Here is a 71149-nt window from a genome sequence, read left to right on the forward strand (position 1 = left end):
GGCTTTGCTCACTATTTCCATCTTGATGCCAGAGATACTTCCAAAGATCAAATTCACAATGAGAATCAGCTGACATTGGAAGAAATTGGGTTCATGTATCTGAATCATGGACGAGTTGAGTTCGGAAAGCTTACGGGAATGAGGCCTTTCTATCGTTGTTTAAACTCCCTATTTCGACTCACCTTGGTGCCCAAGAGCGGAGATGCAACAACACTTCAGAGTATATCCAGAAATCTCCTTGCAGCCATGTCCAATGATCATGCTCCTTTCAGCGTGGCACACTTTCTTTGGGAAGAAATTGTCTTTAAATCTAAGTCGCCAATCAAAAGCTGTGGATATGCTCCTTATCTAATGTTTATCATTGAAAAGGTATCCAAGAAGACTTTTGTGAAGGAGATTAAGCATGAACCCTATAGGATGAGGCCCCTGAACATACGAGCTCCCTCCCCATCTCCATCACCTCCTCGTGCTCCTCCTAGCTCGAGATAGTTTGCCTCGAGACGTGCTCCTCCTCGAGGGTCATCATTCATCAAGAGCGCTCTCAAAGCAATCTTCAAGATTTGCACCCATAATGCCACTCAAATCAAGGATCAAGGTGCTCGCTTAAGGAAAATGGAGAAACGTCAGAAACAAATGTACTCATCCATGAACCTCCAGCCACCTTGCTCTCCTATTGAGTCAGATGAAGCGGAGAGTGCACCAGTTGAGGTTGAGAACCCTTGGGCATGGTATGATGAAGCCCAAGCTGCTGCCGAGAGTTCTCAACAACAAGCACAAGATGACTCCTCTGACGGCGCCTCTGGCAACAACTCCGAAGGAAGTGAAGAAGAAGAAGAAGATAATGATGAAGATGGCAGCAGCGAGTAGGCTCTCTCTTTTTGGTGTTTGATGCCAAAGGGGGAGAGATAGTTATCCATTTTGTTAGTTTCCTTAGCTTTGGACTCTATTTAATTTCTATCGCTGTTGGACAATTGGACTATTGTTTGTGATAAACTTTGTGTCGTTTAATTTGTAAGACCTTTTATGTTAGTGTGATGATTGTCGTACTTTCTTAAGTTTTATGTGCTCCATGTCTTATCATAAAATTGTATCCCACGGATTCTAGGATATAGGGGGAGCTCCTATGAATTTAAAATCTCAAATATGTGCATTGGTGTATAACTCCGTTTAAACCAATGCACACATTTTGGGGGAGCTCACCATATCTTCTAGAATTCAAAATCTTATTTCATATATCTTTGTGTATGCTTTAATTGGGTTGTCATCAATCACCAAAAAGGGGGAGATTGAAAGTGCATCTATGCCCCCTAGGTGGGTTTTGGCTTATTGATGACAAAACGATTAAAGAACTAACATGCTTTTCGAGTGTTGAACAGGTTTAAGCATTAGTTGTGAAGATAAATGATGTTTGACGCCCGCCGAAACAAATGAAGAATCAACGAAGGGTACTAGATAGGGTTTACATTCTTTTATTTTTGAAATTGAGTCTAGGATAGACGCCTTTTATAGAAGGATGGATTTGATTGCTTGGTTAGTGTCTCAATGCTCAAGAGATTCTTTAGAACCACCCAGTTGAGAGACACATTCACTCACGGACACAAAATTCTTTCTGAAAATCTTCACTGAGTCCGGAGTCTCCGGTGTTCACCGGATACTCCGGTACTCAGTGTTCGGCTGGAGTCTCCGAGGTAACCTCCGACAGAGAGTCTCGGTTACGGTTTATTCTTTTTGGTAAAAAGGCCGGAGTCTCCGGTGTACTCCGGATACTCCGGTAATTTAGGGGTTATCAGACCGGAGTCTCCGAAGGAGACTCTGCCAGAGAGTCTCGGTTACGGTTTATTCTTTTTGGTAAAAAGGCCGGAGTCTCCGGTGTACACCGGATACTCCGGTAATTTAGGAGTTATCAGACCGGAGTCTCCGAGGGAGACTCCGCCAGGGAGTCTCGGTTAAGTATTTGTTTTTTAGTTAAAAAAAATTGGACCGGAGTCTCCGGTGTTCACCGGATACTCCGGTAAAATGTTCAATGTTCAGCCGGAGTCTCCGAGGTAGACTCCGGCAGAGACTTTCGGTTAGCATTTAATCTTTTTGATAAAAGAAAAGAAAGACCGGAGTCTCCGGTGTTCACCGGATACTCTGGTACCTGGAGATGCCGGAGGGTCCAGCTAGTCTCCGGACTTAATCTTTTTGAAAAGACTGTCAGGACCGGAGACTCCGGTGTTCGCTAGAAGAGGATAGGGTTGGAAAAGACCCGGCTCTTTGTGAGCTCCTCAAAGGAGACGTAGGCACTTCTTTGTGAGGTGGCCGAACTCCGGGATAAATTCACGTATTCTTATTTGCGCAATTTACTTTATCGTGTGAATTTGGTAACTTGTCATTTAAATTGCTTTAGTGACAATCTTGCTAGTATTAAGTGTTATTCTAGCTTTGTGATATCTAGTAGACCTAGTGTAATTCTTAGACTCTAGCTGTTATCTTTAGTTCACATTTATTCTGAAAATCCCTTTTAGGCCGGAGACTCCGGACTAGACCAGATACTCCGGACCATACCGGAGTATCCGGCCTTCACCGGAATATCCGGCAGTTTTAATCCGCTGTTTTTAGTTTAAATTTTCAGAAAAGCCTATTCACCCCCCCCCCTCTAGGCACTTTCAGTTTGAAGTTTCAATCCGGAAGTTCTGGATGGAACCTGGAAGTTTCAGATAACATCCAGTTTGGAGTTCTCTATCATGGTTTGAAGTTTCGATCTAGAAGTTCCGGATTGAACCCCAAAGTTTCGAATTGTATTGTTTGTTGGCTTTAACGTCTAGTTTTTAGGGGTTGGGTATAACTACCCCTTCACCCTCTCTTTGTTGTGATGCTTGTGCCTCTATGAAAATACTCAAAGCCAAAGTCATTAAAGCTCTCCATAGTCCATTTTAGTGTGAGATTTGATAAGAGAAGTGAGTTGGGTTGTGTAACATCCTGAGTTAGGTATGTGGTTGATTACAAAGTTAGCCCCGAATTAAAACTTTTTAGGATTAGATAAGTTGGCTAAGATGAGTACGTGGATGTATGTGTGTGTCCGTATATGCACACTCATATCTGTTGGACTTGTTGAGTTGAGTAGATGTTCTAAAAATGTAATAGAAGGAGTTCCAATGTAGTCGCTGCATCGAGTTAGTTTATATGTGTTGCTGGAGGTTTCTATGGATCCTTGTAAGGAGGATCGAAATTGAATGTTTCTCAATTTCAATCTTACTCTTAATCTCTGCTCAGCTCAAATCTATTTTGAATTCAAATTTATGGATTCAAACCATCTTCAAGGTCTCTAGATCAAGTCCAAATATTTCAAAGGAACTTGATCTTAATCCAAATTCAATATTCCAAATTGAATTATCCCAAAGATTCCAACTAATTCTCTCTTTCTTTTCTCCTTCAAATTCCAAGTGGGCCGACTTCTCTTTCTTTCCCCTTGCGCAGCCCAATTTCCCGGCCCGTTTAACCTTTACCTCCTCCCCCGCGCTGGGCCGCAAGCGTGTCGCCACGGCCCACTCACTATTCTCTCGGTCTCGGCCCGTTGCTGCACGCTCGCGCTGAGAAACGTTGCCTGAGATGTCCCCTCGTGCCACACGTCAACCATCACCGCCGCCTGCGCGTCTCCTTCCTCCCCCTTCTCTTTTCGCCAGCACGGCACACCAGCTCGCCGGCCGTCGCTCGCTCTCCTCTCTCATTTCCCCCCGTCTCTCTTGGCCCCTTCCGCGCCCATGCCCGGCGATTGCGCTGCCGTACGCGCCCACTGGCAGTCCTTTGCCGCGCGTCGCCCGGCCGTGGACCAGAGCCGCCACACCACCGCCACGCTACCGTCCTCGAGCCGCACCCTACCGATCGCCGAGGACAGTACGATGCGCCACGTTCCCGTGTCCCTCTTGCCGCACCGACCTCTCTCTCTCGCTAATAAGTAGCATGGTCACACCCCTGTTTGGCCCCTTTCACCAGACTTACCACCGCCGCCTCCATTTCACACCACCGCCACTCACCGCTGACGACGTGCCACCGACGTGTTGTCAAGGAGGATCGGGCGATCAGACGATGTCCCCGTGCCACCGCATAATCGTCGGAGGCCGTACGTGAGCCGTCCACGCAGAGAAGTCGAGCCGCTCCGCCATCGTCCTTCGATCAAGCTTCAGCCATCGCGACCACCACCATCCGCCCTTCTGGTGAGTCCCCTCGCCCTCCTAGAGCTGCAGAATTAGCATATAGGTGCTACCCGAGTCGCGCCACGCCGTTTTTGCCCTCCGGCCGCTGCCCGACGCTGCATCCGTGGCCAGCTGTCGTCGACGGACCGCCAGACAAGTCCGCTGCACTGTGTAGAGGCCCGGTGTGCTATCGTCGTTACGAAGATCCGGCTAGAGCGCGCCGCGGTCGAGGTTCCCGGCGCTGCACTGCCGTAGCCACTCGCCATCGACGCCAAATCCCCTTCCTCCCACCGCGCGCCAGTGCGCGTGCACCATCGGGCCACACCCGCGCGCACCCGTGCCAAAACGGCCTCGGGCCGTAAGCCTAGTCTGGCCAGCAGGCCTGACTTGGCCTAGTAGCCGGCCTGGTCGGCTTAACTACTACTGGGCTATGACCCAGTAGATCGGCCGAGTTCCCTGAGCCCGTTAGCCCCCAGCCCAGAGACTGTGCGAGCCCGGTACTGTACGACCCAGCCCGTTCAAAGCCCAAATCCAGCCCATCCAGGCCCGGGTTGGAACCAAGTGGGTCCTGCTGGTACTGTTCACATGGGCCCCACCTATGAATAGTGTATTTTAGTATTTTTGTTTCTAAATTAAATTCGATTTAATCTTCCGAGAGCCGTAACTTTTCCGTTCTGGCTCCGAATTCGGTGATTCTTTCACCGAAATTCATCAAAAATCGAGATCTACTCATTGGTCAAGTTGTGATGTCCTTTATGGCTTATTTGGCTTTCCAAATGGTGTTAAATGAATTCTCCCTAGTATAGCTCGTAGTTAATCGTAGTTATAATTACAAGAGACCAAGAGCACATATTCTGCGAATTCTGCGCCAGGAGTGTCAGGACTAAGGAGGATCCTGACTTCAACCAAGACCTTGAGGAAACCTCTAGAGAAGGCAAGTCCAATTTCCTTGATCATATTGAACCTATTGTTTTCAAGTAATGTACATGATCAACTAAAATCGGACTTATTATCACATGTGCTATATATTACGTTTTCCTTTCAAACTACTTGTAATAGTTAATTCTATCAACACTGCCATACCTTATATGTCATCATTCAGAATACATATCACCCTAGGAATACCTGTTGTTACATATATTAACAATAGATGACGTCTTAATATCTAACATACTTAGGATTGAATACCTCTCCTCGGAGATGACGCCTTTAAAATATGTCTCCTCGGTGATATCGCTTTTAAAACACTTCTCTTCGGAGACAAGATTTACTGTTACCAATGATAACTCATATACCATGCCTCCTTGATGGTTGTGAATTCCGTGGTGGTTAGGAAATCCTTGATGTCATGTGGGACATGGAAGGTGATGTGTAAAAATGGGTGAAAACTGCTTTGGCGGGGGCAGGTAGAGTAGTCCTCCGGGGAGGGTGCTCTTGGGGGCGTGAGGTATCGTGGGGGTACTCATTGCCGAAAGATACCTGCCCTGGTTGTTTAAGGACCGAGTCAATGCGCCGTCATGCTTAGCCACCCCGTGCAACCATACGTCTAGTATGGGCAGGACTTGACTTTCCTTTCACCAGACTGAGTTGGACATAATACCAGGAGGCTGAGAGCAGCGCTTGAGCCAAGTTACCAGTTGTCCTGATGTTGGAGGTTGCTAGCCGGCTTAGGCTTAAAAATGGGACTGGCCTTCGGAACATGGCCTCTGGTACTTGATGGATCACGTGGAAAAGCCCGGCAGAAAAGGTGTTTGGAGAATCTCGGTATGATTCGCTCCTCCGCTAGCTACGGTTGGAGGCTGAGCATATCGTATGGGTAAAGCTGTACAACCTCTGCAGAGTGTAAATCTATTCGAATAGCCGTGTCCATGGTTATGGACATGCAACAGCAGTAACCGTTTTGACTAGACTCTGGGTGCGTGGGTTTTGATGAGTGAGTGTGTGGATTAGATGTCCATGTGATGAGGTTTCTGGCTCGATCCGCCAGAAGCTGTGTGGTACTAGAGGTATACTAGATGTGATAAAAGGGACTGCAGAGTGAGGTGTAGCCCCTCCCAGGACCGAAAACCCCCAGATACAGCTGGTTACTGGTTTTTGAACTTTTGAAATTCTTTTAAAGTCAATAGCTGATGATAAAATGAAATACCTGCATAAAATAGCTTTATGCTAAAACTATAACTATAAAGCCTTATTCTTGAACTACACCATTATGCATCTATCAACCCTTGAAAGTAGTATAGGGCTTGCTGAGTACCTTCCGTACTCACTTTTGCGGTCATTCAGAAGAAGAAGCTGATGCCGACTTCGCCACAGGTGAAGCCGGGGATGAAGAATAGTCATGAGTGTCGTGTTCGCACCCTCGCTGCTTGTGGCTTAGGCGTTGTTTCCGCTGTGTACTTTAATGGCCGTAGGCCAGGTTTGTAATATGTAGTACGGTTTGTAAACCTTTATTACTCAATACCTTAAGTTTATGTACTAAGTTAGACTATGATACTACAACTGTTATACTGTGTGTATCAGCTACGTAATCCAGGGACTGATACTGGAGGCACAGGAGATCCCGGCAACGCGGGTCTTACAGGTTGAGAGATTGAAAGTTTAAGAATAAGTGAGCATAACTCCTATCTTGAGCACTCAAGTTCATCGGCAAGAAGTTTATCACCTCGTTTATTACTCTTGGAGATTGGAGCTCCTAGGCGGCTAGGCATCACCGGCGAGCACCCAAGGTTGTGGTGTGCCACAGGAAGTTTGTGAAGGCTTAAATTTTGCCTCTGCAAGAGAAGAAATCAAGAGTGAATGCACAAGCGCAAGTGTGAGCGAGCTTGGTGAGGAAAAGAGTTGAAAGAGATCTAGCCCAAGTGTGAATGGCCCCCTCAATGGAGACGTAGTAACCTCAAATGAAGGTGTCCGAACTTCAGGAAACTAATTGCGTGTCTCCTCTCTTTGTTTGCTTGTTTTTGAGTTATTACTATCTATTTGTGCAAATTTGCTCGATCTACTTGCTCGTGTGAAATTGACTATAGGTGCTCTGTGGATCTACTTGGAATCATCATTTGAAACACACGGCTTCTTTTGTTTTGAGCTAAAACTCATTAGGTGTAGCTAGATCTCCTTTTTGCTTTGTATAGCCAGAAGTTCTAAGCTTAATCAGAAAGTTTCGGATTAAACCCGAAAGTTCCAGATTCTGTATAATTCAGTACATAGTTTTAATTTTTCAGGAACGTCTATTCACCCCCTCTAGGCGACATCATTGTCCTTTAAATTGGTATTATAGTCTAGACTCACGTTTAGGCTTCACCGTCATTTAAAAATATGTTAATAAGGTGTGATTTGTTTCTAGAACTTCTCTTGCTAGATGGTTCAAATTATCTAACTTGGGAGTACTCGCATGCTTAATATCTTTAGGACCATAGGTCTTCAAATAGAGCGGGTAGTAGATATAAGCATTTCTCCTCCTAGTGACATCTTGCAATCATCCAAAGAGGAAGAGAAATACATACATCTCAATGCTCAAGCTACTAATATCTTATTTAATGCTTGAGTGAAGATGTGCTTGAATCCATCATGCCGTTTGAAGACGCTCATATCATTTGGACTACACTTAAAGAAAGATATGATAAGCCTAAATGTGATGAAGAAGAACTTTCTTTGGATGCATCATTTGAGGATTGCTCAATTTCATCAACATGTCATGAAGAGCCTCAAATAATTTCCTCCATTGATCAAAGTGATCTTGCCGAGCAAACCGTCTCACCAACATACTACTCCGAGCAAGATAATAAAATGGTGAGTGGGATTAGTAAATATCCAATTCTCTCTTTGGACCTTGACAACACTTACAATAAAATTTCTATATCTACTAGTGTTGTTAACCCTTGCAAATCATCTAGTGCAAATTTTTCAATATATCATGATGATATGGTTAATTATCCTCATTGTAATGCATATATTTCCATTAGTATTTGTGAGACTAATATTTTGAAGAAAATAGAATCTTACTTTAGACAAAGCTTAGGTGGAAATGCCTCAAAGAAAATCAAGAAGAGAGATCTACCTAGAAAAAGATCAATGACAAATAAGATGTGCTATACATATATGCAATCTGGATATTATAGCATGGATTGTCCTCAACTTGAAAGTGAAGTATTCACTTTCTTAATATGCTCATCCCCTCACTCCAAACGCACAACCAGCCTAGCCTATCCCTGCCGTGCCTTGGGCCACGTCAGGCCGTGCTTTCTCGACACGATCAGCATGCTGTGCCATGCCAGGCTGGCACGACTCATCTCTCGCAAGGCCCAGCACAGCCCAATGGCACATCGAGCCCCATCGGTCTGGCCCAAGCACGAGCATGGCCCGAGCTCCGTGTCGTAGGCTCGCAGCTAGCCGCCAGTCCACCACCACTGTTGCAGTCCCAACCACGACCTACCTAATGCTGGCCGCCGCTCGCTGCCACCGCCTCCCCTTCCCTCTTGGTGTCCTCTCCACTGTCTACTCCTCCACCCCACCGTTGAAGAACCCACAGTCTCCTACCTTATTTCCAGCAATGGCCTCTCCCCTGCTACTATCGCGCACGTAGCACACTTCGTCCGCCTTGACTCCTTGGGCATCACCGTGCAGGCGGACACCATCCTCGTGCTCCTCCGACGCTACGGCTTTTCTGATGCCGACATCTAGATTTGGGCGACCTGGACAACAGCAGTTTTGACCTCGATGGTGGATCCATGGCATCTCCTCAAGCGACTGCATGCACGGTGTTGAATGCGGCGGACGCCTTTTGTCCCCTCCTGTGCCGCGCTCTCTTCCTGGTTGGCAGTGACCCTGCGAAAGGAGAAGTGGAGGTGGACAGGGCGGATCAATGCCGGTGAGGTGCATGAACAATGCCCCACAATGGGAGCATGCATCGCTCTCTCGTGGTGGGGTTGCAAACGAAGAGCTCGACGAGGTGCATGTTGTGGCGCTCGGTGAGGTGGTCATGCTACCTCACGACGATCTTGCACTGCTGCTAGAGGACAATGAAGGAACAACGAGATGCCACGAGCCGATAGGGGCCAAAGTCACACGCGCTGTCATCGGCGTCATGGTTCGGTGTAGATGCTAGGGGAGTCACTAAGGCACTGACCAGGTGTAGTTCGCGTCGTCAGCAGCAGGCACGAACGCGGGCGTGCGATGCGAGTCCTCAGCTTGGTGGTACATACTGAGTAGGAGGGAGGCAATGAATGCATGGTGCAGGTTGTCGTCGTCACTACCATCGCTGAGGAGGAAGCGACGGAGGAAGGGCGCGTGGAGGATGTCATGGGGTTAAGGCAGGACCATAGGACACTAGACACCCTGCACTTCTCGAGGATGTGGACGTGGGCCTAGCCTTGGACAGCCTCAAGTGTCGAGGATAAGGAGGACGCCCTAGCCAGCTGCGGCAAAGTGTGAGCCAGCCACGCCAAAGCTTTTCGTCGCCCGTGTTTTGGCCCGCATGGGTGCGGAATTGAACTGCACATGGGCACCATTGCATGGGCGTGCCAATGCTTGGCGTCGATCCAAATGTTACACACATGAACTTTATTAATTGCAAAAGAAATAAATATGTAATTGGGGAACATTAACTTTATTAATTGCAAATACATGCTAGTACACAACCTCGTTAAAAATCTTACACCCTAGTGTGAGGTTTTCCCCAGTAAGGAAAAGAGTACCGCATACTATTACAAAGATAATTAATCCTTGTCTTCGAGCTTGAGATCGTCCATGGCCTTCGTGATCTCTGGGTCCTCTAGTTGGTTTTGCTGTCGAGTTTTCGTGGCCTCCTAGTCTTTGAGGCAAGTGAGTGCCTTGACCATCTCAAGCGTAAGAGATGACCTTTGTTCTTCGATTATTCTTCCCGCTATGTTGAATGTTGATTCTGAAGATACAGTTGATACTGGCACAAGAAGAACATCTTGTGCGAATTGGGATGCATAGGAAATTGATGTTTTTTTGTCTTTCCACCATCCAAGGAGGTCGATTTGGTCATCATCTTGTAGTAGTGGATCATGAGAGACATGATCCAACTCAAAGTAGTGGTTGAGCTCTGCGTTGGGGTTCCAAGATGACTTAGCCGACTGAGTTGAGGAAGAAGAGTCCTTGCCCTTTAGTTTCTTCCACATGTTAGCCGTCATAGTTTTTCTTTGCTCATTTTGTGCTAGTTCAAACATCAGGTGAGGTTGACCAAACTTCTTCTGGTACATAACAAAAACTTGAAATATCTCAAATTTAACATGTGGGTAAGCAGCTGATTAATCAAGATCAAGTGCATCGCCAATAAAACGGAAAGCAAGATCTAATTTCTCTAACTTCTTACATGGATAAAAGACAAGAGCAAAACAATATAAGTGTGGAATAGCATCAAAATATTTTGAGTATTTTTTTCTTCGTTGCATTAACAATAGGGACTAGCATTTCTTTTGTACTATGCTTATTAAACATGTCAACAATTTTCATAAGCCATTCAAGAACTACAGGATATGTAGGGTAGTACATACCAGACAATTGTGGTTATGCATTATAGAATGGTTTTAAGAGATGACGTAAACTTGTAGCAACTTCCCAATTTTTGTTAGTAAGCAATATGCCTATACCTTGAGCATTGATAAAATTGCTAAAAATGTTCTCGTACCGTTTTACTTGTTTTAGCATAGTGTATATTGAGTTCCAATTCGCGATTGTATGGCCAACCATTTTGGGTAGAATGACTTTCATGTTTAGGCTATTTTTTCTTAGTTCAGACCGTTAATCTTGCAGTACTCATTGAATTTGTTGTACACCAATGGGGAGCTTGAAAGAAAGCGAATAGCACTACATATATTGTTTACATATTGACTTACCTACTACATACATGTCTGCACCATAAGGTTGATGATGTGACATATACATCTTTGGTGGAGAACATATCCACCAATGTAGCTCTATATATATGGTTCTAGTGTCTTCATGGCCGAGGTGTTCACTGATGTGTTATCCAATGTAATATAAACAATCCTATTTTTTTATCTCATATTCTTGGATAACCTCTAGGATGAGTGTGGCTATAGCATCTCTAGTGTGTGACTCATCAATAACCTTGAATCCTATGACCCTTTTGTTCAGCTTGTACTTGATGTCTATGTAATGGGCAACAACACTAAGGTAGCATGTCCTCTGGTGTGAAGACGTCCAAATGGCTGATGTCAAGGCAACAAAAAAGCTTACAACCAGAAAACTTTGTTTCAAAAAATCCATTTTTTCTTGGTACCTTCTCATTATATCTCTCTTGGTGGTTTTCCTAGACGCATTATTGTACTGTGGACAAAAGATTTTTTTTATCATTCTTTCAAAGTTAGCACTCTCACCCATCCTAATGGGTAAATTTTCCATAACTATATGCCTAGCAATTTCATCACGAGCTATTTGAGAATCATAAACCCATATACTTACAAAGCCATTTGCAGATATGCCCAGTTGAGTTTGCACTCTTCCACCTTGTTCTCGCATGGCAAACTTTTTCAAGCATACCAGATAATGACGGTTTAGATGCCCCGTACCACCATGTGAGCCTATAGAATATTATTTTTTGCAATAATTACAAGTTGCAGACACTACAACTAACTTATCATTGCACATTTCTTTATTCTTAGTGAAATGCTTCCAACATTCTGCTCCCCCCGTCTGCAGAGCAGATGGCTCGGCAGTATCATTAGTCGTCACCGTCTCCGCAACGGGGTAGTTGGTCGTTGCTTCCTCCGGCATGGAATAGCCTTTGCCTTCGTGTTGCTCCTCCTCCTCGTAGCCATCCACATCGTCCAAATGATAGTCGTCCATCCCATAGTCTCCCATGCTTGGGGACAAACTATGTGGATCGGGAGCCTCAGCATGGACTTACTAGGACTTGGAGAGCTGCTGTGCACATAGCGCCTTATTACTCTTTTTTTCCTACCTGTTCTACCACAAGGGATCATATTTTTGTGTATGAGGATTTGACACTGTTGCTAGTGTGAAACTATGAACTGTGAAGATCGTGAACAAATGAGCTGGTGACTCGGTGGTGAAACGAGCAATGAAAGCATAGATTATATAGGCATTATGTGAACGTTGGCTTTTTTGCCCATTGCCCCCACTCGATTGAATGCCCCCTTGCCTGATTTTTTTGCTCGTTACCTCTCTAGTCATGTCTGCTCCCTCTTTAGTCACATTAGCTCCCTCTTTACTATTGTTTCCGGTCAAAAGAGAGAAAAAGAAAGCATGGCGAGGTGACTCATGCATGCCGATGAAGCGACTGAACTAAACAGCTGTGATTGTGACTACAAGGAAAGCAGGAGGGGCATGGGAAGTGGTGCATGCCTGCCATGGAGTGGTGTGTGTCGTTGTGGTGTGATGAGAATGTGTGCTTTGGATCCTTGCTTCCTTTTTCTCTGTGACATGGAAGAAAGAAATGATGGGGTGCATTGGCTTAGTGCTGCACTGCTAGTGCCCTTTCCCTCTAACCTGGTTCCCATGGAAGGTCGCTAATGTAGGAGGCACTATTGTTACTCATCTGTCACATTGATTAACATGTATGCATTGTGCAATAGGTATAAAAGTAGTGTCCAGTTTAGTGCATTGAGTCAATCAAATATAAGATTGTGCAGAGGTCAGGATACCATTATCTCATCATTAATTAAAGTGCAATCTTAATAAACTTCGCCCGAATGAAAACATCTTGATCTAGTAGTAATTTCTTTTTTTACTGCTCAAGGCCATCAATGCTGAAAGGTTGCTTAACCTCTAAACACTGACCAACCGTTGGTATGCATTCAAATGTGAGTGGCGGGCTATTCAAATGCGAGCGGCAGGTTGTTCGTGTTGACGGGCTCTTTGCATGCCGTCGGGCTATTTCCGTGCCGATGGGCCTTTTTTGTGCTGACGGGCCATTTTCGTGCCGATGGGCCTTTTCTGTGTCGATTGGCCATTTTTGTGCCGACATGCCTTTTCCTTGCCGATGGGCCATTTTTATGCCGTGTCGGCCCAGGCACGACCCAATATTTGGGCCGAGCTAGGCCGTCCACCATGCCCAGACCCTGAGCCCAACATAGCTCGCATGTCCGTGTCGTGTCGGCCTGACCCAAATTTTCCCGTGTCGTCCCATGCCATGGGCCGTGCCAGATCATCATGCCATGGGCTACTTGGATTTGGCTCGGCCCAAGTCCCAGCTCTACGCACAAATATGCCTTATGGCAAAATGTAAAGAGAAACCGGTAAGTGAGGATGATAGTGACAATGACATTGATGGACTTGAGTTTGATCATTTGAGCAAAAAGGATATGTCCAAAATGATCAAGCTCATGACTGCCATAGAAGGACAGGAGGAAAATCTTGAGATGCAAGACGAATACCTCATAGAAAAAATTGAAGAACTTAAGGCTTAAATGTGAAATATGAAAAACTTCAAGAATCTCATTGTTCTTTATCTAATCTTTATAGGGATCTTAAAGTTAAGCATATTTGTTTGATTGATAAATTAGATATTATGCCTCTAGTGGATTTAGAAATGATATGTCCTAATTGCAATGCTTTATCTAAGGATAAATCAACTATCTCTCCTATTGATTATACTTGTAATTCTAACTCTATTTCTCATATAGCATCTATGGATAAAGAAAATATTAAGCTAAGGGCTCAACTTGAGGAGTTAACGAGCAAGTATGTGAAACTACAAGAAAATCATGATGACGTTTTGTGCACTCATGAAAATCTTAAAGCTTCTCATACCAAGTTAGAAATAACTTATGAGGTAATTCTCACAAAGGTAAAATCATATAAACCTCATATGGATAATAGCACGTATTCTTTGCATAATGTAGATTTAACATGTGCCAATCCTAAAAATTCATCTAATGAAAATTCTATATCCAATGACAAATTATCTATTCCTTATTGCTCTAACAAAATTATCTCCTCTAGTTCTACTTGTGAAACTAACATTGTAGAGGAATTTAAGGAGCTCAAGGATCAAGTCAATTCTTTGAAGAAATATTTGACTTGGTGCTTCAAAGGGAAGACCACTCTTGATGAGATGCTAGTTGACTGAAGGTATCCAAAGGATAAAAGTGGACCTAGATTTAATTTTAATAAGAACAAGACCAGCAAAGCCAAGAAGAACGATCAAAGTCAAAAGAAGACCACCGCAATCATAACTTGCCCTTTGAAGATGAAGAAGAAATCGTTAATCAAAGAACAACAAGATAAGAGATCTATGAAGGAAGAAGCCCCTTCATCATCAAGAGATCAAGGAAATTCTCATCATGATGACAAACATCAAAGGAAGAGACCCCAAGCCATTTCAAGATCATACAAAAGAAGGGGTCAAACAAATGGTCATCAAGGTGATAAGCCTCAAGTGAAGAGGCTAGGTTGAAAAATATACTACATATGCCATAATATGGGACATTTATCTTCATCATGTCCCAAGGTATCAATTCTAAGCTTCAAATCATCAATAACAATTATTTTCTTAGAAATGATAGAATTAGCAATATATTTGCCAAGTTGATTGGTACTCAAAATGGCTTGAAGAAGAAAAAAATCATTTGGGTTACTAAGCCTATTGTGACTAATGTCTTAGGACCTAACAATGTTTGGGATCAAAAATCTCAAAATTGATCAATAGGTGAAATGGAGGGTATTAAATAACTAAGTTACATGAGAATATAATTATTATCTATCCAATGTCACTCTATAAAGTTAATTTCCTATCACAATATTTTAAATTCATATTATTTATCATTTTGTTAGATTTATTACTCTACACAATTTATGTCATCCTCCAGAACCCGGAGGTTCCGAACTCAATCCGAAAGTTTCGGATTCTTATGTTCCAAGCTCTTTGCACATCTAGCTTTCTTGCCGATTAGTATGTGTAGGATACATTACACATTCATTTGTTGATTGTGTGATTTTAGAGCCTTATTTGATCTTATTCATTTTATTGAATTCTATTTCGCTCTTTAGAAAAATTAATAGATTACCACATTATGTGAGAGTATTATGCTTTGTGCATCTTACTTACCCATAAATTATGAATATTTAAGCAATAACATTTATAATTGAAATAATTAAGGATCTAGCACCTATGTGGTATATAAGCTTGTATAAAGGTAAATATCACAAATATTCATTAATTTATCCTTATTTAGGTTTAAATTAAAACTTGAGATTCTTGATAGTTCTTTAATGATCTATTTAATCTCAATTAAAATCATTTTCTCATTCGGATCAAATAAACTATGATTTTTATGTATTTTCTTGTGTAGTTAATTTTGTGAAGAATGTATTTGAAGCATGGTGCTTAGTTTCTAAAACTTCTTCACATGTTTCTTTGAAAGAAAGTTGATCTATAACTTATTGCAATTACCGACTTGTGATGTATCCATATACCATTATTTCTTTACAATTGGTAGTAATACAAGTGGTAATCTTTATTGATCAACTTGTTTTAATTTTTGTTTCTAAGTGATTTCTTTCTTTGTGAAAGATTCCATTTACTCTTATGTTAGAAAATTTTGTTTCTTTAAGAAAATCTTCCTTTTGAAGTTTATAGAAGCTTGTTATCTCAATGCTTGTATATTTTTCAATATAATTATTTGAGATAAGTTTTTGAGCATGTTTGAAACTTATTTATTTCTCTATATGCTCAATCTTCTTGCTTAGTTCATTTATTGAACTTTTTAAGTTATCATATGTTGATCTTTTTGTTTTAAATGTGATTTGGACAACGTTTTAATATTTGTCTCCCATTTGGTATCTTTATTGCTTATATGTCATTTTATCTAAATTATATATTTATTTATTGGATCTTGAAAGTGACGAGTATGCTTGTTTGATTTAAATATTAACATCTATAGCATATTTACTTTCTTTGATCTAACATATGGAGTAAGCCTCTCTCAATAGTTTTTATTGGCTAAAAGGTGCATATAGTTTTTATTGGACTTTTAATTGGTATCTATCTATTGGTATGAACTTCAATGTTATCATTTTCATATTATATCAATATACACACGCTTATTGGAGAGTTTGCTCTATATGATGGGTGTTGCTAACCTCTTAGAACCCAATGAGTTTGATGACCAAATTGTATTTGAATGAGTTTTACGTTACAATGGGGATACATTGAATACTTGGATTAATCATAATGAAGGTCATCAAAAGATTGTTTCAATTGAAATTCATGAAGAAGGTTTTCATCTTTTAATTTGTATTTATAAAGAAGATTCTCTCCTTCAACTTCAATTGAAATCATAAAGAAGGACAATATTAAAGTAAAGCCAAGCAAGGACGAACAATGATCTACTACCTCAATCCAATGTTGTCTCGGTAACTTGTTCTAAATTTATGTAACCTACACAGGATTTAACCTTGCATCATAGCATGAAAATAACATGTGAAAAATTATTTTTCTTGCAAAAACCTTTTTATTGCAAATATGAGTAATCTGAAGCAGTATATTTTTGTGGGAAGTCTATAATCATATTTATGATTCATCCCATCCCAAATATGTAAAAGAATTCATATAAAATACTTGAGTTGCTCTTATATGCAATATTGATGAAAATGGTAAATTCCTTTTGCTTGAGGTTTATAGTTCGCTTTGAATGGTCTTATTGAACATGGAAGCTTATGCGATGTTGACTCTTTGTGATAAATAAAAAATTTATTATAATATCGATAATTTTGCTATATTTAACCTTGATCCTAATCCATAGCACTTGTATTTTGGATATTAATTTTGGACTCATGCTTGACTTACCTTCAATTCAATTTGTTTCTATTGGTATCTTTTTCAATTGATATGCCTTGTAATTTAAATTGGTATCTCTTTTAACTTCATTGGGGTTGCATTAAGTTTTGATTGTTATACCTTGCAAACCCATTTGATCTTTTTTAATTAGTATCTTTTTGAAATCTCATTTTTATATCTCTTTAAACCCCTTTGATCAATTGTATAGCATGATATCCTCACATAATTTATAAATGGATAAGTGCATATGAATTCACTCAAATTATGAGAAATGCACATATCATGGAGAGATCATACTATATGTGGTCATACATTAGCGTTCGATGATTCCTTTTGTAGGATATGACTAATGTGTTTCGGAGAGAATTTCCTTTTGACAAATTGAAAGATTTTTGGGGGAGAATTCGTATCTTTTTAGCAAGTCCTCCAAAATTCTTAACATGTTGACATCAATTGGGGAAGAATTTGTTTCGATGATTTTATTTTAGCATTGATGTCAATTGCGGAAGAATTTATATATAGATATTATATTTGTAATTGGGGGAGAATTTGAATGCTATGTCTTTGACAAATGAGGTGAAGGTTTTTGCATGCATGCATTGCATGCTTTTTCTTTGCATGAGTATATTCATTTTGATATATACTTTATCATGCTTGCTCTATATTTATAAAGAAAACTCGATCGAAACTTTGAGATAGATAATATATACAATGATATTCAGGATTCATTCACACAAGCATAGATTGTAGTGAAGTTTATACATATTGATTTTTACTAACATCAAAACCTTTGTGCTGTTTGATGCTAGTAAAACTAGTTTTGGTAACCTCAAATATCTTTGTGATATTTGATGGTTCCAAAACTTATTCTTTGTATACATTCTCCTTTAGATTAGATATATACTTAGAACTCTAAAATTTTCAAATATGATGATCTAATGAGACTATCATCAATTACCAAAATAGGAGAGATTGAAAGTGCATCTAGCCTCTAAATGTGGTTTTGGTAATTAATTAAAGTACCTATGGACTAACAATATTATTGAGAATTGCTAGTAGGTTGTTCCATAGGTGATGCATGTAGAAGAGATATGCATTAAAATGAATGAGCTCTAAGTGATGCTTGGGTGATGCATGGAGGAGAGATATGCATTGAGATAAATGAGTTCTAAGTGATGCTCATGAGAAGTAGAAGAAGCTCAAGAAGATTAACAATAAACGTAAAGACTAAGTCACTTTTGGAGATTAAGTGACTTAAGTTATAAAGTTGTTAATGAAATTTTATGGACTAACTCATGCGTTTTGTGCTTGAGAGTGAGTTAAGGTTAGGATCCATAAGAAGACATGAGTTGAACTGAGATATTCAATATGCTAAGTTGGAATAACAAAAATTGGACTTCATAAATGACAAAGCGAATCCATTGAAGATGTTGTATACAAAGTGACTTTCTATGATAAGACGATGAAAGCAAGCAATACTCAGCTGCGATGGATCATCCTATGGTGAAATACAAGCAAAAGGCTTGGCGTTGAAGGACCAATGCAGCGATGAAGGACGAGTGAAGGTTTTGCGCCAATAGACCGTGTGAGGCCACGAGAAGCTATGGATGATTCGCATCTAGGGGCTCGCCTAAGCGCCTTCCCGAGATCGGACTCGAGGGAAGGTAAGACCGGAACGAGGAATCACATGAAGAATCAAGAAGAGATTGAGTGAAGATTATATGAAAGTTGCTAACCCTCAGGGTTTGAAAGAAAGAAGTGGGACTAGAAGGTATTCAAAAGCTTAAATTAGTTCAAACTAATTTTATATTTGAATTTGAGTATAGGTATACCGCACTATTAGCCAACCAATCCATTTCCAGAATAAAATCTATCCCCTTAGATTCTAAGATGATAAGATTTGCGGGGAATTCCACCCCTTTAATGACAAAGATTATCTTAGAGCATACATGCTTCGATTCCATTTCTCTACCTGGAGAACTGACTATAAACTATTTTTTCATTATGGCTATCGGTAGATTATGCTTTTCTATGAAATAAAGGAATACGTTGCTCCAAAATCGAATAAAACTGTAGTAGGGTGAGAGTTGGCGGGGCACATACCAAATACCACTTCTAGGGCGACCTGGACATCCTCCGCTGCAATGTGGTTGACTCGCCCACTCATGAAGTTCTGACGAGGCTCTTGCTATGGCTGACCTCTGGGGCAGTTCTGCTATTGGTTGTTCATCTAACCCTGCTTTTTCTTGGGACAATTATTGGCAAGGTACTCAAAGTTCCTACAGCTGAAGCATGAGCCAATGTTACTGGATCCCAAGCCAATGCAACCATGTTGTTGCTGGTTCTGGTTCACTAGGCATGGGGCCTGGTAGTTGGAGCGCTGTTGTTGCTGGGGCTGATGCTGCCTTAGCTGACTGAAAGATCCCGAAGTCTGGTTGGGTGTCCTCTGTTGTTGGTTCCAAGCTAATGCTACTGGATCCCAAGCCAATGCGACCATGTTGCTGCTGGTTCTGGTTCACTAGCCATGGGGCCTGGTAGTTGGAGCGCTGTTGTTGTTGGGGCTGATGCTGCCTTAGCTAACTGAAAGATCCCGAAGTCTGGTTGGGTATCCTCGGTTGTTGGTTCTAGCCTGCCTGACGATACACATGTCCTCTGGGTAGTGGGTTGAAGTGGGGACGAGTGTTGCTGCCTAAAGATTGACCATGCATCATCTGCTTGCGTTCCTCTCCTAAATTCTGTTTCTTCTTCTTCAGAATGAATGCTCTATCAACAAACTTTTGGAAGCTTGGGTACTCATTGACTGAGAGGGAATACTAAAGTTCAGAGTTCAACCCTTCTAAGAAACAGTCTTGTTTCTTCTTATCAGTGTCCACATCTCTGGGGCATAGCGGAATAGCTACTTGAATTTGGTAAGGTATTCACGCACTAACATGGGATCTTGCTTCAAGCTAAGAAACTCCTTCCATTTTAGCTTCACTTCCGCTGTTGGTACGTAGTGTTTGTGGAAGTGTCCTTGAATTCTCTCCAGTTGATCTCTTAGGGGTCATCATGGGCTGCAATGTAAACTACCCACCAATCTGAAGCTCGTCTAACCAGCTAGTGAGAAGTGAAGAGGACTCTCTCCCTGCATGTGCACTGAGAAATCTGTAGCTTGCTTTCAATAGTCTTTAGCCAATCATAAGCATCCATTGACTCGAGTGCTTATGCAAAAGTAGGTGGCTTGGTGCTCAAAAAGTCCTTTAGCTTGTTCTGCGGCTGCATTTGCGGTGGCGATGGCGATGCCTGATAAGCTAGGAATGTCTGTTGAAGTCTTGCCACGGCGTGCGCCAGTCCCTGCAGAATATGTGTCTGCGTGGCCATCATCTGCATTGGGTTGACTGGGTTCCAGTTGGTCTGCCTGTTCCATGAGGGAAACACGTTCGGGTGGTCATTGGGGTTGTTGCCTCTAGCGTTGTCCTTGTTGGCGCCAGTGTTGTTCTCATCCCTTGGGTTCACCATCTGATGATTGCAAAGACACGAGATTGGGAAATGAGAACATGGCAAGAATAGATGAAACAAGACAAGAACTCACAAGCTAATATATATTAAAGATAAATACAACTGCGAAAGACAAACTTTCACATTGCATCTACACACACAAAGCAAACCTAACACATAAATTTCACAGCATAGAAAGCAAACATGTCCATTACATCATGAAACAAATGACTCTAAATGACACTAAGCCGCTACTGGGGTAGACCACTAGCTCAGGAACTATCTCCACTCTCAGAAAGGTCATGGGGTGCAACACGTAGAGCGGCGTCTAGGTGGAGCTTCTTGCGGGCGGGAGAGTGGGGCAACTCTGGCTCGGGCCTCTCCTCTAGTCCTCCTCTGAGTCATCAGTCATCATAGCTTGAAGGGTGTGAATCCTCTCCTCTACCTCGGTGAGCCTCAGGTGCACGTCATCTAGCTTGTTAAGGGTTCTATCCAGCTCTTGGGTTAAGGTGTCGATGACGCAAACTTGCTCCACCAGTCTGGCATCACCCTCCCTATTGGTGGCGGCAAAGGTGACCTCCAAGCTTCCGCTCCCACAATGCGGGTAGAAGCTATATTGTGTAGTCTAAATAGTGTTGTGATACTCTACGCAAAGGACTGAAAGTGCCTGGCGAGCTGCATCACAGATCCTAGCTACGAAGGTCTCTCTCGAGGCAAGAGCCGAGTGGATCCTGTGCACCTTGTGACCGTCATCGTTCAGGTGCTTCTCAAAGATGATCACCTCCACCATCCAAGCATAACTGTGATTGCCGATCGAGGTCATGATTCCTTTGTAGATCGGGGCCTCCTAGTAACCTAAACCCTCGAGGGTCGTCCAAAGCTTGCTGTGTTTAGCATTTTCGTACGCGATCCCAATCGTGGACCGTAACTGTTAAGTCGCGAGGGAACTCCCTTGCCTGAAGTCTAGAAGAGTGAAACTCCGTGGGCGGCTGGAACGCCCAAGTAGCCTCTGCGGGAGCTCTAGCAGGAACGAAGCCTCCAACCTACTTGTGGGGTGTTTGCTTCGTGCGAGCTATCTAAAATTTTGAAATAGAGAGAGGGGTCAGTAATCATTTCACAAAGATTTTATAAATAACAGTAGTAAAAAGGAGGGCAGAAATGACACTGTAGAGTAAAAAGATTTTTAGAAATTAGTTTTTGATAGAGATATGTCCTTAATAACAACCATTTCTAGCTAGACTTGCGTCCTATGGTCAACACGGCTCTGATACCACATCTATCATGCCTGATTTTAAAAGGACAAACCAGATGCATTCCACATGTATGCCAGACCAAGTTTCATACATGCGGTGATTTCATAAGTGATAATATAACAGTGTCATTACATAATAATAAGATTCATTACAAAAGGACACGTAGATCTTAAAGAAAACACTAAGATAACTTCCAGCGATATCGGGTCCTCTATCCATCCACAGGGGTTGTCCGGGGGAGCACTAGCCTAGAACATGGTCTTTAGGTCGAAATCTTCCTTCGCCTAAAACTCAGCTCCATCAGCCGAGACGTCTTAGAAATCCTCACCTTCTAAGCAGCATCAAAAGGTTGGGACAAGGCAAGCGTGAGTTCATAGAATACTCAGCAAGTGTGGCAAAACATGACATGAAGGTTTAAGACAAGAAAGGTTCAAGTTCACTGCATTTATGTCATCCTATTCTAGTACTCAAAAAGGACTTAGCAATCCTATTTACTATGTGTGATGATATCAACATTAAAAGAACAGCTCATCGGATTCCATCCGACTGCCAGACTCACCAGATATTCCATATCCAGCTGCAAACTCATCGGGGTGCCACAATCCGACTACCCAAAACCAACCATTCAAGATCCCCACTAATCATAAAAAAGTCCAAACCCGCTCTTGACTGTGAGCACAACTGATCGATCAGTTTTATACTCTATAGAGATTGCACACTTTACCCACGAGTCGTGATTCCCGTTTTGCTTCACACTTCTGAGGTGTAAAGCCCGGGTCTCACTACAAGACCTTTACAAAGTGCCTCCAAATCAATATGCACCTACTAAGATTTCACTGCTAATAGGGATTTCATCCACTACAGAAGTATCTTCTTGTGTCACTCAATCATCCACTGGTACGTACAAAATAAGGAGGGCATCTAATTAATTGGTCAGACTGTACCCATATAAGCCTCGTGGTTGCATTGTTCAGCCGGGTTACAGGCTTCAAGAACTAGTCCTTAGGATCTAAAGCAGGCACTCGCACATTCTCAATGCGCACACAACAACCATACCAACCAAACCAAAGTGTCTAGATCCCTATGATCCATGTTGCTACAAAAGATTACCTAATCCGATTCATGTTGCATAGACTATTAATCAGATTAATACTTAATCCACCCAACTTGACAGCATGACTAAGCATTGCTACCCCTCACACATAGACTAGAACATAAGCGACAAGAATAATCACAGAAAGTACTAATAAATCCCAAACATGGGATTCATATTGCTAAGCATGCATCTAGAAAGTAAAAGATACACTTCTCTACAATAGGATCAATGTGATCAAGGACACTTGCCTTCATTAATGGGTTACTTAAACTCTTCAAAAGTCTGGTCCTGCAGGTTCACGAACTGCTCGTCTCCTATTGCAATCGTGCACACCGAAAATAAGCAAGCATAAACATCTAAGAATAGTACATCAAATAGTAGCAAAACACTATAAAAAGCCTACTAACGGAGAGTAATCGCTGCTACGATCGCGTGAGCGTAAGAATCACCTAAAACGGAGCTATAATGAAAAAGTTATGAGGGTTTGAAACTTTAGGGGCCTTTCTGTAAAAGAATATGGCTATTTAGTAAAAATGGAAAGCTCTAGGGGCTTATTTGTAGAATTTTAAGGATATATTTGTAATTATATAAAAGTTTAAAGTAAACTAACAGTGCTGACATGGGCATTTTTGTGAAACCAGAAAAGTTTAGGGACCTAAATGTAAGATTACCTAATTTCAGAGAGTAATAAGGTTTATTTTTGTATTGAAAAACCTATTTATTATGTAAGCATTATGTCATCGCTGATTGGGCTTGCTGACCAGGCTCGGGTGTGTTGACGTGGCTTGCCACATCAGACAAGGCTGCTGATGTGGTTGCGATACGTGGTGCTGATGTGGCAAGGCTGATTAGGCTACCTCTATTTAAATCTAATCCATTGATCTCAAAATCGATGGCTACGATTTAAAGGGGTGAAGGGGTATCTAAACATCTAATCTTGATCGCATGCGAGGGATCCGACGGCTCAGGGCGATTGGGGAGGGTTTGGCAGCTGACAGCGATACGAAAACGGTGCCGCCGCCGCATGCATGGTCGGAGCATCAGCGGAGAAGCTCAATCCAGCGCTACGAGCTACCAAACACGATGAGAAACAACGTAAGAGAGGAGGGACAGGGGGTCTCACCGAGAGCTTTGAGGCGGTCGGAGGTGGCTCGGTGGTGGCCGGCGACAGTGAGATGGCTGCGGTGAGGTCGAAGCTTGACGGAGGCTCGGTTGCGGTGACGGAGAAGCGAAAATAGGGGTCGGGAAGCTTCCTCGGGGTGTCGAAGTACCGGTCAGTGGGCCTCAGGGCACAATGGAGAAGGCAGGCGATGGTGCGCGGTGGTGAAACTCACCGAAGCTTGGCAGAGGGCGGCTTGCGGTGATGGAACGTCAACAAGGTGCGATAGAGAAGATCCCCAGTGCTCCTGTGAAGCCGACGGTAGGCTTGGAGTCGCCACGGAGAGCTCGGACATGGTGGACGATGTGAGGCGGTGCTCTGCGTGTCGGCAGTGGCGGTGGCGAGGCTATGGGGCTGGGGGAACGGTAGGGCGGCGGGATGCTGTAGAGGCCATTTTATAGCGCGGAGAGAGAGTGAGGCCGTTGCGGAGTCAAAACATGGTGAAACATTCCTGCAAACTCCACCATAACCCTAATCCTACACTATACAAAGTAGGAGCTACTACTACCTATCCTACTAACTACCTTATAAGCTACACTCGGTACCGATCTACCGAATCTCTCACCTCTCCAACGCCAGAGAGGCAGCAGGCGATGAAATCAACACCGAATTTTATCAATCGCCGCTCAATCGCCTTTCTGAAACTGTTGTTGGGGAAAGTTTCTTCTAGCTTCTTAGGGGTTTTGCAGCACGGGCCCTGAATCCGTAACGCCCAATGCAATGGTCAATTCCTTAGCCCGGTGCGCAACGCCCAGCTTGCACGCCAAGAAGAGATATGAGAACCCCGTGCGAGTGTGACGCGCCTCGTCTAGTCACGCCGAACAAATGCTCTCACCGGTAACCGACCAGATTTAGGTGACAAAAGATATCTAACGGGGCCCACCCACCAGTGGCTCGTAAGCAGGCAACGAGTTCCCGACTTGGGCCCAAAGAAGATGGCAGGATTAACCCGCAATTTCTTTTATTGTATACCCCTATCCATAACCTCTGACTGACAGATACGCCCCAAAGGCTCCATCCGCCAGGAAACCGACCGAAGTTTCACCCACTGACGCGTGGGGCCAGGCGTTAAGTGCCCAGCGGCACCTTCCCGGCCTATCCCTTCGCGTGGAAGCAACCGAGGCGTCTGATAAAGAGGGGCTCGGGGGCCCGGAGCCTCGGCCGCATCAGCGCTCTCCCGCGCCACCGCCACCACCGCTGCGGCTCACGGCTACGCAGCTCGCTTCCTCCTCTCTCTCTCTCTCTCTCTCTCTCTCATCTAGGTTTCCCTCGAGCACGCCCGAGGTCGCGCACCACTGACTCCGCAAGGGTTCGGCCCGATCGCCGCTTCGTCCGTCCTCCCGCGGGGGTCCCCTCCCTCCGCCGCGATGTCCGACCGGAGCTCTCCGGCGGCGCCGTCGTTCTTCCCATTTGACCCGCAGCCCGAGGCCTGGGACGTCACCTTCAAGGTGAGGCACTCGACCGAGGCCTTGTGATTTCGTACTGTGGTTTTGTGAGATGTAGGGGATGGGAGTGGCGCGAGGCGCGGGGAACCGACTTAGTCGTTGGGGTCGATCGGTGTCGGGGGAGGTGGAGGGGTTGGGGTTTATGTGTTGAATCGTCGATCGGTCTTGTGTGTTGTGCGGATTTGGGGTTTGATCGATGAAAAGAGGGCTTTTTCTCCAGCTGGAGCGATTGTGGGGGAAGCTAAGGTGTTTCTTAGTGTGTGTTTTTATCAAGTTTTTTTTATATGGTGAATAGATCGTTATGTCGGTGCATCTTAACAGTGAAGATGCTCCTATATTTGTTGAGAGGCCGATGGTGGTGGTGTTTGATAAGGGAATAAGGATGATCTGATTGTTTTTGCGCTTGGGGTAATCTCTTGATGAAATACGCAGCTGCGTGGGTATTGTGTTATATCTGAATCTGACTGTTAGATTGTGTTGTCGACGAGTCCTACTTGTCCTGTTCAGGATAGCAGGGAAGAGAAATCTTTTGGGCAAATTAGTTGTAGTTCTGAAATATTATAGATCGATATTTGCTTACTTTCTGATGCGATAAGATGTCTTGGTTTAGAATTCGGTTAACAATTTGTAGTGCCTTGTAAATCTATAATGTGCAGTTTTCTATGTGGGTTTTTGGTTTTAACGGGGCTTTAGGCGAATAAAGGCTAGATTTTAACATCTTTTAGTACTAAGTAACTAATTCTATCACATCCTGCCTTGCTTAAGTTTGATGCGTTTTGACTGAGAGTCAAATGAAAAAGATGGCCATCGCAAGGGAGTGTTCAATAATGGAGTTGTTTCCAAATAATAAGGATGAATGGCCTTGCACATCGCCCCAGCTTTATGTAGACGTCTGTTGGTCGATATGTTTGATGGGTATGCCGAATAGTTTTTGTCAGTGTAATTTCTGGTCTATTGACTATTGTCCATCGTGTGGTTTGCAGTAAAATACTAAAATATAGTGTATGCCTTCCATTAGACTACTTTGACTACTTTCTATGTTTCCACTATTTCAACTTTGTGAGTTGGCCTTGCTTTCAATACCCCTTAATGGCCTCTGCGTACGTTCCTACACTTGCTATGTTCCTCCGGACTGTTCTTAACTTATGTCCACTTTATGTGTTTTGGAACATGGCGAACAAATGAAGTTCAAAGCTTATGTTTCTAGATGGCTCAGGCTCAAAGGGTCAAACGAGGACCTTTATGTCCCCAACTTATCTATGATTTATGTTGATTCTCACGTTGGCTAAGCCAGCAAATTTAGATGAGTGTTATACCATTCAGAAATCAGAACTTCAATACTTGCGACACTTCATGCTTGCCTTATTGGTATTAGGTAGAAAGTTTGACGGGGCAACTCATTCATTTGATCTGACCAATGCTCTATCTAATCTGAATGCATCTGTAATTTTGCACAGAACTTAAAAACTGCTCTGTAGTGTTGTCTTATTGTGGCTAACGCCTACGGACTTCCTATAGGAGGTTTTTGACCGTTCGGCTTTCCTTATTGTCTTAAAACCATGGTGCATGTGGGGTTTTCACGCTATCATGCTTTCTCTTTTAACATGCTTATAACTTGCTCTATGCTTATGCTGTGCATTTCTATTTTGTGTACTTTAGTGTCCCTTTTGTCACAGTATACTTCCTATAACCATTTTGTTTTGGCCATCTATGATCCCTATCCAGCTTACTTTTACTCTAGTGATATCTTTGTGGCACCTAGTACTACAAAGTGCAGAATATTCATTAAGGCTATCCTATCGTTGTTTTGATGTGATCTTATATCAGTAAGTCATGTGTAATGATGCTAAACATTAGGACTACACAATGCAATTATGTCTGTCTAGGTTAGTGTGCATTTGATTTAACTTATGTTATGACAAAGTAATTAATTTTTTCTTTTTTGATATTTCAGGTCAAATATGGTGACACACTTAAGAGGTTTTATGGCTATGTGAATGGAACAATTCTGGACATAAATTTACCTGCTCTACGGGCGAAGATAGCCAGTGCCTTCAAGTTCGGTCCTGATGCTGACTTCATTCTGACTTACACTGATGAGGATGGTGATGTTGTCATGCTAGATGATGATGACGACTTGCGTGATGCGGCTCTGCATCAGAAATTAAATCCTCTGAGGATTAATGTCCAATTAAAGAGCAGTCACCCGACTGAACAACAAGACACAAATTCTGCACCTGTGAAGCCCACTGCTCAGGATCCACTATCCCAGATAATATCAGCTATTGAAGCTATGAAGCCAATATCTAGTACTTTGAGTTCCCCTGCTCAGGAAGAACGTCTGGCTCAAATGAAATCAGCTGTTGGTGAGGCTATCAAGTCTATCCCGGAGCCAGTTCCTGATGCCCTTGCGAAACTTTCTCATGAAGTACTTGATGCAGTACCACCACCATTAACTGATCTGATAAAACCTTTATTACAATTGATAACACCAAGCAACAGCAGCAATGGACCATCTGTGCATGCTGATGGGTCATCCAGTTCATCCAGCGTGGTCACACAGACACAGATGCCTGCCAAAGCTAAAGATGAGCCCAAAGCTAGGGAAAGTTTTGGTTCACGATCCGTGAATGCACAGAAATCTGAATCATCTGAGGCAAGAGGTCTTAGGAGCGTGTTAGGTGAGGCTGCTGCCCCTGCTCCTGCTCCTAATGCTGGAACTTCTCAAGATCAACAACCATCGCTGTACCCATCTGTTGAGGAGTTGCTGTTCCCCACTAATTCAGTTGACAAATCTGTTTGCAAGGGGAATCAAAGTGAGGGCAAATCTGTCATATCCTCTGCTATGAAACCTGCCCCTCCTGTTCCTACTCTTGCCCCACCTCCACCACCTCCATCCATTTCTGAATGGTTCCAGCCAAGAAGATGCCAACCACATCCATGGCAGTCTGAAGCTAATGCAAAAGCCATTAGTGATTCAAGATGGCGCATTCCAATGTATAAAGTGCCTCACGCACCACCCACACCACCTGCACCGTTGCATCATACACCTCCAGGCTATGGACCTTCTCCACGTTTTCCTTATCCAGGACGCCTCTTGTCTTCTGGGCATCTATATGGTGATCTTAGTAACAACACAGAGAACTCAGCACCACGCAGTCTCCATAGGTGGATTCAGTGTGATGGTTGTGGAGTGCAACCAATTGTTGGTCCACGTTACAAATCTAATGTGTAAGATCTTTAATAAGGGGCAACTTCGTTATTTTCTTGGTTGTATTTGATGTTGTTAGCTCTGACATCTTTCCTCTTTGCTCTACAGGAAAGAAGATTATGATTTGTGTGACTCCTGTTTCCAGCGCATGGGCAATGAGGTGGAGTACACCAAAATAGACAAACCTATTTTACCACACAGGTTATTGAGAGACTCTCATGCGGTGAGTACCTCATTTTGTATGGAGTATACTCTCTTTTGTATGACTAAGTTGCTTGGCAGAATAAGTTACTATTATTATTATTTGTTTCAGTACCGAAAGGTGCACTCCCCACGGTTTCTGATGAAGTCAAAACGGGACAAGCTCGAAAGTCGCTTCATTTTGGATGTAACTGTCCTGGATGGAACACTGATGGCACCTTCTACCCTGTTTACTAAGATTTGGCGCATGCATAACAATGGGTCTACCACATGGCCGCTGGGCACACAGCTTATCTGGGTTGGTGGAGATCAGTTTGCATTGCAGATCTCTGTTCCTTTAGAGGTAGCTAGATATTCATATTGTGACCATATTCCCACTTGCTGTTGTGAATTGTAAGTTTAGGCTGCAAGTTATAGAAACGTAAAGAATTCTCAGTTTTGAGTTTTATATTGTGCAGATTCCAGTGAATGGTTTTCCTGTGGATAAGGAAATTGATATTGCTGTTGATTTTGTGGCACCTGCAAGGCCGGGGAGGTACATATCTTACTGGAGGTTGGCATCGCCTTCTGGTCAGAAATTTGGTCAGCGAGTTTGGGTTCATATCCAGGTTGTTACGCTACCATTGCTTTTCAAGACATAGATGTCTACTCTTGATAGTTAACCTTTCTTATCTGTGAGCTGTAACTGCATCTGTAGGTGGAAGACCCTTCCAACGACAGTAACAGGAATGCTGCTATTAACTTGAATCTGCCTCCAGAAAGCAACAGTACAAACACAATTAATTTAATTGATGTGAACATGGAGGCTGCCGACACAGCCCTTAGTGCACATGCCAAACGCACTAAAGAAGTCCATTTCCATCCATTTGAAGCCTTGGAGCCTAAGAAACCTCAGCCTGCCCCATGCGTTGATCCCTCTGTGTCTGCAGCAGCTCCCGCAAACCCTACTGTTGATGTTCCCATGTCCAGTGCAACTGCTTCTGCTTTTGTGCCTTCTGTTAATGTGCCTATACCTGAAGTTGTTATGCCGGCTGTACCTGCACCTGTTAATGTGCCCATCATGCCTACACCTATGCCTGTAAATGTGCCTGCATCAGCCCCTGTTTCTGCATCTGCAGGCGCAGATGCAGTGGCACCTGAGCCTTTTGACATAGATGGTCATAATGAGGAGAAGCTGCTGAGGGAGCTGGAGGAAATGGGCTTCAGACAGATCGATCTGAACAAGGAAATACTTAGGCAGAATAATTACAACATGGAGCAGTCTGTTGATGATCTGTGTGGCGCCAACGAATGGGATCCACTCCTCGCAGAGCTGGAGGAGATGGTAAGATACATGCCATATTCTGTGTAGTTCTCACACTGTCACACAGCCACCGCTACAATCTGTTGAACTTGGCGATCATCTTTTTCAGGGCTTTGATGATACTGAGATGAACAAGGAGCTTCTCGCGAAGAATGGGGGAAGCATCAAGCGAGCTGTGATGGACCTCATCGCCAGGGAGAAGAAGGACAAGTGAAGATTGTGTGCTGGTGAGCACATAGTTATCTAGATCTAAGTATATATCCGTAAAGTTATCTAGATCTAAGTATATATCCGTAAATAATGAGACAGCTGTACCGCTGTGGGGCTGCTCTAGAATGTCTCAGAGCTTACTTATGAACTGCTGGTGTGATGCAACCTCTGTTATATTTGTCACGTGTGGTGCTTCTGGTGTCGTTGAACCCTAGCAAGTATGTGCACGTGTGCGCTTCAGAAAAAGCAGTACCTTGACAGGTGAACTGCGTGTGTAACTATCTGTAATATGCGATCTTATTATGATCTGTGGACCTATGTTTGCATATATTCAGTGTTTGCGCTCCTGCTCCTGCAGTCCGGTCTGATCTGTTGCTGTGTCTTGTTCTACTTGAGTTGCATTGCATGCCTATTACCTGTACATTGGTTCGCTCTGATGTGAACGAGACGTGCTGCTGCTATGAGATTTGTTCGTTCAGCCAGCATCTCTGTGGGACGATGCTCAGGTCGAGCGTGTGTTCTCGGAGCAGTTCATTGTACATTTGACATATGCAGACGTCTAGAAGTCGTCTGTTGAGCATTTCATTGTACATTTGTACTAGAATTCGTAGTCCGGCAATCGTTTGCTTAGGTATTGTTTGGTCAGTATATTAGGGTGTGACGGAGTGGATTTATCTTATTTTTAGTTGTTTGATCGGAGTACGGTGGGATGAGATGGTTTTGAATCAAAGAATATTTTTTAAAAATTCAGGACAGATCTATTCTAAGAAGGCTGAATGTAGCCGTCCCACTCAGGATGGGTTGCTGACGGTGGAACTGAAATCTAAAATAGACTCGTTCCATCCCACCCACCAAACAAATATCTGATTCCGAATCATCTCATCTCTAGATATATGAATAGAATATCTCAATTTCACCTCACTCTCTAACTAAACACTACCTTAATCTGAATGTGCATGTTCGGGGCAACAAGCGTCGAGCCGTTCTGAACCCTGAGCCATTTTTGTGCTCCTCTTGGCTAGCATATTCTATGCTTGTTAGGGTGTTGTTTGGATGCAAGCCGGTGCTCGTCAAAAAAAAAAAAAAAAGATCTTGACCCTGTCCCGCACAGTATTTGGATGGAAGCAAGATGGCCCATTTTTGACGGGACAAGCACGAGCCAAAACCTAACAAGGTCTTAAATCACATTTCAACCAGTGACAACCAACAAACAATCTAATAAGGATCCATCTCATTTTTACTCCTCTTGCCTCCTCCTCTTCTTCTTTTCTCCTACGAAAAATGGAGAAGAAAAGCTAAGAGGGCATAGCGCAGAGCAATAGGGGAGTTCGAGCCCTGCTGCACCGTTGAATCCACCCCTGATTCTAGCTAAGCAAGTGTAAGACCAAATCGGAATCAAATGGTAGTAGTTACAATTTTCGGAGAGACATTAACAACAACTTTTTTAAGAAGAAAAAGACTAACAACGACAACCAATAAACGAAGAAGGCTTCCAAACGAGCCTATGGACGCGCGCTCCTCCGCCTTCAAAGCTGCTGCTCCAGGAAGGCGTCCTCCTCCGCCACCTTGTCCTGCCCAACGACCTTCCCCGTGACGTCCGACACCCAAGTGCTCAGCGACGACACGCTCCGCGTCAGCCACTCCCTGGGCGTCGACGCCTTCGGGCTCTCCGCCGCGGTGGCCGCGCTCACACGCCGCTCCTCCTCGGCGACCGCCTCGGCCCACCGCCTCGCCATGAACTCCTTCACGGCGCCGACGCCCTTGGAGACCACCTCCACGGGCGGCACGGCGAGCGGGTTCTGGTCGAGGCGGAGCCGCTCCAGCCTGCCGAGCCGGCCGAAGCAGTCCGGCAGTGCGCGGATCTGGTTATTGCTGAGGTCAAGCTCGAGGAGGCCGGCCAAGTCGCCGAACGAGGGCGGCAGGTCCCGCATGTCGCTGAAGTTGCTGCTCAGGTCCAGCGTCTCGAGCGCGGACAGACGGCCGATCGCGGCTGGCAGGCCGTGGAGCTCGTTGAAGTGCGCGTCAAGCAGACGCAGCGACTGCATCTCGCAGACGGACGACGGCAGCGACCGCAGCTTGTTGAGGTGCACGCGCAGCACCCGCAGCTTCACCAGCTCGTGCCCGATGCCCGTCGGGAGATACGCCAGGGCGTTGTAGCTCGCGTCCAGTTCCTCCAGCGACCTGGCAATGTGAGTTTCTTGTTCGATAGGCAATCGGGAAACCAACATTGCCAGGAGGATAATCATGGAGAGATGGTCGGTTGGTTAATTACCTGCATTTCGAGATGCTGTCGGGCAGAGCCCTCAGCCGGTTGCCGGAGACGTCGAGGATTTTGAGGTTGGAGAGGAGGCCGATGGAGTCAGGGAGAGAAACCAACGCGTTGGAAGCGAGGCGGAGTTCTTCCAGGTGTTCGAGCCCGCCAATAGCATCGGGGACCACCTGCAAAACCAACCAAAAATATAAGCGAAGCAGAGCACATAAAGTGGTACCTAAATGTGTAGCCTACCTAACCATGTTGAGCAAAATAAACTAGGCGAAGAATATAGGCGAATCGAGGAAGTTTGCATATGAAATTCTCTTAAGAAAAATCATATGATCTAAACAACATGTGTTGGAAATTTTCCTTTAGATAGATGCCTCCATTTTTCCCTCTAATATTTCTCTTGAACGAGATCCTATTTTCTCATATTCCATGCCTCCGTTTGTATGCATAATATTATCTCTTAAAGTATAAGATAATTATCCATATTTTTTCATCAGCTTAGTATTTATAATTCTATATGGTATCAAAGTCGGAGTCTCAAGTTAAAGTCATGATTAATACTATTTTTATGTTTGAGGTCTAAAAGGGCTCCCGTAAAGAAAGTAAATGGAGTATTAAAGTATAAGTAAATTATTTATCTTTTTCTATTAGTTTGGAGTTTTCTTTACAAATTTTTTCTTCTTAACGAAAGATTCGTTCACTTGCTGTGCATCCCTCGTAATCCCTAGTTCCGTCCAACGAAAACTATGCGTAAACAAATCTCGTAACCCAGATGTTAATTGCACGATTGTAATCAGCATTGCATTCCATCGTTCGTCCCTGGGTATAGCAATAACATATACGATCCCAATTCAGGATCACGAAAAGAAGTCCAAACTCCTTGTGCTTAATTAGGACGCACCCCTTAGTAACAAGTAGCTCGATCACCCGAATTCCCGGGATCGGACGACGGTAACTATCTTGAATCGATCGATCGATCTGAATAATTCAGAACATTTCGGAAACAACCACGCAGACAGAGCAATGGCTGGGTGCACGAGGGTGTGCGAATCACTAACCTGGAGCTGGTTGCGGGACACATCGAGTGCGAGGAGGCCGCGGATCCGGCCCATGGGCTCCGGCAGGAGGCGCAGCTGCCGGTCAGCGAGGTCCACCCGCTCCACCACCTTCCCCTCCTCCGCCTCCCTGAGCACCCGCACCACCACCTCGTCCACCGCCTCTGATCCATCCTCCTCCCGCTTACCGTCACCGCTGCCCGCCTCCTGGATGTCCCTCCCGTGCATCGCCATCCGATACACGCGCTCCAGTCTCTCCTCCGCGTCCCGAAGCAGGGCGCCGTACGCCTCGTGCTCCTCCTCCAGCCGCACCACCTCCCTGCTCGCCGCTACTTTCTCCTCTTCGACCACATCGCCCTCTGCCTCCTTCCCCCCAGTAGGTGCCGGGTTGTCACCGGACGCGGTGGCGAGGAGCGCGCGGGAGGCGTCGACGAGCTCGTGGTCGGGCCGGGGGCCTAGGAGCCGGATCGCGTCGCGCGCCGAGGCGACGTCGGCCACGGCGCGGGTCATGGCGGAGAGCACGGATGGGTGGCGGAGGCCCGGCATGCGGTCCACCAGGTCGGTCTCCGCGGCGCCCGACGGCGCGCGCGGGGATGGCTGCTCGAGGTCTCGGTCCCGCGAGGAGGAGAGCGCCGGGGACCGCGGCGTCCTCGGCGCGGAGAGCGAGGGGAGGCGGGAGAGCACGTAGGCGAGGATCGGGTGCGACTGCGGCGTCGGATCCATGGCGAGCGGCACGGCGGCGAAATGGCGGTCTCTGATTCGTTCGTTCGTTCTGGGTGGGCGCTGGAGGAATCGGAGGTCGAACGGACGGGAGGGAGACGAGAGCAGAAGAGAGGAGGATTGGTGACCGAACACCGAGAAGAATTTATAGGCGCGGGCAACGAACGGGGCGCCTGTTGCGGCTCGAGGATTGCGATGGGCCGTCCAATTCGCACGAGACGGCGGCGGTCGGCCATTTTCTTTTTTCAGATTTAGCAATTTTAGGCCTTTGTTTGAAAAAATAGTAATTATATCTGTCGTGCTTCTCGTAGACAACATGTTTAAAAAATAAATATATCGTATTTCTAACTAGCGACATGTTAAAAATAAATAAAGATACAACGTTCTATTATTCTTAAAGTTTAAAACTCTATGTAAATAATTCTGAGATCTTTTTTTCTCATTGTACAAATAAGTTTTTAAGTTGAAATTTTTGTGAGAGATAGATGAAAGTATCTTCTACGCCATAATATTTTTTTCTAAAATTTGTATGACTATTTACCTAATGTTTTGAATTTAAGGACAATAGAATGTTATATTTTTATTTTTTAACTCGTCGCTCGTTAGGAGGATGATCTGTTTATTTGTTTAAACATGTCTGTTGGAAGGCAGAGGCGATATACACTCATTTATGCTTATTATTTCATATAGACATCTAAAATTGCTAAGTTTTAAATTTAAAAATATGAAAATAAAATAAATTTGTGGCCGGCGGCATCATTGGTCGAAAACCCACTTTAGCCTAAGGACTAGAAAATGGTGCGCCGTTGACGCACTATTGTGCCTGTTGTTGGATTATTCATGATCAAAGGAAACTGATTCATATATTTGTTATAATATATACATAAAGAAATTGATACGAAACATAGTTAAAAATAGAGATGTATCGTGAACTATATACATAAAAAGGTCGGGATGGATGAACTATATATACATCAAAATACAAACAGGTTTTGTTTAGCCTTATATCATGCAGGTTCAACATGTTATATGACAAAAAGTTAAGATGAGGGAACTCTATACATCAAAATGTTAACCGCCCTCCAGGTACTATGTTTTGCAGTACCTCTTCATGCATGATTAGGATATTGTGCACCTAAAGGTGGGGATGAGTGATTAGCATGTTGAGCACAAAAAGTTAGGAAGGAAAAACTGTATACTTGAAAATGTTAACTGATCTTGTTTGCCACAATGTTCTCGTGCAAGTCCAACATGATATGTAACAAAACACTGAGACTATAGCCTTAATTAGGATCAGAAAAATATATTTCATTTAAGAGCTATTCGTTAATCATGTTATGTATAAGTAGGAAAGAACTGATATTACTAGCTAACCTTATACAAGTTGAGACATTCTAATTTGTATGCTGTTATATAGATGAGCTTAGGGCTTATACATGTTATAAAATATATAGATGATTAAGAGCTATTTGTTAATCATATTCTGTATAAATAGAAAAGAACTAGCTAACCTCGTGTAAGTTGAGACATTCTAATTTGTATGATGTTATACACATCGGTGTTTTCGAGATACTTTTGCTATGTGCAGGTGAGCGGCGTGATCGTAGGCTGCGATGCGATCATGGGCCTGTAATTTGCGATGATATGATCTTTTTATTGAGATAGCTGTAGTGTTATGGATAAATTATTACCACTGAACTGTTGTTGCAGTTTAAGAGCTACTCGGTCAATAAAATTGTGCCACGTCGTAACTGTTGTTCCTGAAAGAGAAAAGGTCCAGAAGTGTAACGAACAATAATCTGTTATCCGACCAGATATACAATAACAGTTGATTTACTGTGGCCCAGGCCCACTGCGCGATCAGTCGGCGTCAGCACAACCATTTCCCTGACCTTCAGGGGATTTCCCACGACCAGCTCTTGTCGGTCGCGGGGCAGTACTCGTCTGGCCAGTCGAACCTCATTTAATGTCGTTAATAATGTCATTTTTCCTTCCCCAGATGATTCACTCCGGCTGAGGCGGTATGACCGGCGCAGGATTACCGTGTCCCGTCTAGCAACATAAAACCTGGTATGGATGTTACATATGATGATAAATATTACATGCGACTTAGAGTTTTTTTTTATCGTAGCGTGAATAGACACTAACTATACAGAGATGACGATAACAAATATTGACATATATGGTATGGCTAAAGACTAATCTAATAGTGTATCGATACTAAAACTAACATGTCTTATGAAATAAAAATAGCTCAAATTAAAATAGATGCTCTCTATTAAGTATATCAAGAATATTTATCCTGTGAGGTGCAAATCATTTGTAGCAGTGGCTCTGCTCCCGGATGTTACAAATGTATGTCTGAGAAGATATTTGTTTGCTAAAGACTGCGCAATTTGCAATGTGAGAGAATAGCGGGAGAAGTCTCTAGATTGAAACACTCTAGAGAATGTTCTTTTTTCCCTTTTCCCTTTGTCTGTCAGGATTTGCAATGTGAGAGGATAGTGAGAGAAGTCTTAGGTTGAAACACTTCAGAGAACTTTTTTTTCTCTTTCCCTTTTTCTGTCGGTGCAGCAGTGTTGTAGTACTTTTCAATATATCCAACCGTTTATCAGCATTTGGATGGTCATTATTCACCAGACAATCATATCTCTTCCTCCCTAACGGGATTTAGAGATGTAAGATAAGTTAAGGAGGGTTTCTATCTTCTTTATCCCCGAATTTTATTACCTAGAAGCAACAAAATTATAATCTATCTCAACAATTAAAGAACAGAAATACAAATAAAAATAAAAGATACTACACCTACATCCGAGATTAGGAGCACGGTATTTAGGCTTGTTCTTAACCAAAATCTGCCAACTAAACCAATGTAAGTACATTATGATAGACTTGCCTTTTCTTTTCTTTTTTCTTAATTAATCTCACTTGAAGCTCCGCCATCGCCTCTGCAAGTCCTGCCCCCAATCCCAATCCAAGCCGCGGCGGCCGGAGTGGAGATGCTGCAGTTCCCGGCGTTGATGCGGCAGTGGCCGTCGCCGCCGCTGATCCCGGCGTCCACGCTGCTGCCCGTGCCGGCCACATCCCAGGAGGACGAGCTCCTCCTCACCATGGCGGAGTCCGACCTCGAGGACAAGGTGCTGTCTGCGCCCCCTTCTGCCCCCCTCCCCTCCCCTCACTTCCCCTTCGCCCTACGCACGCAAGGGCAAAGGCTAACTGACGCCTTCCTTTCTTTCTCTCGCTCGCCGTTCAGCTGAACGAGATCCGCAAGACCAACAGCAACCTGGTGATCATCGGCAAGCCCACCGGCGACGTCAAGGAGGAGTACGACGCCGAGCCGGAGGACGACGACGCCGACAACGTCGAGGAGTCCGACGGCGACGACTTCGACCAAGAGACCGGCTGACCCGGGCGGGTCCTCCGAGCGCCGCCAGCATCGCCGTTTTGGCTGCCCAGTCTGTATTTCGCGATCCCCGATTCGCTCCTACTGTCACGGTGTGCTGTGTTAACCTACTTTGCTACCGAGTCTTAGGACTTATGAAGATTTGAGGAAGTCCCTTGTTACGGGGACCGTGTGTATGAGATTGGAGTATGAATGCAGAAATTAGTTTCCTGACTCTATGATGCTGTTGCTTATTCGTGCAGTTTTATTGTTTATGCCTAGACTATTAAGTTCTTGGTAAGTTACTTACATTGCTTTGTGTTGCTTTACTGGCTACAATATTTCCTTTGTGAAAATTAGGAAGTCCATGCTTTTGGTTTGCTAAACGGGATACCATGGATTGAAGATGGAGTGATCAATACTATAGAGGTGGCCTAACAACACATGAATATAGTGATATCAGGGGTCAATTAACCTGGACATTCTCGTCGAGGATTCTATATTGTCGCTAGATCATTGACCTGTTAGAAAAAGTTGTACTATGAACTATCTTTTCTTCTCCTGCATAGCTGGATATACCTTCAATTTGCATTGAAGTGCCCGTTAAATTTTAAACTTGACCGAAAAATGGTTTTTATAGTCTTTCATTACTATGACATTTGATATGTATATTTTGAAGCTGGGCCTATCGAATATGTCACTTTTAATATTCGCCCCGTGCTCCTTCTGAAAGCTCAGTGTTCATGTAATTTTTTTTTTATCAAATTGTCATGATCACAGAATTCCATTATTTTTCTAGGGACATTAACACAAGTTGTACAAACAGTATGGCATAGTTGAAATTTCTAACGTTGCTAGTATTTCCTTGCTAATTGTTCTTTGTTTTTAGTATAATCAATTAATATTATCTACCACCTATAATTTTGCATTCTTATCAAGTTATCAGTCCTGAATGTGCTTTTGTCCTTATTTTATACAAACAAAAGAGCTCTTATTTAAGGATGATTGTGAACGTACAAAACTGTTGTGTAATATGATTACAAGGAGAAGTTAACCAATCGGTATCTATTATGTATAATCATAGCTCTACAAGAAGTTATGGTATTTGGCCTTGTGATAGACATACAAGGTAGCACATTAGATATAAAAAAGTTGAAAAAAATGGAGTCTGTAACATGATTATTTGCTCGGAAACCTTTTCCCTAATCATGTGCAGTTGCCAAGAAAATGATTATTTGCTCTTGGCTTATCTTGTAAAGTTCTGATGGGAACTTTTGGAATCAGCTCATCTCTTCACTTTTGCAAAGAACTTTTTCCAGTGATCAAAACTATCTGAAGTGATAATAGGCTGTACCACTTAAAAGCAGTTCTTATATTTCACAATCCACTCACATAAAGTACGCCAGAATCTTGGTCAAGATCAATGTATAGAAGATAGATAGAACAGCACCAACTGGAATTGTGACCAACCAGGAGGCCACAATTTCACGAACTGTCTCTGCTCTGACTCTATTGAGCCCTCTTGCAAATCCGACACCCATCACTGCTCCAACAAGCGTATGTGTTGCAGATATTGGCAACCCAAGCTTTGATGCAAACAAGACCACTGAAGCCGCTGCAAACTCTGCTGCAAAGCCCCTAGTTGGTGTGAGTTCCGTGATTTTCTTGCCAATTGTTGCTATCACCCTATAGCCCCACATTGCAAGCCCTGCAACTATTCCAAAACCACCCCAAGCAAGAACTTCAGTAGGTATGACTATCTCAGCACTGCTTGCCACACCTTGAAGAATGGACAAAGCTGCAGCCAGAGGGCCTATGGCATTGGAGACGTCATTGCCTCCATGAGCAAATGACATGAAGCATGCTGACAAGACTTGCATGTAACCGAATACACCATACACGATCTGCAATTGAGCTCCTGTAGGGCCAGCAATGTCCGAAAGAAATCCAACCTGCTGAACGTTTGACTTCTGAGCTGATGCTATCTTTTCTGCTTCTGAAGACAGTAGCTCACCTAGCTGTTTTTGGATCACCCGTCTAACAATGATGGCTCCTATTGCTCCGCAGGATAATGCTTGCAGGAGAGCAATAGAAAAAACCTTGCTGAGAGGAAAAGCAGCAAACGAGATCGCAGTGACACCAGTAAAGACTGCAATTGGTGCAGCAGCGGCTGCGGCCTGCCCTGGATTTGGTGCGCTGTACACAAACTGAAGTAAATGGTCAGTAGAAGATTGAACCTTTTCATCTTGTCTGGAACAGGGTTTATGCTTTATATTTATGAAAATATAGATTCTATGCTCAATTAGATGTCTGCTTAACTATTGAAGTGAAGTTGTCTTTATCTTTTCATTTAGCTTGTTAAGTAAAGCTAATATAGTATTTACCCTTCGTATGCACTTGTAAACAAGAAACGAGACTGCTGCACCCATCAAAGGAGAAATGACCCAGGATGAAGATACTCTAGCCAAGGAGCTCCAGAAAACCGCATTCACCCCTCCAAACACGAGGCCAAAACCAACCATGGCTCCAACAATACAATGCGTAGTTGAGACAGGCCAACCATATGACGAAGCAACCTAAGAAACATCAGATGTTAATACATTTACATGCTTATAAATGTCAGTAGATGCTTATTGTTCTTTATAAAATGTTTGTACCCTGCATTCTCAAGACCAGAAAAACCAAATTGGCTGAGGCGTTGCATTTTCCCATGACAGAAAGATATTTTGGGAAGCATTCTTTTTGTTTTGGATTTTCACCCAAACATGTTACCTTAACTTCATTGCTTAAATTGATACACTAAAGCTGTCTTAATTCGGCACAGTTCTACTGGTTACATGGTTTGAGGTGCAAGCTTCCACAAACTTGCTCCTTGCTTCTATGTTATTAGTGAACGTCGTCCTGAGTTACCTGGTCTATTGTTTGTGTACCTTTTAAGTCGGATAATTACTTCTGAGAATTAGAAATGAAATGCATACTTTTCAGGTGCAGAAGTTTGCATATATGATCCTAAAACTACGTATAACTGAACTAATCTTGAAATGCCCATATGATATTTTCATATCAACACTGCTAAAACCAAGCTGTATGTATACTTTGTATCTTCTAAGTTGCTTTCCCTTGCAGAGTTGTTACTACTTGCCATGAAAGATATATGGCACTGAGTAGTAGAGTTATATTCCTAAAAGGATATTGTGCGATTACATCCAGTTCTGTCTGAAATTTTTCCATATAGTAGGCTTCGTAAAGTAAAAAATGGCAGTTATCTGCTATATTTTTTGTTTGGCAACATCAGCTAGCTTCTATGAGTGTATACATCAATAATTCTTCCGTATTAGCTTCTTTCATAATCAGATCACTGTTTGTACGTCCTAATCTTCTATATTGCAGACTGAAACTGGGGGAAGGCTCAGTAACTCTGTGATCCTTATGAGCACTACAAGGCTGTTTGATCCAATTGGCTCGACATAGCGGAGCTCAAATGGGTGATGGAACATACCTGCAGCCATGTGCCAGCAGCGGCGAGGGAAGCCAACAATCCAGCGAAGAGCAGAGAGTCCTTTCCTTGGAAGACAGACGCGACTAGGATGCCCTTCTGCATGGTGCTCGTGACATGGGTGCCCATAAGGAATGCACCAGAGAACTCTAGCACCGCCGCAATCAGTACTGCCTGCCGGAGTGTCAAAGCCCCAGACCCTACTGACGTCCCCATGGCATTTGCCACATCATTTGCTCCAATATTCCATGCCATGTAGAACCCTGACAGCAGTGTCAGGTATGCCAATGCACTCATTTTGAAGGTCCCATGACTGACCAGTGAGCGCATCGCCAGCGGCACGGTGAGGGCTGCAAATGCAATCAACACAGAAATTGACATGGCCATCCGTGGAGAAATATGGAACGCCTTCGCCATCTCTGACATCTCGCACTCCCCGTTCTGCTCCTCAGCCTCTGCGCCATCAGCTTTCGCACTGGGGCCATCATCAGCATCAGCGAGGGAGGATAGCGTGGCCCGCGGGAGGCTCAAGTGCGATCTCAGTGTCTTGGCAGGTGTCACTGTAGCCAAAGGGAAATACCTCAGACCGTGAATGCTGGGTGGCAGCTGAGCAACAGGGTGACGGAGCAGGAGAGCGGCTGCCGCAGCTCGCCCTCCTGCTCCAGCGTGTGCTCGGGCAATGGAGAAGAAGGGAGAAGATTGAGACATGGAGTGGCAGAAGCAGAAGAGAGGGATGATGAGTAGAGGGCAACAAGAAGAAAGTGATGAGATTAAGGTGGAGTAGAGGAGGAAGGGGAAGCGGTGGCCATAGGAGTTTGTGGGAAGAAGTGAGCATCGTTATGTGGATGGAGGGAAGAGCTTGGTTTCTGTGGTGACCCAGCTCAGGCTGAGACGAACGGGTGGTGGAAAAGAATGAGTGGTGGAAGGGGATATGATCAAGATTCCTGCCTAATCCATAACCTGGTGTCGCAGCTGACCGCCTGACTGTTTTCGGCTGGATGATCATCTTGGGCTCCCCTTCCGTCCAGCCTGTTTTAAGGATCTCGTTCTATGTCTGTTGCTGTTGTTTTCTCCTGTGTGATTTATGCTTAGCATGGCGTTAGTATCCTAGGGCTGTTGAAAATTTAAGGCTTCTGAGATATTTGTTCTATTCCTTGGGTGGTTTCCTATCTGGTGCTGTGCTATCCACCGTGCAGATTAAAGTAAATGGAATTATGGAACTAGCATCATGTCAGTCAGGTCTTTTTATTTGCACTCTTAATTTACTCTTGTGAATTTATCAGTTATGCTACCACACTATCTAGATTTTTCACGGCCACAAAGAATTACCGGTATCGCAGAATAATGTTTGGTGTGAATTTTCATGTGTTCTTCCCCCCCCCCCCCTCCCATAGGAAATTTGCTTTGAACCAATTGCTAACATGTGAACAAAAACAGTTGTGGTCCAAGAACACAAGGTTTGTGCCTTTGTGGTCTCGCGTTTGACATGTTTATGGGTTTGCACTGCGATTTTTTTCCTCTCTTCGCATTTGGAAATCAGCAGTTGGAGTGCCGCTGGCCAAGGTCCAAGGACCACAGAATAGAAGAAGCAACTTGTGCACCAGCCGGTTGCTGTGAAGAATCATCCGGGCGTCTTTGTACTCGGATCAGGTATGGAATACTTGAGCTTGTCTTCTCCTATTCTTTGAACCGCAGACGGCTCTGCAGAATACAACTTGGTCTTCCAGGCTTCAGCGTTTGTGCCTGGCTGCCTGCTGCTGCAACCTGCAAGTGCATCATCATCCAGGATGCCCATTGGTCATGGGCCCAGGACGGTCATTTCTTGGACATAGGCCGAAATCAATAGTTGCTTGGTTGACACCTCAGTTTCTTTCGAGACGAAGGACAAGCCCCCCCTTCGCTGCTATAATCTGGGCCTGGTCCAGGGGTAAAAATTCGTCGGCAACTAATCAAAATGCGTGATAATTGGGTATCTAGGTCCGACTCGTTTTCATAAACCGAACGGTAAGAACAAATTTGAATTCAAAAAATTCAAAAAAATAAAAAATACTAAAAAAACTAGACACAATTCTAAGACATTCTTTGAAAAAACATTTCAAAAATAATGTCGTTTGCATCATATTATATAGTGAGAAAGTTTGAAAAAAATAAAAAAAGTTGAAACGTGTGGCTCAGCTATTAATTCATGTTAAGGAAAAGCTTAACATGCAAACACATATTTTTCTTGTGTAGAACGTATCTTAAAAGAATCTTTAAAATTGATTTCGTTTTATTTAGAGTTTTATTAATTTCTCTATGATTTTTACAAAGTTCACAAGCATAAAGTGAATATGTTAAGAAATAGCACTGTAATTAACTTTTTCATGTCTACTATTATTTTTTCTACGTAAATCATAGTATAAATAAACTAATAAAAGTGGCTTCACTAATTTTTGAGGTGTGATGGGTCAGTTATGAATTAATCTAGTCGCAACATATTTACATAATCCTGCATGTTACAATAACTAATTCATGAGTTCTTGTATTTTTAAAAGACATAGGATCATGTAAGAAGACTAACAAAATTAGTTTCATGATTTTTGGATTAGCAAAGAGTAAACTATGCATTTAACTTGGTTTAACAAATACATTTTCTCACAGAAAATTTGAACTTTTTTATGAGTATAAATACTTTTATCATGTATATCATGTTACAAGGAAACTAATAAAATTTGTTTCAGTTGATTTGAAGCTCAGATGAATTAGTTATTGATTTTACAAGATTGAGATAATTTTTAGGTATTTTTGTTGAACTTCACTGAAAATCGAGAAAATCGAGCGGTTACTGATAAAACCGAGCAGTTACCAACAATATCGAAAATTTGAGAAAACCGCTCGATAAATCAAGAAAATCGCTCGATAATCGGTCCAATTCGACCGGAGACTGAGCGGCTAAATTCACGAATTTTTCCCCAAAATTTATTTTTTTTTCAAACGAATTTTGTCTGAAATTTTTTAAAAATTCGAGCGGTTATCACGCTTACCACGGTTTTTGGGTTACCGCCGGAGCTCGGTTACCAAGCTTCAGTTGGTAACGTCAACCTTGGCCTGATCCAGTGCAGGCCTGGGGATGATAACCAATAATTCCTTTACAGTTTTTTATCTTCATGAAAAGTTAGCACAATTATCCTGGAGGCATTTCCAAAGAAGATGGAAGAATGCTTTGTATTTTAAGTTGTACAGTCCAAAACCATGGTATGGGACAAGGGCGAACCAGCTCTAGGTTAAGACTCAGGCTGACCCATTCAAATTTGGTTTGGATCTAAAAATTTCTACTATTTTTTTTAGTAATTTCAATAAAAATTTGGACTCATAGTCCGAGCTGAAATCCAGCTTGCCATGGACCTGAATCCACCCCTGGACTCTGGACGACAAACTGCTTCAATCGGCTGGCACTTTCTCAGCAAGTAGCCGGGCAAGATTGTACTGTATGACTATCAACTATTTCAATCTAGTCTAATTTCTCTTTTCTCATCACGCAGGAGTTCAGTTATAGCCGAGCAAAGAGACATGGCAAGGTCATCAACGAAACGGGGAACTTGATAATGACCTGGCCTAACAAGCATTTGGAACTTGTGCGGATGAAGCTGCCTCGTTCGCTTTTCTGATTCACTAGTCCATGTTTTTTTTATGCTGATATACTAGTGCTTCTTGAAGAGTGCATATCAAAGATTGGACAGAATCTTTCGTTTGCATGAACTGCGGCTGCATGCGACAATCCTTATTGGTGGTACCGGCATGTCTACATATCACATGCTTGACTAGACCGAGGCTGCAAGACAAAAGAAAATTTGATAAACACTTGGACCAGACCTGGGTAAATGGGCGGTTAGGCCGTACCGTGCCAAGCCTTTAGTCTAGGTACGACCCATTTAAAACAGATTCGTGCTATACTGGCCCATGGCACGACAAGGGGCGGAGCGGAGTGGTATGGCGTGCTTGCACGCCCATGCTGAGGTGTCGGTCTATGCACAACCCGGTTTGTCATGTCTGTGCTAAACCAAAATCATTATACCTCGTGTTAGCTCATTTGGTCTGGCCCAGTTGGCCAGTTTAAACTTGGACAAAGAGTATGGAAACCGTGTTTAAACTGAATGCTTGAACTTTTCGTCAACACACGCCACATGCGTAATCAATTAAGGATGCGTTTGATTGGAGGAATATATCTGGATCAGGGATGACCATCTAGTTTTTTATATGTTTAATTAGATGTTAAGCTGGATGAGATGGCCATCTAAGGAGAATATTTTCTTAAGATGATGGATGAATCCATCTCATAAAATTGGTCGGATGGAGCTATTTATGTTCTAGATAAGTTTTATCTCTACTGATGTGATATAAGTTGGTTAGAGTAAATTTATGTTTTGTTAGCACGCTTTAAATGATATTATCTTCTAAACTATTTATCGAACTTGCAATCTAATTGTACAATTGTATTCGCTACAATTAAATCAACAAACCAAGATCTCACATTATTATATTATATATATGATAAGCTGATCCTATAAATTTTTTTGCTAACCTCATTCAAATTATATCTATCCAATAAAATAAAAAATTAAATCATCATATCCGTACTACCAAATAAAAAATTAGAGTCATCATAATCTATTCAACCTTATCCTCCCATCAAACACATCCTAAATCTTCTTTTGCACTATTCGCTGGACGGATGCCTGTTGACGTGAACATAAACCGACTGGATTTACTGTTTTATACACCTCGTGTAAGGCTAGGTTCCATTTCTTTTTCTTTCCTTTTCCTTTCACTGGCGACCTCTATTCTAACTTTCGCCAATTTTTTTGCAGTCTCTCATTTTTGACATCCTTCTGTTAGAGTTTTGTTATTTTTAGCAGGTGCCATCCAATTTTGATATGTTACGTGCACAAAATAACACTCTACCCTCCCCCGTTTTCCTGAAGGAGGCCCCTATCCTTTCTCAATGCCGTTTACATCTTTTCTGGCCGATCACCCTCTCCCAATTCCTCTCGTCAGAGGTGGACTCAGAGCTAACATGAAGGGAGAGTCTCTTATTCTCCCTCCTCCCACTCATCTTCCTCCTTTTCTTTTCTTCCTCCTCATTCACCTCTTGTTTTCCCTTATGTACCAAGGGTTAGGGGTAGATCCGCCGCTGCTCGTCGTGTCATCATCCTAACTAGGTCTAGCAACGGGTCGGATCGGGTTGGAGCCCCACGGGTTTTAGACCCGGCGGGGGCGGGGGCGGGGGCGAAATTGGACCCGCCGGGGTCACGGGTCGGGTCCCTGAAATGAGTTCGGGTCAGGTTCGGGGATAAATTATCACCCGCGGGGTTTCCACGGGGGCCCGAAGCAGTATGTGGCCCGTCATCGCATCACGTCCGTGGAGGCAGCCGACAGCCCATTTACGTTGCAGCCTTGCAGGTCCGCACCCCGCACGCCCGGCCTGCGTCACGTCCTTTTCGGGTTTCTTTTCCCCGTCGGGTTCGAGGTCGGGTTCATTTTTGCACCCGACATGTGATTCGGGTTCGGATTGGGTTTTTTTTATTCGGGTTTCCGATCGGGTACGTTCTGGCTGCACCTGACCCCGACCCACCCCATTGCCAGGCCTAATCCTTACCTATTTCAGGAGACGAGTGCACTTCCTTCTTCCTGATTATCGCTCTAATTCCTCACCATTCAGGATGACAACGTTTCCTCATTTTGCCGAATACTTTGGTTACTATTGTCAGGTGGTTGAGGTGAACGTTAAAGTTGAAAGTGCAGGGCCAAATAATGTACACAATAATGCTTTTTATGCTGAAGAAAAGCTTTTGAAGTCTGAGTTGCAGGCAATGCGTGATTGTAACCCTTCATCTGTGTGCCATTGGATTGTAAGAATGCATGCTAAATGTTTGTCACCCCTTTTTTCTAACTTATTTCTGTTGCTATTGATCATTAATGAGAATGCATGCCAATGTAACCACATATCACATATGTGGATGTGAATCTCAAACTGTGGTGACACTCTGTTTTTTTTTTTTTTTTGTGTCTGTGTGTGTTGATCTGGTAAAGAACACAAGGAATGTAAACCGTACTGGACAACCAACAGGTTATTACAAGCTCATACCTGGTTGGAATTGTTTGCCACTGGCCCTTCCTGAGGCCAATTTTTTTAGAAGAGCTGGGTTTTTAAAGCATAACCTCTGGGTTACACCATACAAAAATGATAAGATGTTTCCTGGAGGAGAATTTCCCAATCAGAACCGCGTCTTCTGTAGAAAACAGGCCACCTTCTTGTCGACTTTATATTGACGTCCAATAAAAGCTCGTGGGCGTCCCATTTTATTGTTGTAGTATCACGATTCTCCAATAAAAGTTCTACCGGTGGTAGTTTTTCCTGGTGTCACGGTTGATTTGCTCAATTGCTCAGGGCGCTCAGCTGCACAGCTCCTACTTGCTGCAACAACTCGGCGAACTTTGGCATGGTCCAACAGTAAATCGAGACTGGTACCAGTCCTGGATGACATGATAAATAAGTGAATAAATAAATAGACATGTGCTCGGGCATTCTCGTTCCTGTATGATTGCTTTGCAAATCAATGTACGAGTGTACATTTCTGTTACGGATGTGCTATTTTTCACCCGGATGTTTTTTTCTGGACGCCTGATCTGCATGTGATTCGCGCTCATCACCTTCATGTGGTTCTTCTCTGACTCCGGCGAGGTTAAGGTTGGTGTTGGGGTTAGAGTCTATGGTTCACCATGTCCTAGGCTCGGCCCTGCCCGGAGTGGCGGTGGAGGATCCAGAGAGGAGAGGTCTATGTTAGAGCGATTCCTTCGGTCAGCTCTCAGGTTGGCTCACGGTCGATTTCACAATCGTCAATTGGCTCTATACATCACAATCGTCAATTGGCTCTATACATCGGTGTCCAAGGAGGTTCTTGATCTCATCATGAAGCCAGGTAACACTACCCATGATCTGCGGCACGCCATTGAGGGTCTCTTCAGAGGCAATCGCCTCACACATGCCGTGTACATCGAGTTGGAATTCTGCAAAAAATAGAGAAATAGACAACATATATCGACATATTTACCAAAATAAACAATATACTAGCATATTTACAAATCTAGTATTTATATTCGGCACCTTAAATACTGAAAAACAGATTTTGGAATCTCAAAAACCCAAAACGGACCGATCTTACCTTTTTCAGCAACTGAGATAGCGAATACGACACTGATCACCGTATTCGCAGCTCAGTTACCGAATACGGTGAACAGTGCCGTATTTAGCATCTCAGCTGCTGGGTCCATGTGCCATCGTGTCGTTGCCGAAAGCCGCTGCCTTCTTGTCGTCGCTGAGTCACGTCACGTCACGTCGCCCGATTTTAGTGATGTGCGTCCACGTGCTGCTATTTTTTTTGCTTTCGGTATGTCGTGTGATAGCCGTGCATGCTATAAAACAAGGAGAGCTGCAGTGCAACGCAAAGAGAGGAGAGAAGCAGCAGCGCGACGCTAGAATCGAGAACAGTAGCATCAGTGTGAGGCGAGGAGCGAGGGGAGGAGCAACATCCACGCGAGGAGAGGAGCTCCAGCACTTGTCGAACAGTTTGAGAATATTACCTCTAGTTACGATAAGTAGTTAAATTATATATGTAATTAATACTTAGATTAGTAATAGTAATTAGAGTAAGTAGAATTATTTAATCCGATCAATTACATTTGTTAAATTATATTAAGTTGATAAAATAGAGTATTTAGATTATTTGAATAGTTTGATTATATGAATTCCATTAGTTAGTGTAATTAGATTATGTATTTTATTTAAAAACATGAAATTCATTAATTAGTGTAATTAGAATTATTAGAGTTATCTGATTAATCTTATTAATTAGTGTAATTGTATTTATTTAATTAATTAGCTTAGTCACTTAGATTAAGCAGAGTATCATGATTAATCTGATTATTTAAATAGGGTGAGTATTGTTACTTATTATTTATCGAGGGCGTAATTAGCTATGTACTGTATATATATTGAAATAGTTATTTTATTATATATACATTTATTTAGCAGATACGGTATGACTTTGTATATTTATTATGTAGAATGTCCCGTTATTTTGCACAGGAGACTTGTAACAATTCAAAACTGTCAGCACATAGAGAGTCCAATAGATATATCTATTGACCTAAATGACCTAAAATCATATGTTATGAGTTTTTTGTGTGTGAACCAGCAGTCTCATACTGTTATCCTAGAGGGTATGCGTCCACAGCTTATTTCAAACAGCTCGGTCGTTGTCCATACGTTGTTCAAGATGAGTAGGAACAACGCATGAGCTTTGTACTCATGCAAGGTATTGGAGGAGAACTTTGATATGGGGGTGTACGTAAACATAGTTCCACGACTTGTGCAAAGTGATGCAGTGACTACTGTGGAAGGATCAGGCTAGCAGGTGATGCATGAAGAGGATGGAGGGCATATCAGGGAAGGCAATTCCGGTAAAGAGGGAGCTAGAGTGGACCCTTCTGAGGTAGATGCAGGATGCAAGGATGATGAAGTCGGTGGTAGCGGGGATGAAGAAGCTACTAACAATCATGACCCGATGCCAACGATTCAGTACTTTCGTGGTGCTAGGCTACTGAATTGTGCTATCGTTGAATATAACACCTTATCTAACTGAAGATAATAGAATGGCAACATCCAGACCAGGCAACAATTTCGTAACTGGGGGAGGTCATCCACTTTATTAGCAACTATGCTGTCACGACAAGAAGGGACCATAAGTGCGTCTGATCTAACCCTACGGGGTATGATGTCAGGTGTATCAAGCACCTAAATTGTTCTTACTTCGTATGAGCACATAAGCCAAAATGTGAGAACTATTTTGTGATTAGTAGACACACTACATACATGCAGTGAAGAGGTTATTAGGAATGTGAGTCATGCCGTTGATGCGAGGTTCATAGCCGAACTCCTCATCACCCTTGTTAGCACGGACATTTGTTTGTTCCCGAAATCAATTATGGGGGAGGTGCAGACTAAGACGAGTATGCTGATCAATTACCACACCGCGTGGTGAGCGAAGTAGAAGACATTGAAGATGCTGTTTGGAAGCTTCGAAGAGTCTTACAACTATACTCTGAGGCTATTACAAAAGATTGTCATGATGAATCTAGGGACTCAGTAGGCCATGACGGATGAGTCGATCAAGCTAGAGGATGGATCATACAACACCAGTGACTAATACCTCATTAGTTTATTCTGGTTCTTTGGACAATGCACCAAAGCTTTTAGATATTATAGGTTGGTTGTATGCGTGGATATCACATTTCTGAGCGGCAAGTATCATGATACCATTATGACAGCGATGGCGGCAGATGCAAATAATCAGATCATTCATATCGCCTTTGCAATGGTTGAGAGTGAGAACAATGATAGTTGGCTGTAGTTCCTCACTTTAGTGAGAACACATGTCGTGGGTAATAGGGAATGAGTTTGCATTATCTCAGACCGCAACAAGGGTCTTCTGCATGCGTTGGACGTGTTGCACGATAGCACAAACTACTCCATTGCATGGCCATATGTGGAGAGAATATGGTGTATGCGACACTTGGGAGCGAACCTATACATAAGGTACCATAGCAAGTCTCTTGTAAAGAGATTCAAAAGATTATGTCTGTAGAATCAGCAGGTGAAGTTCAATGAGATATAGAGAGAGTTAAATGAGACCACTCGCAAAATGATGGTAGAGCAGCAATCACAGGAGGACAATCTGCGAACGTAAATGGTTTGGGGCCAAACTATCGTTAGCCGTTCATGTGCTACGTTTAGCCAGTGGTTAACGGGGAAGCCGGTAGAGTGTTTGGCCCTAATCTATGATACTCACGATACCAGATTAGCACATAGAATTTTAATGATCGTATTTTATCCTTTCTTATGCAAATAGGCCTTCTAAAATTATTGTATCCATTGTTAGTTACACCATCATGACAACGAATATAGCAGAGACGTTCCACAATATTCTAAAGGGAGTACGAGGCCTCCTGTTGTGTGTCATCATTGAGCTAACATTCTATAGAATGGTGGACTACTTTTGAGATCATGGTAATACTGTTATGAAGTGCAGCACGCGGTTCACACCTAAGGTGGAGGAAATCATATCTAGAAGAAGGAGCAAAGCACATTTTCATCGGACGAGGATCTAAAACCTGGCCAACAATAACTTCGAGGTCATGTGCCGCCGTAGGTATGCATCAAGGTATAGCGTAGGGGACACCGTGTAGCAATATCAACTTGGGTCTAACGAGGTAAAGTGCACATGCAATAAGCCAAATCTGCACTATATCCCGTTCTCGCATGTCTTAGCCACTTGTAGGGACATAGGTGACAATGACGAATCACAGTACGTACCACCGTACTTCATGATCGATACATTGAGAAGCACATAGCTCCCAAAGATACAGTCCTTGAACATCAAAGCAGCTACAAAGCGATCGAGGGGCCTAAGTAGGAACCTTATCTCCGAGCACAGCACACGGATCTTGGAAGGCCTAGAGCTATGAGGCTATAAGGTGATATGGATGAAGCAGATGCTATTGACGGTCTACGCAGGTGCAAACTTTGTAAACAACCTAGCCATGACAGGAGAACTTACCTGACCCAGCAGTAAACTATCAAGCTACTATCGAATTGTACTGTATTAGAGTTGTTGCATTCCATTTTGTTCTTCAAAGCTATTCATAGACATGCTTTGTATTGTAAATTGTTACTCACATGTTCGTTGTACTACTTATTTTATAATATATCATACGGTATTGGTATCACAGACGTTGTATTTTTATTTGAATCATGAAGCTTGTTATTCACCTATTTTATTGAACCATGAAGCTTGTAATATATTTTAATTTGTTGGTCACTATTTCTTGAACCATGAAGCCTGAAATCATTGTCATGGCTCATGATGGTCTTCCCGAGCTTCTTCAGCAGCGGTACAACGAGAACCATATGGGAAGGATGATTTTCACAGGGCAGCAGGTACAACGTTTATATGTGCTATTTTATTGCCACTATAATTTGCTACTAACTCAGTTCATATATTGGATACCTCTTGCAGTTGGGTCCATTGCGAGCTCGGAGTGTCCACAAGATTAAGGAGTTAGACCCTCGATTTCACGAGCCACTCGCATGGGCAGGACTACTACCTTTCACTCTTATGATGGCCAGATCTCCCATGGGGGCGGCAGGACACCTCTCCCGGCGATTGAGGAGGCACTGCTCACAGGTCTCATCGACCGGTGCCGTTCTGAGATGCACACGTTCTAATTTCCTTTTTACGAGATGGTCGTAACATTGAGAGACGTGGCCATGCTGATCGGGTTGCCAATCAGGGGCGCCCCGTTAGTAGTTTCGCGATTAGCAAGGGAGCAATGGAAGGGTTATGTTCAGGGCAGGTAAATACTTGTGATGCAATACACTTCAAATATTGTAGTGTTATTCAAGCTTGATTGGTCATCTGCATCTTGTAGGTTTGGAGTGCAATATGACACGAAGGATGCTGGTCTCTCCATGTAAGCTCGCATCACATTCTTATGAGCCGACATCTTACAGTTGAAGATCTTCTATGCTGGCTACAACCTACAGAGGATTATGTGAAGCAACCCAGCGATCAAAGAAGAAGGAAACTATTACAGGTTGTTTACATCTCTTATAGCTATGTAGTTGGGAGTACCTCCCGGTTTGTCGACCTTGGGTGCTCAAGAGCTACTATCTAGTCCCTATCTCTGATGGCATTGTAGATGACATGATGCCTATGATGGGGTATAGGTGGATTCATGTAAGGTTGAGATGGAGTCAACAGCAAGACCATGGTAACTACTCCCGCATGATCAGTGATCTGGACGTCCTCAGTGTTGATCTCGTGGAGTGGGATACATGGCATATAACATGAGTGGCTGAAATTACGGATGGAGGGCTCATCACATCCTTTTGTTGGCGTGACGCAGACTTATGGTTGACCAGATGCTTCCTGTTGTACATAAACAACGTGAAAGTACATTCTCCTGAGCGTGTATAGAGGTAGTTTGGGTATCGATAGGTGGTACCACTACCTCCCTTATGAGATGCCGGATGGGCGCATGAGTAAGTGTGTTATTGTACGTAGCATTAGTGTCTTTTGTCTATCCATATTAAAAAATGAGAACTGTTTATGTCACGTACAGGAGGAGCACATAGGGGGTGGAGGCATACAGGACTGAGCATTTGTGAATGCCGAGCACCTACAGAGCTAGACAGAGTTAGCCATGGTGGATGTCGTCATTTCTGCTGGATAATACGACGATGTCACTTACTGGGAGTACCTTTCTTGGTACCGTCTGCGTACGCGTGCCACCTTACTCAGCTAAAGTGTAGAGCCAGCCCCCAGATACTTCCCTATGGATCATGCCCGCTTTCTTCATGTTGTGGTACATGATGCGGTACTTATAACAATTTTTATTGGTTAAACCTCGCTATTACTGACATGGCCCTTATTTTCTACAGACCAAAGAGGCATACGAGATGTATATGCAGGCGGAGCAAGCTTGTGGGGAAGCAAGCGGCTCATCAATGCGGAGGGATCGGAAACCTCTCTGGGAGTATATGAGGATGAGAGGGTCTCGCTTCCTATCTGCTATACGTGGTCTAGGTCGTTGTGCCCTACGATAGAGGGGGTGCGACCAACCAGCCATAAACTCGTCCCGTGCCTCCCACAGCAGGCACTCGTCCAGTGCCTGTGAGGAACCCGTTCAGGCACAGTCACGCGCGACACCTTTGGTTTCGGAGCACCATGTGTCACGTTCCGGTACTGAGGCCGAAAGTGCACACAGGCGCCTGCGCCCGAGCAGTTTACACTGGGTACGTAGGTCCCGTAGTGGACATAACCTCCTTAGACTACGAGAACACCTCCGACTACGGCATCGACTCATCACGAGGACATAATTGACTGCTCACAGCAGACGCCTGACTGGAGTGGCACACATGCTTTTGACTGGGTTTATGCAATGCAGGCCGCCAACTTCACCGATCTCCTCAGCGGACAATACCTATAATATCCCAATACACCTAGGGGTTCACAGTGGTACCAACAGAGTCAGCCTTTGGCCCACCCGACTCTATTGGAGCATGTTCTAGGGGCATCCACACTTCCGCATGAGTATCCTTTGTCATGGTACATGCAGGGCCGAGTTAGCGGAGCGGGATACACGTTCGGTGGGAGTCCCACAGTGCATGATGATGATGATGGGAAGCAAAGGCACATGAGGCAGGGGCCAGCGCAGGCTACTGGGATGAGGGCCACACACCCGTCAGACGCTTACACTCATGGGGATTGCGTGCGGCATCGTCGTCGTCGAGTAGCCAGTGCAATTTTTTGGTGCACTTGTACTTGTTAATGTGATTAATTTGCATTTATTTAATGTAATTACTTTTCATTTGTTGTTAATGTAATTATTTTCATTTTTTGTTAATGTAATTACTTTTCATTTATGTAATTTTTTGGTGTGTTGTGTTATTCACTGTATTGTTAATTTAATTACTTTTAATTTTTTTTAATGTTTGCCAAATAATTATGACACATAACTTTGTTTTTAAGTTATTTATTCAGCATTGTTACATATTAATTATGATATTTACTATTAGTTTATTGTTTCATAAATATTCAGGGAGTCGTGCTTTGTTGCAGAGCCATAATGTTGTAGTCGGAGATCAATAAATCTATGGTGGGATCTTCAAGTACAGGATTTTCATGGATACCTACGACGATCGATATAACACTTAATGCATCCTTGCAGGTTGTGCGTGAGCGGAAGGATGATCCCTTCAAGGAGAACAACCTAATGGAAGTCGTGGCTAAATTGCATGCAAGACCCTTCTGTTCTGCATTAACCGCTCCGCTCCAACATGTAACCACTGATGACCTTAGGGTCTTGTTGCACGAGCGACGTCAAACGTATCTGAGGGTGTACGAACTAGCCGACCATCCTTCTATGCTTGGTTTCTCTTAGAGGCAAAGAATGATAGTGATGTTGCCCGACTAGTATGCATCCCACATTCAGGTTCGCTATTTTCTATTTAGTCACCTTACTTATCTTTTTTCCATTGATCCGAATGCTCCTCTTTTGCATTAGGCGTTACCGGAAGGCGCACAGTTGATCAACAGAGAGATCACAAACTTCTTGGTGATGTATATGCTCTTCGGCAGGGGTGTGGTACCTGGTTCGCGTAGAAGACAACGCCGGTCAGCAAACCTAAGGGGTGCAGGAGCACCCTCTACTACTCATCCAGAAAATGACGAAGACGATGATGATGATGATTTCATGCCTCTAATGCCTCGTCGTTCTAGCAGCCATATAGAAGAAGGTTCAAGGATCACTACAAGAGATCGTTCACGCACCACATCAATATGTCGTACAACCGACAAGAAAATAGGACGTGGTACTACAGTGATAGCTCAAGATGACAACGACGATGACGATTTCATACCACAACGACCCCTCCCTACGTTGCCTCCATCTCCGGAGAACATTGATAACCCTGAAAATGATGGTGGGTTTGCTAATACCCATTCTTACAATTTCTCATCATCACCTCAGAGACGACAACCATCTTACCCTAATAGCATTGACTGGCAACTGTCATTCTTTTGCTAATTTATGTCACCGCTTTCATCTGCCATCTTGAGATGATGTATGTATTCAACATCTATGCACTATGAACTATGCAAATACCAGTCAGAACTATTTATTTTGTGTATCCTTATATTTCATTAGTTCAGTTCGATGGATATATGATTAGTGTCTTATATTAACTTACTATGTTATGAAATATTTGTAAATTTTATGTCTAATCAATGTAATGGTAAGTTATTATATTAACGTACTATCCAATCACAATTCTTTACAACATATAAAAAGCATTACTTAGAAATCTACTTAATTATCGTTCCACCAAACCCACTCACGTACTCACGCATACACTTCAGTGCATACATACGACTACTTCATCTCCATCACAAGTTCATTGTAGGTCAATTATAGTCGTTCATATCCTCAATTGCAAACACACACTGCTGCAACCACACCCTGCTGCCAGCACAACAGCTATGTCATGAGTCAGGCTTTAGGTATGAAGTGACCACACGACTCAACTTTAAACATGAAATGACAACACCTGGCTACCTCCACCGGACTTGCATGCACCCAAAGAACGGACAACACGTGACTTGGTTGGCGTGATTTCGGTAGCTCAGGTATCGAATACGACACTGTACACCATATTTGGCACCTCAGTTGCTGAATACAAAGAGCTTTTGGCACTTGAGGTGCCGAATACAATGAACAGTGGCGTATTCGGCACATGAGTTGCGAAATCAGTGGGCCCGGACTGCTTTCGGATTTTGAGAGACCAAAATCGGGGTTTCAGATTTTGAGGTGCTAAATACAGGTGCTAGATTTGTAAATACACTGGTATGTTGTCTATTTTTGCAAATACGTTAGCGTATGTTGTCTATTTTTTCCATTTTTCCCGTTGGAATTCCGCAGTTTTGTATCAAGGTGACATGTCTGTAATGCAGTATTACTTATGGCTCAAGCAATTGGTTGATGCCTCGCGCGACGTCGGCCAGCCCATGCGAGAGGAAAACCAATTCTTGAACCTCTTGCGTGGCCTGAGCCCGAAGTTTCGCCATGTCGTCCCGACGATCACCGCCAAAGACCTGTTGTCGTCGTTGCTCATCGTCCGCTCATCCCTTCTTTTGGAGGAACTCTAGTCCGAGTAGTCTGAGAAACAGCTCGCCGCTTATGCAATGTTTGTCAGCTGCGACCAATCTTTATCCGCCACCGTCGATAGTCCCACCGGGACCAAGAACAAGATGATGAAGAAGAAGAACTCACGTGCCAACTCCGCCTCCGCCTCCACCTCTATCGTGACTGGCTCAGGTGGTCCACCTCGGGTGTCCTCCGCTTCTGCTCCATCTTGGACACCCGGGTTCAACCCCTGGACTGGCATGGTCCATGCCTGGCCTATGCCATGGTGTCCACCTGCTGCCGATGTGCTTGACCCTCACCCTAGCCTGCCCCATGCTCAGCAAGCACTGACCGCGTCTGTGTCACCAGCGCCACAAATCCCTTACTCCATCACCAAGCTCTCCACAGCACCGACGTCTCCACTTCAGCACCAACCAGTACATCGGATTGGTACTTCGACACCAAAGTCACCTCCCACATTGCTTTCAATCTGGGTATTCTTCACTCTCTCGCTCCATCCCATTATTCCCCAAAGATCGTTGTCGGTACTGTTATTCACACCGTCAAGTCTACACTTTCCACTAAGTCCGACCCTTTACACCTCAACAACATTTTATTTTCCTCTTGTTTGATTAAGAATCTTATTTCTGTTCGAGCCCTTACTAAGTGACAATCCTATTACTATTGAGTTTGACTCTTTTAGATTTTTCATCGAGGATCTTCAAACACGGAAGGTGATTCTCTGATGTAACAGCAACGACGAGGTCTATCCCTTCCTTTGACAGCATCAATCAGCCTCTATGCCAATGCTTCGACCACCAATCTTTAGCACCGGTGGCGTGGGCATCCCAGTTTCAAGTTTCTAGATACTACCTTACGTTCCTTCAATTATTCATGTAATAAATCAGCTTTACATACTTGCCATTTGGGTAAACATGTCAGGCTCATCACCGGCCGTTGGATCCAAATCTGACGGATACGAAAATCAAGTACTGGGAGGCCTAAAAATGCCCGAGCAACCGGTAGACAGGGCACGGGGCCTTCTGCCAACCAACTGTTTTAGCACCTGCCAAGAAGGCCCCGTGGCTTGGCTGGACACGCTCCCAGTTGCCGAGTCGAGAAATCCAAGTGATTTTATACGTGTGTCACCGATCATCGCTGCCCAGCAGGCTGCTTGCCCTGCAGCACAACAATTCAAGTGCTGCGGTTAACAATGAACCCCAAAACCTCCCCTACTAGAAAACAGTAGCACCAGCCCACATTCTACAAATGCAACAGGCCGAAGAGGAGGGACACCGGCAAAAGCGCAGAGAGGCAAAGGCCAAAGACCAAGCCATAATTTTGCTGGAGCTCCATGCTCTCATCAGACTTTGTTTACGCCTTCCTATGTGGCTTTACTGTCCTGCGGAACGGTCGCAAGTTGCGATTTGCGACGTCCCAGATAACCTGCCACCTTTACTTGTCGCCTTCACGCTTGCACGGTTGCCTCGCACTGGAAAAAGGAAAGATTCGAACCAGATTAGCGCCAAACTATGTGTGTTTGGTTGCCGACGAGATTTAGTAAACATGCATAATATAAGCAGTCAAAATATATTTATTAAAAAAAAGAATATTTAATTACCTGTATATATGTTAAGTTAAGTTTCTATATGCTTAATTGAATTTGAGATTGTATGGACAGATATAAGGGTTAAAATTACGATAGATTACTTGTACGAAGATAATTTTATGGCATTAGTAATATATCTACTTGCATAAATGAATAGATCCTGTATACACAGATCAAACTACATGTAAATAATATCATATATTTACCTCTGTCAAACTACATTAAAAAAATATCATATATTTACGTTTATCAAACTAGACTGAAAGAGTGGATACGAAGAACAAAACAGCTTGCTAATCGCACTCACACTCCGGTCTCCGCGATGTCTGCGTGAATCGTCCTCTTCATTGAACAAGAAAATTGAAGTGTCCCCGCTAATAATTGCTGCATGTGCTCTGCCAAGCGTGGTCGTGAGCCTCGCCGTGTCGGACGCAATTATTTGGTTTGACGGGATGGGTCATGGCCCATGGATGGACCCCTGCTGCCGCTGCCGGTGTCAGTACAGGCTCACCGGCGCTGGCAGGCTGCGCCTGCGCGGCGCCGGCGAGTCGCCGACGCCGATGTTGGTGCACGCACGGGAGCAGCGTGATGGAGGGCTGGGGCTGGAGGCCGTGAGTGTGCAAGGTCACACTCGTCGAGCACGAGCTGTCACCGTCACGTGGTCGGACGGACCGACCGACCACGTGCTGGGCTGGCCTGGCCTGGCCCGCAGCGTGGCTCGATCCTAGCCGTCGATGCGCGCACGCACGCACGAGATGGAATGCCCCCGCTGAGACCGCTACGTCGGGTCACTCTCATCGCCTCCACCCGCACACCCCCGTCGCCCTCCGCCTCCTCCCCACTCCGTTCCCCCACCGCGCGCACGCACGCACTCCTCTCAGCCTCGCCTCCCCACCGCGCCCGCGCACCGCCGCGCCCGAGGAGATCCGACGGGTTTTCCCCTCCACGCGGCACCTCCCACGACCCACCCTTTCCAAACCCTAACCTGGCTGCCTAGCTGCCCGACGCCACCCACCAAGCGGCGCCGCCCGAGCCGGCGAGGGCGCCAACCACCGCCATTGCCGGGTGACGGCGGCCCCCACGCTAGGATGTGCAGGTAAAGTGGCATTTTGCTGCCGAAAGCTCAGATTGGTGGTTGCAAGTTTGAATTGCGGTCGAGATTTTCAAATCTCTAGTTGAGATGTTTCGAGTTACTCAATCGGAAGTTCAGTTTAATATCTCTAAGTTCTAGCTACTGGTTGAAAGTTCTCAAAATTTTGAGCTGGGAAATTCAAAATTCCAAGATGAGAGGACACAAATTTGAGTTGGAAGTCCACTCTTCAGTTGATACTTTTAATATGTTCTAACTCTAGATGCAAGTTCAAAGTGAGGTATCGAGAATGAAAAGTTTGGAGAGAGGGTGTCGGCCAATTAAGTTTTGACTGGTGACCGTCTGAGTTAATTGACGTGAGGAGTACATCTGCAGCAACCCCAGCAAAGTAAACCGACATTCACTAAACAAATTAGGCTGGAAAACAGTAGCAAGATATATTCTGAGTGATAAACTGATTCGTGAACCCAGGCATTGTTTGTGTATAATCGCAAATCAGGAAGTCTTGTGCCTTCTGATAGAAATTGAGTAATGTTGAGTCGGTGTATGTCTTTCTTGTTTCTTGAGTAGTGATTCATTTCCCTCTTTTCACATTCGTGAATCCAATAAACCTATTGAATTGATTGAATCTCTGTTTAGGTCAGTTCAGTCTCTAGAAGTGCATGGACTCAAATTTTTATTGTTTAAAATTCTTTCAACTAGATACACTGAGAACTAGTTAGAGTTAAGGAATTCACTGATATCATCAATGTGGACTACCTAAATAATTATATATGTTGTTATCATGTCTTGTACTAGATACATAGTACTACTCAGCTATTCATAAGTTGTCACGGTCATTCAATCACTGAAGTCTCTACTGCTTGCTCATCTCCTTAATTTGAGCGTATCTTGCATCCTTGCTTGATTTTGCTGGAGTTGCTTGACTTGCTTCTAATGTACCTGCCATATACCCGTCACTTTTCAATGACCTAACCTTCCCAAGTTAGCAGAAAATGAGGGGAAAAGAAGACATGTAACACGTCAAAATGCCATAGTTGTTTGGCGACCTTCAAATCAATTTCCTATCTTGATAGTGTGCTCAGTTGTCCTTGTTCATTGGAGAATATTGTGTGCAATTTGCTCATGGTTTTGTTGTGATGCAGTTTAGTATGATCTTTGAGGACCCGGATAAAGAAGCTGGTAGGATCGGTTGGATCTCATAATGGACAAGATAAAATCTGATTGCCCTTATCCTGGATGTTTCTTCTGTGTTATGAAGGAGGCGAACCCTAGTAAACGGAGAGCAAGTGTGCTTAAGTTCTTTAGGGAACTTCCTTCTCAAGACGATGATGGTCAAGTTCTCCCTATTAGCGGTCTTTGGAACACTGCAATGGCACATCCGAATGATCCCGAGTTCATCAACTTGGGCATATTTGAATGCATGGCAGCCCTTATATGGAAAGGATTGAAAAACAGGCGATGGCTTGCACATGATCAGAATATTTACATCCCTTATTATGCAGCCCACATAATTGGATCCTATACAATGAATATGGAGGAGTTTGCGGAACGTGCTGTTCGTGCTGGTGTAATTCCTCCATTAGTTGAACTCTTAAGAGGTAGGCTGACTTGGGTGGAGCAAAGGGTTGCCGTTAGAGCTTTGGGGCATTTGGCCACATATCCTAGTACATTTCCTGCAGTTGCGGATCACGGGGAAGTACTTGAACTTGCCATTCAGCTTGCTTCGAGCTCTCTAGAGATTGTGTACTCTCACTTTTACCAATTTGTGGATCGAAGACTTGGCTACCATTGTGATCTTCTTACACGTGGCATGGGTGGTGTGGAAATGGAATCCCGCAAAGCTGAGGAATGGGCAAGTCAACTGCAGTGCTGGTCTTTGCAACTCATTAACTGCTTTGCATTTAAGCCTGAATTCCTCCATGATATTTGCAAGGCTGATTTTCTAATCAAGTTACCTGGAATGTGGGGCGGACTTGTGAATGAGAACTCACCTGCTGGTGCTGGTTTGCTAAGAACAATCTGTCAAAGCAAGATAGGCCGAGGCCATGTTGCTAATATTTCTGGTACCATTGACGCTTTATGCAACATTGCTCGTTCTTCCGATGACTGGCAATACATGGCTGTTGATTGTCTGATCTGGCTAGTCCAGGATGCAAGTACTTGTCATAAGGTAAGATCTTCTAAAACACATTTTGCTTACTCCGATACTATATCTTTTAGATTGGTTATGTTTAAGGCCTAAGGCATGACAGCTATGAGCAGCAGCTTAGCAATGATGGCTAGAGTAAAATAAAAATAACAAACAGGAAATAAGAGTACATTTATCCAACCTTTTGAGCAAACTTAACTGATAAATTTGGCACGCAGATGTTAAATTTCAGTTTCCTTAAACTAATTGACGTATCTGTTGCTTTAACTGGTATGATTATGTCAACTGATTTGCAGTTGGGATGTTTTATTTTATGAGAACTGTGCCCCATGTTATGCAACGTGCATAATATGTTGTAAGCTAGGTTTGAATTGTTATTCTTCTTTCTGATTAGTGTTGGCAGGACTGCAGGAGTAATTATGCATTATGGTTGCTAGTCCAATCTGAATACAAGCAGCAACTATCTGTTAACTGTAGTTTTTGTTGCTCTAATCATTTACCTTATCTTCCCTTTGAACAGATTATAGATAAAGTCGCGCCAACATTGATAGATTTAGCAGATATTTCAACACTGGGTGATTATAAAAAGCTTGGTGAAATTATTGTCACAGTCCTCCAAGAATGTATGCAACAGAATGGGAATTCGCGCGGTACAATTAGTACTCGGACCAAAGAAGAAATTGATGAGCTCCTGAGATCCAAGCAAAGCTACAAATTGGAAAAGAATATGCCGAAGGATGATCTTCATATAAAACAAGCTGCAGCATTGGTTGTAAAGTTGGAAGGCAATTCTCTGTTCTCTTCAGGGAATATTGAAGGAGCTGCAGCGAAATACTCTGAAGCACTTGCGCTGTGTCCAATGAAGTCTAAGAAAGAACGGGTGGTGCTTTATAGCAATCGAGCTCAGTGTTATCTTCTCCTGCAGCAGCCGTTGGCTGCCATAAGTGATGCAACACGTGCATTGTGCCTTCATAGCCCTGTGAATCGTCATGCCAAGAGTTTGTGGAGAAGAGCTCAAGCATATGATATGCTTGGTTTTGCTAAAGAGAGTCTGCTGGATGCAATCCTTTTCATAAATGAATGCTCTCAGTCGAATGACCCTGACTTGTCCTTGAAGCAAAACAAAGTTCCTGATTATGCCGAGCGATTGGTGAAGAAGCAGATGCGTGCCGCTTGGTTATTCAGGGAAGCAGCTCTGAAACACGGGGGAGTCCATTGTGAAGGAGATGCTAGTGATGCCTTTGGTCAAGAGGCTGATGATTCTGAGTGGGAAACAGCTAGTGAAAGCGATGCTGAAAATGATGCTAGGGGAGAAGCAGATGATGAAACTGAATGGAAGAATGATGGCCACCAGGAAGATTTCTGTGAGAAAAGCTGATAAACAGGTACAAAATGTTTACATGCTAGTATCTTTTGCAGACAAGAAATGTTACTTTTTGGAGAAAGATATTTTGCAAGCATAATATCTTTTGCAGACAAGAAATCTTACATTTTGGAAAAAGATAATTTTCAAGCGTTAGCAGATATTTTCTGCAAAATGCTTAAAAGTGACTTTTTTGGTATTTATATTTCACGTATAACATTTCTTTCTTGTCAATTTATGTGTTGCGTTGCATGACAGGCTGGACTTATTATTTGGAAGGTGTTGCACTCAGCAACTACAGAAGCAGCTGCTGGGCCTTCTGCACTATCAAGCACCAAAACTAAGTTACGAACTGGATGAAATTTGCTTGCTGAAAGCTCATAAGAAATGTAGCTTTCGAAAGGAACAATCTGATGTCATTTTATTATTCTCATCAGAACAAGGCTCAATTAAGTTCATTTCCCTTATCATCTTGCTGGGTCTACTGAGTTGTGTGGTTTGTGCCTGTGATTGTTCAGTTTGTTCTGCTTAGGTATTGGTCTCTTATTTGGTGTTTGTAAAATGTGTTTCACCAGTTTTTCAACTTTTTGAATGAACAAAATTGTGCATTGCCCCCGCCCCTTGTGATGTTTGGCGAAGAGGGCACAAGCCTGGCACAGTGGCACTCTTTCCTCCCCAGTGTATTTATCTAGACTTTCCTTCCGTTCATTGCACACTTTGTGAAGGGCACTTTTTTATTTCTCCAGGATGTGCGTGTTTTCTTGTTCAGTATATCCATGTTAATTGTGATATTACATGACAAATTGGATCAAGGATTCAGTAGGTTTCTAGCTGAGAAACCGCTGGGTTCTTTCGCTGCTGCTGTAGGCAAAATGGCATCAAATGTGCTGGGCCTATTCGATGTGCTTTTAGGTCATCAACGTTTTGTATGCAATTCTTGTAAACTGAGACCTGAATGAAGTGTACTAGTAAGTACTTACTACAGCCAGCCCAGAGGAGCCGAAGCACCAAACAGTTAAACGAGGGCCTGCCTGCTGGTATACGAAGCAAATTTTAAAGAACCCGCTCCTTTGCTAATCGAAGAGATCCCGTCCCCAGCCACGCATACATGGAAAATACGGATTTTTTCTGAGTTTTTGTGATAGTATCTTCTCTTTTTTTGTGTGCGAGAGATTGTTCTGCAATCTGTAAACTGTAACGATTCAATACCAGAAGCTCAATATACGATTATGAAATTCTACTGAAAGGAGGTGTACTACTGTACGTCTGTACTTTACTTGCTCTGGTATGATCTTACGCTTGTGAATGTGGAGCATGTGTGGATTGTCGCACCCGGTTTTATAAAGGAATAAAATCATATATATGTATATATGTTAGGATCAAATTTTATACATACAGTGATTTCATCCATGTATTATGTACAATGCTATTATTACAACATTTAACTCAAATAAAAAGAATGTGTCTCAAAGTCTTAATCAAAACACACTAGCAAGACATAGCGAAGTTTCCATCTTCCATAGGCAATCGACTGGAGATCCCTCAGCCTAACAGTCTTCATCTTTGTCTGAGAAGTAGTATGATTCTCTTTCATTGTCTGAGCAACGTTTTGATGTACATTTGTATAGAAAAAATAAGTATGAGTGCATATCATACTCCGCAAATGTGAGAAATAAATAACACGCAAGCTTAAATAAAGGAACACAATATAACAGGTACATTTTGCATAGATGTCAACTATACTAACGTATGAGTTATAAAAGCATCATATTTAACTATGTGAATCATCATTAAACTTTCAATTTCTAGAAACATCTTCACATGTTTCCCCAACTATCTGAAATCCACATGAAGTTCCCAAACCAACCGACTTGATACCCGTTACATGTAACCAAGAACCATCCACTACTATTACCCATCAGAGGTAACCAACCATCCAATTGCTACCTATCACAAGTAACACCCCACCAACCAACCCAAAATAATCGTGTGAAAGGACCACGCCGCTCTTAACCGTGAGCACGACTGACATATCAGTTTTACACACTGTAGAGGTTGTCCAAATTTACCCATGAGTCATGGTTCCAGTATGTCCATACCATCACAATGCTTACACACTTCCGAGGTGTGCGGCTAGATCTCACTACAAGGCCATTACAAAGCATCCTCCCAACAAGAATAAGTCCATTAAGGTTTCACCCCCATCAAAGTGGTATCGCACCACCCAAAAGCCTGTCTTACGCCTTGTAGCTTCAGAAAGAATTACTCTTTCCTTTCTACACCACCATTGGTTTATACTATATTGAGCATATGCTAATTAATTGATCAAGTCATACCTATATAAGTCTCATGGTTGAACTGTTAATCGGGGTTATCCATTCCACGAACTGATCCTTAGGATACCAAGCAGATACTACCACCAACCATAGTGCTTCCACGCACCTGTGCATTCTCGCACCATCATCATCTAACCTTCTTTTCAACATTCCTATGTTCCACATGGGCATCCCGCGGTCAGACCGACCCATCCTGTGGTCTGACCGCCACAACACAGAGGCTCCACTAAGAAAATTGGTCAACTCTCTCCCACTCACTCTCACTCTCACTCACTCTTTCACCCACACCAAGAGAGAGGGAGAGACCACATCAACATCCACGACGACCGGAGATCGATGGAGAGGACTTCCTTGAGCTCCTCGAAGGCTCCTTCGATCTCATCCCCTTCATCCTCTTCATCAGGAGAGTTCCTATGTGCGTTTCTTCCACCTCAAGCTCATACTCCACCCCAGAGCCCGATCTCCAAATCGAAGGTTCCCTGGAGTGATCTCCTCCAATAGAAGTCTTCCCTACACTAAGATGAGCCATCCCCTACCTTTTTCCATCATTCCCAAGCTCGAGTCGATCCCTATGTTGTTTAGACCTAAGTTCAACCTAGTCTAGGGCTTAACCATGGGGTATTTTGAGTTTAACTTGGTGAATACTGTCTAAATCACTTTAAAATCACTCCACTAGTCCTATAGAGTATTTTGGTACCCTTCATGCTCGAAGGCCACACCGGAGCCTTCACCGACGACCTCACAAAAGGTGCTGATGGCAAGGTCTCGCGGTCTGATCGCCGACTAGGCCGTTCTGACCGTCTGTTAGGAAAATCAAAACCCCAGTTGAACCCATAGTTAGGAGTCAGACCGCTGTTGATCGCTATGACCTCAGAACATCGCGGTGTGACCGCTGGCCGATCCGATCTGATTGCCAGACGCCAAATCTCTCTACTAGCCACCGGTCAGACTGCCACTTCCAAGTCGATCTGACCGCCAGCTATTTATGGCTGTATGTGCTTAGGTTACCTTGTCTGACGTTTCAAACTTTAAAACCCTAATCTTTTAGCGGTCTTTTGCAAAAGTTTTCGAAACATGGCACTCTATTGTTATCCAAGCATGCATCATATACACACTTTTCTATCATTTGATTATTTATGTTATGCATTCTTGATTCGTTTAGAGAGCGTTACGCTGATAGTCCAAGCGAGTAAAGACGACGCCAATCTACTGGAGTTCTATGAGTGTTGCATCGAGAGTATCAGGCAACCACCAGAGCAGCAAGGCAAGTCAGATAAGCATTCTCAACCTACTACTTTGGATCTCGTATTGTATAAGTTGATAAATTACATTTTATGTATGTTTGCATGAGTAGTGAGTCTATTATCGAGTTTAGATGGGTAGAACCTATGCTGATGAATTGCATTACCTATACCTTGAGCTGTTGATTATCCATATCCTTATAGCCTTGATCACATGGTTAATATCTAACTTACAAATTATTCGATATACTTAGCAATGCATAGGTCATCGGTAGAAGACGAGCAATGGTTCAACCATTGTTCACGAGCTTAGGGCTTACTTATTATTTACAAACACAATGACAATGATGTGGGTTGTATGAGATGTGAGAATGAGACGAGATGTAGGCAGTGCTAGGGATATCTTCTGCACCGGATGAGTTCCTCGGTGGAGTTCGGGAGAGGAGCTCGGATGTCATAGACCACTTGCATCGTTTTAGCTCCGTCTATCAGTGCAATTGGCTTTAGCACTTTTCGTACTTACTACTTGTCGCATATTGGAATAATAAGCCAAATACCTTTGTAGTTGTGGTCTTTTGGTGTACGAGTCGATGATGTCCTGGGCATAACATGCTTGCAGGGGTATCCAGTTTGCTCCTGGAGTAGTTCTGGATGACCCCACACCTGTCGACGCATGATCAAACGATTATGGCTTATTAGGAAAGGTTGACACGAGTACCCCCTCACGTGAGCCTATGTGGACACGTGAGCCGTATAGTCCTCGAGCCGTGTAGGTAAAAGAGTGCCCCCTGCAAGGTGTAAAAACAATTTGAATTGTTGTGCTCTTGGTCATGAGCATACTTCTGTCCATTTGCATCGGTCGTAGAGTTTTTGAATTCGGAGATGTGTGATATAGAATGGTGTGTTAGGGATGGTTGGAAATGATTATTGATTACATGAAATGGTTCCAGTTACATTTATGTTCAAGTTGTTGGTTATAGAGTAGAAAGATACTTCTGGTTAAGTATAGATGCTCACACATAGGTGTCTAGGTTGCTCACACTTATGAATTTACTTAACCTTGTGGCCTACTCCTTGCTAATGACTTAAATGCATAATCCTTGGAGTCAAGTTATTATATATACCTATTATGGATTAAGTTTTATGAGTATCTTCGTACTCATGCTGCTCTTTTAGGTTCTACCGGTGAGGAGGAGCTCATGTCTGGCTACTTCTCGCCCGCCATTGTAGGTGACGGGAATGAGTATTGTAAACTACTTGTGTGGCGTGCTTTTGGGTGGAGCCTAAGGGCATATGGCTTCACCTAGCTTTTGGTGTTGATATGTGTTACTTTTTCGCTATGTAGTTTATCTAATCTTTTGCTGTAAATTATTGTAAAAAGTTGAATGCTTAAGAATTTGTAATATAATTTAATTACTCGCTCTTTCTTAAGCTTTATTGTGATGTTATGTGTTGGAAAGGCATATGTTCCAATATTGGGCACAAAACACATGCTGGGACTACTGGGATGGTATTCTAGTTAATCATCATGGTCGTGATTAAGTAAATGATTGTTCTGATGATTAATTGGAATACCATTTTGGCGGTTCCTCACAATGTGGCATCAGAACTTGATTTAATGAAGTAGCCTAAAAACACTTAAGACGTGAGTTATTAAGGGGTGTCAACATCACTAAGCAACCCACTAAAGTTTCTTTTTACCTCTTCATGCTAATATGTATAAACTTGCTATATTATACCCCTAAGTGTAATGAATGATTGATTGCTTCATTGAGTGTTTATTTTCGCTTGGTGATGTTTTTTTGGATTTTGTTGCATCAACGAAAAAGGTAAGGAACACATTTTGATGGTAGTAAATATCAGGGGCTTAACCAGTGCGAGGCAGGAGCCTGGTATGCCCCGTACGATAATGGTACGAGAAGTGAATATATTGGCAATAACGTATAAACATCCATCATACGATGGTAGTTATAGTCGTCTACCCATGTGGTGATTACATGATGTGTCCCGTAAGGCGATGACATGGGAAGTGAATACGTTGATACCAACGTATGAAATATCGCTTGTGCGGCGAGATGCCCAAGCACCATTCGCGCGAGAAAGAAAAAGTAGTGCAAAGGGTGATGATTGGTAGTCGTGGTATGTATGGGTGCCTGCGATCTTGATGTTTGTTGCAGAGTGATGAGCCTGAGAAAGAAACGCATAGATAAGGATCCATCATGTGTGGAACAAGGTGGAAAGGCCACAGCTGCTGGCGCCAGACTCCTAGCGGTCTGTGGTGTGACCACCAGCGGTGTCTAACTTTTGGCATTTTCCCAGAAAATGTTGTGAGGGTGATCTAGGCCGTGTTTTTGTCGTGCTTTACTAAAACTTTTGGTCATGCATACTCATTACTATAATGTGATGCTCTAGTGTGCATCATTTATCTTAGTTGGGCCATTGCCATTTCCAACTAAAGTTCGGATTTAGTCTTCCATCTTCTCTTGTTTTTGCCATATCTAGTAGGATGAGAATCCACCAAAGTCTCAAAAATCTTCCCAAGGGTTCCAATGAGAATAATCTTATACCGCATCCGCCACTGAGCATGGCGGATGTTCTCATCCAAATAGAACAAAATTGTCAAGCTCAGATGACGCTCCTCGAAGCTCTCATGCATAACACGTCCCCTCATAGAGGAGGAAGAGCCGGACGTTGGGACGACTTCTCGGATTTCCTTAGGACTCATCCGTGCGGGCTGGGGATCCTCTCGATGCTAACCACTGGCTCTGAACCATCGAGCAGAAGCTCGCGCTACTCCGGTGTGAGGACCATGAGAAGGCTCTCTTTACCACCCATCAGCTTTAGGGTGCTGCTGGCACATGATGGTCTAACTTTCTAGCCATGCACGCCACCAACCACCTAGTGTATTGGGTGGAGTTCCGCCAAGCCTTCTGTGACTATCATATTCCCAATGGGATTACGGAGATCAAGAGACGGGAGTTTCTAGACCTCAAGTAGGGAGGCAAGTCAGTGATGGAGTATGTGCAGGGGTTCAACGACCTTGCACAGTATGCGCCGGAAGAGGTCAACACCGACGAGCGAAAGAAATACCACTTTATGAATGGCCTCTCTTCCAAGATGCAACACCGCTTGTCAGCTCACGAGTTCGCTGACTTTAAAAAATTGGTGAGCACCTCCCTCACTGTCAAGTTCAAGCTGAAGAACCAGCTGGAGGAGAAGAAGCGCAAGAGGGTTCTGTCGCCTTCCATGGACGGGATCTCTCAATGCACACAAATGGAAAGTCAACCTCCTCCACCTCACATGTCAGCTTCGACTGCTCCATGGCCACTATGGATAGTGCCATGCTCATCTTTCTCCTCTCCACAATGATAGCTTCTAAGACCCGCCGGTTCTCAGTGGAGTATGAAAGGTGGCCCCATGTTACAATTGTGGCTATGTCGGTCACTATGTGGGGGATTACCATTTCCTGAAGCGGGAGCCGTGCTGACTGCTCCAAGGCCATCACTGTCAGCTTAACCCCCTCCATAAGCCTTCAAGGTTGCGCAAGTTCCCAAGTGTGGTCGAGTCAATTACACCATCATCGAGGAAGCTCACGAGGGAGAAAACGTATTGATGGGTATGTTGCTTATGAATTCTTACGCTGCAATTGTGCTTTTCGATTCTGGTGCATCTCATTTGTTTGTCAAGGAAATTTACATCTCGAGTCACAACATGATCACCAAGACCCTACCTACGTCTTATCATTGATGCACCCGGTGCCCTATTACAAACCAACCGGGTCGTTCCTTTGGCTGAGATTCTCATTGAGGGAGTTCATTTTTCTGCAATCTTGATTTTGCTTGATACTAGGGGAGTGGATGTCATATTAGTAATGAATTGGCTTGCCAAGAATAAGGCTATTATTGATTGTGCTCATAGGACTGTCACTCTTAACGATGTGTTCGACACCCAAGTCCATTTGAGGCTTAAGGAATTTAATCCTTGCCTTTACGCCATGAAGGCTGTCGCAGTCAAAGATCTCCTAAACATTCCCATCGTGTGTGAGTTTCCTGATGTCTTCCCAGAGGAATTATCAGGAATGCCACCCGATAGAGCAGTGGAATTGTCTCTTGCCCGGTATAGCTCCGATTTCGAAGGGGTCGTATAAGATGCCTCCAAATGAGTTGGCAGAGTTGAAGAAGCAGATTCAAGAGTTGCTCTCAAAGGGTTTCATTCGTCTGAGCTCCTCACCTTGGGGATGCCCGATGCTCTTTGTGAAGAAGAAGGACCAGACTCTACGGATGTGTGTTGATTACCATCCCTTGAACGAGGTCACTGTCAAGAACAAATATCCGCTTTCTAGAATTGA

The 71149-nt window shown here is 43.6% G+C and overlaps 5 protein-coding genes across 6 annotated transcripts; 3 read left to right on the top strand and 2 right to left on the bottom strand.

Annotated features, from left to right (window-relative positions):
* Positions 1–25091: 25091 nt before the first annotated feature.
* Positions 25092–30661, top strand: LOC133921852 (protein JOKA2-like). 2 transcript variants are annotated; one of them, XM_062366906.1, is made up of 8 exons: positions 25092–25392; positions 27344–28620; positions 28709–28823; positions 28914–29144; positions 29260–29409; positions 29499–30125; positions 30214–30341; positions 30372–30661. In XM_062366906.1, exons 1-7 carry the CDS (start codon positions 25312–25314, stop codon positions 30316–30318), a joined length of 2586 nt encoding a protein of 861 aa, XP_062222890.1. In that variant the 5' UTR covers positions 25092–25311; the 3' UTR covers positions 30319–30341; positions 30372–30661. The 2 variants fall into 2 exon arrangements, with proteins under 2 accessions (XP_062222890.1, XP_062222889.1); XM_062366905.1 differs by having other exon boundaries at positions 30214–30661.
* A 1079-nt stretch (positions 30662–31740) lies between these two features.
* Positions 31741–34431, bottom strand: LOC133920491 (plant intracellular Ras-group-related LRR protein 2-like). Its single transcript, XM_062365107.1, has 3 exons — positions 33636–34431; positions 32587–32753; positions 31741–32495 (listed from the first exon to the last, which is right to left on the bottom strand). The coding sequence occupies exons 1-3, from the start codon at positions 34353–34355 to the stop codon at positions 31841–31843; spliced, it is 1542 nt and encodes a 513-aa protein (XP_062221091.1). The 5' UTR covers positions 34356–34431; the 3' UTR covers positions 31741–31840.
* Positions 34432–37213: 2782 nt separating this feature from the next.
* Positions 37214–37971, top strand: LOC133920492 (uncharacterized). The gene is made up of 2 exons (XM_062365108.1): positions 37214–37489; positions 37606–37971. The coding sequence occupies exons 1-2, from the start codon at positions 37352–37354 to the stop codon at positions 37756–37758; spliced, it is 291 nt and encodes a 96-aa protein (XP_062221092.1). The 5' UTR covers positions 37214–37351; the 3' UTR covers positions 37759–37971.
* An 813-nt stretch (positions 37972–38784) lies between these two features.
* LOC133921853 (inorganic phosphate transporter 2-1, chloroplastic-like) lies at positions 38785–42154 on the bottom strand. Its single transcript, XM_062366908.1, has 3 exons — positions 41234–42154; positions 40119–40310; positions 38785–39941 (listed from the first exon to the last, which is right to left on the bottom strand). Exons 1-3 carry the CDS (start codon positions 41936–41938, stop codon positions 39123–39125), a joined length of 1716 nt encoding a protein of 571 aa, XP_062222892.1. The 5' UTR covers positions 41939–42154; the 3' UTR covers positions 38785–39122.
* Positions 42155–59416: 17262 nt separating this feature from the next.
* LOC133921854 (uncharacterized) lies at positions 59417–63969 on the top strand. The gene is made up of 4 exons (XM_062366909.1): positions 59417–59715; positions 60855–61882; positions 62382–63246; positions 63483–63969. Exons 2-3 carry the CDS (start codon positions 60914–60916, stop codon positions 63237–63239), a joined length of 1827 nt encoding a protein of 608 aa, XP_062222893.1. The 5' UTR covers positions 59417–59715; positions 60855–60913; the 3' UTR covers positions 63240–63246; positions 63483–63969.
* Positions 63970–71149: the final 7180 nt, after the last annotated feature.

This window comes from Phragmites australis, chromosome 6 (genome assembly GCF_958298935.1).
Source record: "Phragmites australis chromosome 6, lpPhrAust1.1, whole genome shotgun sequence".
NCBI classification, from domain to species: domain Eukaryota; kingdom Viridiplantae; phylum Streptophyta; class Magnoliopsida; order Poales; family Poaceae; genus Phragmites; species Phragmites australis.

Coding starts and splice junctions, on each gene's coding strand:
- LOC133921852 (XM_062366905.1), top strand. CDS start 25,312: ATGTCCGACCGGAGCTCTCCGGCGGCGCCGTCGTTCTTCCCATTTGAC. Junction 28,621..28,708: donor CCACGTTACAAATCTAATGT/GTAAGATCTTTA, acceptor TTTGCTCTACAG/GAAAGAAGATTATGATTTGT. Junction 28,824..28,913: donor TATTGAGAGACTCTCATGCG/GTGAGTACCTCA, acceptor TATTTGTTTCAG/TACCGAAAGGTGCACTCCCC.
- LOC133920491 (XM_062365107.1), bottom strand. CDS start 34,355: ATGGATCCGACGCCGCAGTCGCACCCGATCCTCGCCTACGTGCTCTCC. Junction 32,754..33,635: donor TGTCCCGCAACCAGCTCCAG/GTTAGTGATTCG, acceptor TTGGTTTTGCAG/GTGGTCCCCGATGCTATTGG. Junction 32,496..32,586: donor GACAGCATCTCGAAATGCAG/GTAATTAACCAA, acceptor TCACATTGCCAG/GTCGCTGGAGGAACTGGACG.
- LOC133920492 (XM_062365108.1), top strand. CDS start 37,352: ATGCTGCAGTTCCCGGCGTTGATGCGGCAGTGGCCGTCGCCGCCGCTG. Junction 37,490..37,605: donor AGTCCGACCTCGAGGACAAG/GTGCTGTCTGCG, acceptor CTCGCCGTTCAG/CTGAACGAGATCCGCAAGAC.
- LOC133921853 (XM_062366908.1), bottom strand. CDS start 41,938: ATGTCTCAATCTTCTCCCTTCTTCTCCATTGCCCGAGCACACGCTGGA. Junction 40,311..41,233: donor CTGCTGGCACATGGCTGCAG/GTATGTTCCATC, acceptor GATGTTTCTTAG/GTTGCTTCGTCATATGGTTG. Junction 39,942..40,118: donor TTTACAAGTGCATACGAAGG/GTAAATACTATA, acceptor CATTTACTTCAG/TTTGTGTACAGCGCACCAAA.
- LOC133921854 (XM_062366909.1), top strand. CDS start 60,914: ATGGACAAGATAAAATCTGATTGCCCTTATCCTGGATGTTTCTTCTGT. Junction 61,883..62,381: donor ATGCAAGTACTTGTCATAAG/GTAAGATCTTCT, acceptor CCCTTTGAACAG/ATTATAGATAAAGTCGCGCC.